Source organism: Neopsephotus bourkii, unplaced genomic scaffold (assembly GCF_033783945.1).
Source record: "Neopsephotus bourkii isolate Nb327-2 ecotype Australia unplaced genomic scaffold, CSIRO-AGI_Nbou_v1 NB_1473, whole genome shotgun sequence".
Lineage (NCBI taxonomy): Eukaryota > Metazoa > Chordata > Aves > Psittaciformes > Psittacidae > Neopsephotus > Neopsephotus bourkii.
In genome coordinates, this window is record NW_026901949.1 from 654,353 (window position 1) to 717,467 (window position 63,115).

General features: G+C 38.7%; 1 protein-coding gene across 2 annotated transcripts; it reads left to right on the forward strand.

The window, feature by feature from the left end:
* The first annotated feature begins 30,867 nt into the window (after positions 1-30,867).
* Positions 30,868-59,194, forward strand: LOC133220738 (A-kinase anchor protein 9-like). Of its 2 annotated transcripts, XM_061369039.1 has the most exons (4): positions 30,871-30,961; positions 31,041-31,093; positions 57,846-58,100; positions 58,768-59,194. In XM_061369039.1, exons 2-4 carry the CDS (start codon positions 31,046-31,048, stop codon positions 58,771-58,773), a joined length of 309 nt encoding a protein of 102 aa, XP_061225023.1. In that variant the 5' UTR covers positions 30,871-30,961; positions 31,041-31,045; the 3' UTR covers positions 58,774-59,194. The 2 variants fall into 2 exon arrangements, with proteins under 2 accessions (XP_061225022.1, XP_061225023.1); XM_061369038.1 differs by having other exon boundaries at positions 30,868-31,093.
* Positions 59,195-63,115: the final 3,921 nt, after the last annotated feature.

Here is a 63,115-nt window from a genome sequence, read left to right on the forward strand (position 1 = left end):
ACCACATTATTCTTTATTTCAAATAAATTTATACATTAGAAACAGCATTCACTCAGGAGTGGGGCTATGCATCGTTTTTGTATCAGCTCTAAGTCCTAATGCAGGAGTAGTTCTACAATCAAAAACTCCTCTGCCAGTGTTATTTCATTTGTTCAGGGCATCTGCCTAAGGAATACCATCAAAAGAAGAGATTTGGCAATATTAACTCTGACTCCATTACAAAAATTATACCAGCAAAAACTTTTTCATTTCCTACTCTCCTGAAGAATGACAGAGGAATGTTTCCTCTAGAAAGGAAAAAGAGCCAAGTATTTGTCAAGTATTCAACCATGCCACAATGAAGCATGGGACAATTTTCAGTCTTCAGAGAAGTGACAGATCAGGCTGCTGTTAGCCTCTTATCAAAGTTTCTACTGACCGTCCTACTACAGAACATGTCCCCAGCAACATGCACTGCATAATGTAAATTCAGGGGCAGAAGTAGCATTCTGCAAGAAGAAACAAAATTCCAGTGCAATTCTGAATGAAGCAAATTCAAGTAGTAATACTACTAGATTAGAACAGTAGTAACTGGAACATAAGTGAAAACTTAAGAACAGTTTGGATACTCATCCACCCAGGCTCCTCTGAAGCAACTTGCTGTGAAGGTAGCATGATATTCTCAATGTATGTTAAAAAGATGGGGGGGACGGGGGACGGGGGACACTCGTTTTGCTTCTTGCCATGTTTTTTCAGCTTCATAATTCATTATGGTTATTCAAGGCCCAGTGAAAGCAAAGACAAAGAGAAGGTAAAAAAAAACAGTCACCAAAAGAATATTTATTTTAGTCATCTTGATTAGCCTTAGTTGTTGTTATGTCAATATTTATTCTGTGTATGGAATATAACAGTACTATAGGCCAGATTTTTTAAACATGTCTCAACTCAGTGTCTAGTTATGTGAAGTGAAATCTCTTGCATGTGGCATCAGTTAGACTCAACCGGAGCACAGGAGTTGTGTTTAAAAGATATTATTTGTTAACACAAAAGGTAGCTGACAGAGAGCACATGCGCATGACTGAAGCATATATGACTGAAGGTCACACTAGGTCTCTGAAAATTTCACTTTCACTAAATTTGTAGTACTTCTTTCTCATGCTATCTGAAGAGTGTTGTAATTGTTTCATGTAGTTAGGTAGATCTAATGTTGAATGTATCTGGTAGTTTAGATATTTTTATCTTTCAGAGCTCTACATTCAGGACAAAGTCAATGCTGTGGATCCTTCAGCTGTACTGGAAATCTCCAGCTTATGAAACACAATTTTGCTTCCTGTATTAAATTTCAGCTCTGTTATTGATTCTTTTGATACCCACCCTCCTTAAGGATAAGACTAAATTGCTTGTAGACTTCATTAGAAAATTATAAATTGAAGGCAAAAATAATCAATGATAGATACCTCTAGCAATTAATGTCACTAACAAACAAACTTTCCCTATGTGTTATTTGCTGATTTTGTAAGAGAAACAGAAAAATTAGGTTTAAAAATATAAAAGCAAAATATAGTCCTTTATTTCTGGGGAAGAGAATCCACAAATTTAAATCATTAAACCATAATTATACTCAGAACAGTGGAAGAATTTGCTGTAAAAATATCAGGTTGAGATTAAGTCAATAAAATTAATCACTTGTAACCCTGAAGGAGCAAAAAGGGTTGAAAAATGCTACAAAATTGAAAGCTACCATGAGCAAAGGGACTTGGGGAATTCATTTAATTCACCACAGCCAAGTTCAAATACAAGCTGTTCTTTGTTATTCAACCTGAGGTATTATTTTTCATGCAGATGCTCACATCTGACCAAGCCATAATCACACAGTATAGAGTTTTCTTTATCTGATTGTAGAAATTTCCTGGTTTAGCTATATATTAACAATGAACTGCATATGGATGGGGTTGTGTCAAAGGGTAGACTATATTCTGCTCACCTAACCACATCTATCAGTGTATTAAGTGCCTCAAAGCTGGGGCTTGAGCAATCAGTAGTAAAGTTGGCCTTAAGTCATTACTCTCTCCCTTCTATGAGTCTAACAGGCATTCTATATTGTTGAATTCTGTGCTTTTCCAGCAGAGCAGACAGCTCTCCTGCAGTTGCCTAAGAGAAGGCTATGAATTGCAATAAAACTTTCTCTCTCATCTGTGTTTAATGATTGACTGTGCTGTCTACTATAGTACTTCTCAACCCCCAAGGTATGTTCTACCCATGAGAAACTGCAAACAGCAAATGCAACCATACCCACTCCAAGGATCCACATGCTATGATGATGGACAGTCTTCTTAGTAGAAATTATCTAAGCAATGAGGTGTGAATTTAAGGGGTCGAGAAGGACATAGGAAAGGTTGTGTAAAGGACACGTGATCAACCACCTAAGAATTAATTTGTAATTCAGAAAAAAAAATGATGGTGCTTTTGGTTCTGAAGTGACCTGATCCATCTGCTCTGAAAATCAAGGTTTGTGTACTGTGGGACTGTGCACTATGGATGAATTTCAGTTTGGCTGCAAAGATTTAGGTGCTTCCTCTAGCCCCAAGAAAACTAAAATCAACTAATGAGGTCTCTTTTTGCTTCAGTGTATTATATTAGATATCTGATTTTACAGCTATGAAAGTGGGGACAGCTGTATTTGAAGACTTCGAAGTAATGGAGAAAATTGCTTAATACATGATGTAAAGTAACACTTCCAAGTGAAACCAACCGAAGTTCAAAGATTTTTTTCAAGGAATGCTTTGAAAAAACACCAACTCAGGAACAATTTATGTTACCAGAAATAGTGAAGTAGGGGGTGCATGAAAAAGTATATATGCCATTGCCCATTCATAAGCAAAATCAAACACCATATCCAGGATTTGCATCAAAAAACTTTCAGTGAAAACATAATCTATGATAGCACAACTCCATGTTATTGGCCTGACATGGCTTTCTTTCCAGAATATTGGCAAGAATTAGCTGAAACCTTTGTTTATTTACAAGATTTCCACTGAAGCTAGTTTAAATAGACAGATTTTTTTAAAAGATTTCCAGAAACATACAGCAGCCATCTGCAGGCAAGTTTATTTCTGAAAAGACATTTATAAATTTACATCCAACATAAATAAAGAGCTGTTAGTCAATTAAGCTGGCAAACATGCATTTTTCAGACAGAAAATAAACATTTGTTTCTATCCAGTTGATGTACAAGTGCCATAATTTAAAATTTGAATACATAACTTTCTGTCCACAATGTGAAGACTGGTTTCTGCTTGAAAAACAGCATGTGTAAGTGTCCTTGACTATGTGGACTTTTTAAAAATTCTTATCAATATGGAAGGTTCTAATCTTCTACATGATTTGAAAAGCAATCATCACTCGCATCTCCCTCTTATTCTTACCTCATATACAAGACCACCTCAATGAGCTATACCCTGCCACATTTTTCCAGGCAAATAGCCATTTCAAGTCAAAGGGAATTATGCTTAACAAGCCTTAAGGAAGGACTTCAGGAGTAAAAGTAATTCCTGGAATTAATTTCTTATCACCTAGGGATATAGGTGGAAATTGAATTTTGGTTTAGGCTGCCAATTCTTAGGTGGAGAGCACTGAAGAATAATATAGCTTTGCTTCTTTCCAAGCCCCTGTTTTCAGCACTTCCCTCAGCTATTATCTTTGCCCTGAAATACTTTACCCTTGTTTCTATCCCCACCAATGTTTCCTATCTTTTATACTCTTCATCTTTGAAGAACATCCAGCTATTCCTTTAGATATACAAGACCTAAAATAGTATAACGATATTTATTTAGCTGATGGCCTGTTAAGATATCTTTGGAATAGCTTAGACAGGAACTATTTGGCTTTAAAATATCAGATGTAACATGTGCAGCTCCCTGTGAGGAAAACTGTAAATTTTTCTGATAGAAAAGTTGGGAAAGAAAAGAATGAGATACAAGCCATACTGTTTGCTAGGATTTTGATCCAACAGTTAGCCAGAAGATGACTTTCCACATCTATGTGAAACCCCACTAGCCTTATTAATAGGAAACTGCATTGATGCATGTACAATCATTAGTTTCAGAATTACACAGGCTCGTGCACTCTTCTGGGAATATAAAATGAGTGACTAATGAGGAATGTGACACAAGGGTGTTAATTCTGTAGTTCGTCTGGTCTAAAACTGCATTTCTTATACACAGGAAAAATGAGACATGGTATGTATGCTGGGCTTACAAAAGCAAAAGAAAGATAATATAGTTCTTTTGCATATGTGTTTCTTTGAAATAATACCTATAGATTGCTGCTGTGCTCAAAGCCACTAAAGCATGAAAGAATAAAAGTATTACAATCTGTTTTAACAGTAGAATTTAGGTGTGGTTCCCCAACCTGCTCATGGAATAAAAATGTGTTTGGAAGGAGTTAGCTAATGGTTTCTGAGCTGTGCTGGACCACTCCTTAAAATCTCTAACAGCATTAGCAGCTAGTCCACATTATTCCATTCTCTATAGCATTAACTTTCACTCACATTAATATTTCTATCATCTGTGGTATTTACCTAGTTTTACTTTACAGATTCTTTTAGATAAAGAATTGGATGCAGTGGGATAGGTCCATGAGTGTCTGATGCATATAGTGATCTAGATGCACCCTCTGGCTGCACAAGTCCCTATACAGATGCTGAGTGCCAGAATCCAGGGAGATAAATCAGAATAAACATCTTGCTACTCTTGCCCAGTATCTTACACATTTACCGTCAAAAGTCAAAATTGTCCACCATCAGGAGGAGGAATATGTGCTAGCCAGGTCTGGGTTTATGTGGTCAGACATTTTTATATTCTTAACGTTATCTACATTTTCATAGTACTCATCACAGCCTCAGCTAAGAGTCATGACCCCTTGTGCTATATATTGTACAAACACAGAATAAAGTTCCTGTCCCAAAGTATTTAGTAAGGCAAAAGATGGAACAGACATACTTTGTCAGAAGGGGTCACAGAGATACCAAAACAGTAAGAATCTATTTGTTGACTAGATAGACAATGAAATCAGCAAATCTATTTCAAGGGTTGCCTAACTTCTGCTCTCCATTCCCTGCAACATGTTCAGAGAGATGCTGACTAACTGTGATGTTGAAATTGATATGCACTGTTGACTGAACTCACACCCCTTGCCTCTGGTTAACAAGACACAGTTCTTTGCAACATGGAAAAACATAAGCTATGTACATGTGTTTGGAAAAGAACAGCAGTTGCTGTGTGGAATCGAAAAATCTGTCCTAAACCACACACACTGTGACACAAAGGCTTCCTGCTATAGAAACACCCCCAGAGAGGCCTGAGAGTGTTCACATACAATCCTACCCTCTCAGAGTTCTGCAAGGAAAGATGCCAGAAGGCACTATTCCAGTCCAGAGACTGAGATAACTTTGTTCTACCTATGAATTATAGGAGTACATCCCAACCTCCAGTCCCCATTTCATTGTCCTCAAAAAACAGTTTGCTCCATCTTTTTGCAAGCCTTAAAATCTCACACATATACATAGCGCTTCTTTCCCTTTAAATCATGTTCCTTATGACAGACGGAGTGAATTTAACCTATATGTCAAAAGATTTTCATGGGAGCTCAGAGACAAAACAATGTGCAGAAAAGCCAGTTTCTAGGTAGACCCGTGTAAGATCTTGAATATCTAGCTCTCAAGCATCTAAATCCTCACTGTAAACCATAGCAAAGTCAAGCTAAGAATAGTCCCCTGATGCTCCAGCATTCCTTATAACTGATTTTCTATATAGATTGCAGAAAAGGGACTAGAGTGTCCTTGTGTTTTTTCCTTGTTAAATAAGATTTAAAGTACTACAACCTCCTGAATATACATAAAATCAGACAAAACCTTCCATGTCTTGAAGAGTGATTAAAGAAAAAAAAATATCTGAAAAGTTGCCTACAAACTACTAAAAGAAAAGGTTGGGGGGGGGGGGGGAAGGAAAGGGAAAAGAAATAGTAGAAAAAGAAGGAAAGAGGAAAGAAATAGGAGAAAAAAAAGAAATGAAAAAAAACAGAAAAATAAGGAAAAGAGTAAAAAGAAAAAAGAAAAAAGAAAGGAACACCATATTTTAAGCTTTAAATTTTGCATTCCTTAAGAATCCTTCTTATTTAAACCAGACTTTGGAAACCTTGCTGTAGTTTCAGACTGTAAAGCAACAATTCGCAATGTTAAAGATATTTCCTTTGGAGTACTAATCCAGAATGTCTTTCTTTTTTTCTTGATTTAAGAATATTTTAATTGGAAAGATTGTATTTTTTTTAGTTCACTTAAGCAAGCAGTTTTCTTCTCAAACATCTAGCTTTCTGTTAGTACTGTTAACTACTTCATCTTCCTTCCTATGCACATACACGTCATGTCTGGAGCAGAGCAAAATAAGAACCATATGTTTCATATAAACAGTTAGATGCTTTGCATATAGATGGTGGTTAGCTGGAACAACTACAAAGGAATAAAACAGAAGGAAACAGTAGGTGGAAGACTCAGCATTTTAGTAAGAAAGCAGGAACATAACCAATTAATCATTAATATGAAAAAAAGTGGACAGCAATAGGAGGAGGAAAAGATTTTGTTAAGCTTTCATTTGAGGTGAGCCTCCCCCAGCCACAGTTTGAGTCTTATTTAAAATACACATCCAGGGCAACACTCTGCCTTGATGGAACCAGTGTCAAATCCTAAAAGCTCATTTTCCAAGGATATAACTAAGAAGAGAATTTGTCCTTTCATCATTCCATAAGTTTGCTGAATTTACTATTTACATTTCAATTGTTCAAAATTAAAACCAACAATGTAAATCAGGATTTTGATCTGGTAAGATGCAGAGTACCTCTACTAAAATAAACAGTGATTCTTAATTTTGTTAAGCAAATGTCAGTAGAGTTACATAGATTTATCATGGTGTAACTCAGATCAAAAGCTAACTTAGTCAAGAGCAGCATTGGAGTGTGTAATGCCAGACTTGTCAAGCTTCATACTGCACACACAAGACATGCATATGGCTCCATCCTGCTTTCTTCAGTGTGGTGCTTCAGTCTCAGGCGACCACACAACAGCTCCTCAGCTTCCCTCCAGCTCCAGGATTCAACATCAGATACGTGCTTTTAGACTGACAGCAAATTATTTGGCAGATGGGATCCTGGATGGGGAAGGAGGGTGGAGCATACTCCATGGCTGGGAGAAGTTGGTGTTGAGGGAGCTCCCACCCTCTGAGTCCTGCAGGTAGGCATCAGCTCCTCAGCTGCAGCTTCACACCGCTGCCTCTTTCCGATGGTGTCCCAAGACCCACATTCCCTTTAAAACCAGAGCACTCCTGTAGGAGCAAACCTGAGCTCTTAATGTTGATAATAAAAACAGTCAAAGAAAATTACTTCAGTGATCTTCATTACAGTGAAATGTTTGCTAAACAGAACCACAGGTAAGATGCCTCCGTAGTAAGAAATCTTGCATTTTCTTAACATTTTATGGAACATTATAGTTCATAACTGTTGACTTTTCCATGGTGATCACCATGGCAATGCAGTGGATAGTCTCTGTGAAATGTATTTTCCTCCTAAAAAGAAAATTAAACACTGAACACAGCTAAACAGCTAAAGCATATCTTTTTTGTCTCCATTAGCAGTCACACCCGGACCGAAAAAATAAGAGACAAATGAAAACCAAAATGTGCTGAGAAGGGCAATCCTGCTACATTACATAAATTTACACAGCAGCTTTTTCAAGGACATTTTGTAATAATGCATAAAAAAGAATGTTACTTTCTGATTTTTTTCAATATCTACTTGATTAGTGAATATCCCATTGTTGATTAAATTACTAAGCAAAATATTGCTTTATAGCTAAACCATATTACATAAAAATAGTTGTCCCTAGTTACAGTCATACTTTTCAGTTTCATTTGCAGAGATAGATTTGCTACTTTGAGATTATTTTCTACAAATGGGAAGGGGGGGGGGGGGGGAAAAGAGAGAGATTAAGGATTTGTCTTGCTCCACGCTACAAAGAGGTTAAGAGCCAGATTCTGCCTCCCTTTTGCCAAGCCTGGGAAGAGTGGGTGCTGGGAAACAGGGCAGGGGTGGAAGCACAGTGAACTTCAGTTACTCTTTTATCTCAATCCGTTTCATCCATTATCTTCATCACCACAAGTGAAATTGTCTTTTAAAGATAATTAGGAAGCAGTTAAGTTTAGAGCAGCCCTGTGGCTGTCCTAAAACAAATGGTTGGAAAAAAGAATGATAGAAAATAGCCTCATTTTTTTTTCCTACATGGAAGCACATGGGACTTAATGAAAAATATACAGAATTAAGACCAGAGAAAGCTGAAAATTTCCCAGCTCCTAGTTCTGTCTGAAACCCTTTCTTTCTCATCCAAACAAAGAGCTACTTCAGAGCTTCATTTAAACTAAAAGCTCTAATGGGAATCTCTACCAGATAAGAGTATAGGTCCTTGGTCTAAAAATCAGGAGTTAGAAATCACTGAAATTCAGCAATGATCTACTTTCCAATTCACAGTCAATACTGTAAAATAGATTGAAAAAAAATGTTTGAAGCTAAATCATAATGAGCCTTTATTGGATCTTCCTGGAAAAAAAATAAATGCAAGTTTTGGGGGAAAACATTGTTCAACTTTTTTCATTTCAGGGCTCTTACCACCCTTGAAGGAAAACTAAAAGGAAAAGCTTCATGATGATGAAAAGATACATGTCATGCAGTCTGCATCTTACTGATGCTAACCTAATTCATCAACGGCCTGCAAAATATGTGCCTTCACAAAACAAAGCAGATGTGCTCTTAATCCTCCTGAACTATGGGATGGGTATCCTCAATCATCCAGGGTGGTTTCTCTGGTGCCCTTATGTCTCTTGGTAGAGGCTGGACAGCGTATTTGTCATGGAATCAGACCTTCACTTGAGATTTATGTACTTTCTAGTCCTTTGATCATATGTCTCATATTTTACCTTAACTGAACCTTCATGGACTTTTGAAGATAATCATTGCTTTCCATTTTTCATCAGAGAGAGCTACTGGCATGAGCAATCCTCCCTCTCCGCAAACACTCCTCTTGAAATGTAGGAAGCTACTTGCACAGCCTACTGAGAGGCAAATAACATACAGTAAGTGCCAGATTCAAGCTTTTTTCAAGTAACAGTTGTTAAATCTTTGCTACTTCTTGTTGATTGGACGCTTGATTAATCTGTCACTGTTCAAATCCAAGAGAGGTGAGAAAACACCTTTAATGCCAAAAACAGAAATAAGACGGGTTTATTATACCTTGTTTATGACCAAGATACCATGGCTTGTGTAACACAGAGAGTGCACAGGGTATGCAGAGGGAAGTCACAGAGCTCTGCCTGGCACTCTCTCCAGCACTGTGTATACAGCAGGCTAAGGCAGTATCAGACCATTTTTGTGACAGAAAAGATGCTTTTGTCAGTTTTCAGTGATTTTGGGTTGGGCTTTTTTTTCCTGTTTCATCAGCTTGCAAATGAGAAAAAGCCATCTTTGTTAATGAATCCAGATGTCCCACCCAAATGTCTGAAAACACCAAAACAGAATACACCTTTCATTGAAACGCATATCATGGTTTAAACCCAGATGGTAACTCACAACCACGCAGCCATTTGCTCACACGCCCACACCCTTTCCTCTCTCTGGGTGAGATGGGGAGTAGAATTGAAAGAATGTAAACCCCACAGGTTGAGATAACAGTTTAATAACTAAAGTATAGTAAAATACTACTACTAGTAGTAATAATAACAATGACAAGGAAATAACAAAGGGAGAGAATATAAAACTAAAAGGGGAAAGGAAAAAAAACCAACAAACCCACAAGTGATGCACAGTACAAACCCATAAGTGATGCACAATACAATTGCTCACCACTCACTGATCGATACCCAGCCCAACCCAAGCAGCAAAAGGTCCCTTCTGGGCAACTGTTCCCACTTTATATACTGGTCAAGATGTGCTGTGGTATGGAATACACCTTTGGCTTTATTAAGGAAGCACAAGACTGGAGAGCAGGTCAATGCAGTCTGCAGAGAACCTCATTACTGTGAAAAAAGTATGAGCTAGGGTCAAATCAACAGTCCTAGCACTTCTATCATCAATTTTCTCCTAGACTAGTGTGCTCTTTATCATTGTCTATTCTTCAGATTCATCAGAACAAGAAAAGAAATACATGCTCAGGTTATTCGGCACTGCAGCAAACCCAGACTGACATTTAACTCTAAGTCCCACCAAAGCCACCACACAGTCATTCAGAAATTCAGAGGTCTATAATGGTTCATTTTCTTGGTACACATAGTGTCCTTGGCAAAACAGTACATGTAACATTCAGTATAGTAACCTCTTACCTTGCCTGAGAACGTGTAGCTTTTGTTTGAATATAATGTCCTTTGCAAGGTATTTAGAAGTGTTATATTGGATTGATCACAGGACAAACACTGTATCATCACACATAAATCCTTTGCTCCTAGGAATAAAAAACCACAGGGCATGTGATTACTCATTAATATCACACGAGACAGGCAGACCTCTGAAATACAGGTCTCTTGCCACCCAGATCCATGCTGTAAGGCCACAGTTCCTACAACTTACTTAACTTTTCCATGGTTCATTCTCCCCAAAAATAAAATGATATGATATAATACTCTTTCATCCATGACATTGATATAACAGGAGTGCTGATATAGCATACAAATATTCATAGCATACTTTGAAAATGCAGCTACTATGTAGGAAAGCAGAAAAAATGTTAATGGTTTACTGCCTGGTTATATAGCACGAACAAATACATGGAATAAAACCACTACAGGCATATTCTGAAGAGGTGGTACCATAGGAGTCTTCCAAAGCCCAGCCCAACCCAACTCAGTATAGACAGTACGATGAACCAGTTCTGTGGCACTCTGCAACTCTACAACTTCTCTGAACTTGACCCTAATGAAGTAGTTTAGATGTTTACCACAGTTTGACAACATTCTTTATGTAGCTAAAATGTCCAGTGATAAAAGACAGTGCTTTATTGTGCTAACTAGAGAAAATGGATTGGTTTGTACCAAACTGGCCTGTGATTCAGGAGATCTGGATCCAGCTGCCAGCTCTACCACAGGTTCCCAAAGGACCTGGAGCTAGTCAAGTGTCTTTCCATTCCTCAGCTCCCCATATGTAGCTAGTTCAGCAGAAAAGTTGCTGGAATTGACAAAGGAATTACCAGATAAAATTTAACAGTAGGTAATTTAGATTGTATATGATTATCAGGGCATAAGTGATGTAAGATCTATGGCTCTATCATCCAAAGTCTACGCATCTGTTCAGTTTTGCAAAGTTGAACATTTCAGCTGGATCTATTTAACATTTTTTAAGCAGACAACTTTTTCTCTCACTTAGCTGCCAATGTTTTGTAATTAGAAAACATTTTATTCTCAAAGCTTTGTCATGCTTTCATTGCCATGTTTTCACAAACTAACAGAGGAGATAAATGAAGGCTCAGCTGTCTGGTTTAGGAAAAAAAAATGCAGTTAAAAACTTCTTAAGAACTAGGCAGAGAAACAGCAAGACAGATCTAATAGTTACTTTCACGAAGTGGTCTTGAAGGATAAATATATATAAGGAAAAGAAAAAAAAAAGTTCTCTTTTCCCTCAACTGGTTCGTTTTATGAAATAACAATGCTCCATTCTTCTCATCCCCTTTAGATTCCATATATAACCTTCCAAGTCAATTACATGGTACAGACAATGTCAAGGAAACATAATCTTATAGTTTATGCGTAAGCCATGATGAATATGACAACTCCAGTGAAGTTATAAAATCATTTAATAGTCATTAAAAACAAAATTTAAGTTGCATTTTTTAATGAGTTGCCAGAAATTACAGTAAAGCATGTTTTCACCCAAACAACATTTCTGGTTAGCCATATATTAAATATACTGTCACACTTTTAACTTAGGTACTCACTGGATTTTGTAATTCAGCATTGGAGTTCAGACTGAAATTTAGTGTTGCACTTTCCCCATCTAGCTGCAAACAGCAGGAAAGCCAGTTAAAGACTAAGAACTATCCTTATAAAAAGGAGTACAAATCTGATTCAACTAAAAGACAGAATTTACTTTCTTCTTTTTTTTTTTTTACAGAAATAAAGTTCAAGATGTGAGTTGTGATCTTTCAGTATTGATTGATAACCCATTTAGAGCATATTCTCTTTTACTTCACTAATCCAGCTGTGATGCTCCTGTGTTTTACAGAAAAGCTATGTCAGAAAAGTGTTCTTAAAGGTGTGCAGTCAAACACTGAGCAGTTGAGAAATGTAAAAACTAAAATTCTCTAGCGAACTTAATTCAGCTTTTTAATACCTGTGCACTATGTTTCAGACTTTTATCTATGCAATCACACACTATCGTCCCCTATGGAAAACCAAATCAAATACAGATCAACAACCTGTTCATCTCAATTCTCATCTGCTTACACAGCAACACGCCCCATGTCCTCTGTGTGTCTCCTTGAGAACCGCATAGTCCTTGCCCCTAGCACACAGAAGAAGGCTCCTTGGCCCATTTCAGTAAGACTTTTATTTCCAGAAAATGTTTCTTGCTAAGAAAGAATTCAAGAGAGCTGCTCTTTCCTTTCCCTTCTCCCATTTTTTCTCACTGTCACCCAAAGGGAATGAAATAAAACACAGCAAGGAGAAAGGACCACAGAGCACAGAGCAGCATGCTTAGGATGCCTGCAGGAACAGGTCTTGACATGTACAAGGGGCTCAAGAGTAATGGGCATGCTGGCAGTAAGCCAGAGGACAAAACAACTGTGTTTGTACAAACTGGTTATATATTTACTTCTGTTTAGTAAAATGTTATAAATGGTTTGCTGTGCTTTTGTAGCACATTATTTGTCATTTATAGATGGTATAAAAAATAAATCATCCACAGTGAAACAAAATATAGGGAGGGTGGGCAGGGGGAGCAGGGAAGACCCCTACAAGTGCATGGACAGTTCTCTAGCAGAGCTATTCTCTTCCTTATCTCAAAATTAGGAGGGGAACACAAGATGTTCCAGTAACACTAGACAGATTTAATATTTTAGAAATCATCTCAGCCAGTCATAAAGTGCATAAGCCAATAAATAATAATTTCATAGAATGCAGAATGGTTTGGGTTGGAAGGGTCATTAAAGATCATCCAGTTCTAACCCCCTGCCATACGCAGGGACACCTTCCACTAGACCAGGTTGTCCAAAGCCCAGTCCAACTTGGCCTTGAACAGTGCCAGGGACGGGGCAGCCACAGCTTCTCTGGCAACCTGTGCCAGTGTCTCACCACCCTCACAGTAAAAAATTTATTCCTCATAACTAATCTAAATCTCCCCTCTGTCAGCCATTCCCCTTCTCCTGTGACTACACGCCCTTGTAAAAAGTCCCTCTCCAGGTTTCTTGTAGTCCCCTTTAAAGTACTGGAAAGCTGCTCTAAGGTGTCCATGAAGCCTTCTCTTCTCCTGGATGAACAACCCCAGCTCTCTCAGCCTGACCATCTGTTGAGCAAATTATGAAGTTTGCAACCAGCTTTAACCAAATTCTTTTGTATTTGTCTAATGCAATCATACTTACACTTACTATTAGTAAGTGTAAAAGACAGGATGTGGGCTGGCAGCGTTATAGAAAAACCTACACAAATTTGATAGAAATCCAAGTGTCGTTGTACAGTTACATATTGGAACCAGAACCCAGAGCTTCACTAAGCTATGCACATCACTAGATACTGTAATTAAAATATAATAAAGGGAAAAAGGTGCCTTTTCATTCCTTCATCCTGTCAAGCTATGTTGAGTCATGACAACGGAAAGCTTCATCAGGACTGACAAGAGAAGTCTAAGGAATCTGCTCCAATAACCTTTTATGTTACTACAGTTCTGAAGTCTCTCTCATTATTTAGCCCTCAGCCTAAGACAACTCAAAGTAAAGCAACTTGTCACATCAGTGTCATTCAAGTTAGCAGAATAAATTCCAAAGACCTGTTTTCTACAGAAAGATTTCAGTTAAGAAACTGTAAATATCTAGCTTCAAATCATAATTTATTAAATAAAAATTAACAATACTGTAAGTATTTCTTTGATACATAAAAGATTAGCTTCTGTGAAAAAACAGAGGTAACTTAATGGACCGCTCCTATCAAAAAGCACTGATTTATTTTAAAACTTTTTCCTGTAAATAAAAGAGGCCTAAATTTAAGATGGACCCAGCAGTTAACCCGGAGCTTCATGCCACTGTGCTTTCAAGAAAGCAACCAATCAGGAAGCAAAATGACTTTAGGGAATCCATTCAGAAACTTGATGGTAGAAAAAACAGTTTGTTGACAGTGAGAAAAAGCAGAGACATACTGTAGAAACCACATCTCAAGAAATTCCCTTAAATATGACAGTGGGTGTACTCTGATGGTATACACAAGTGAGGGAGAGCAGAGAAGTGGGAAATCAGGGAAGAAGATTAAGAGTATAAACCAGTAACCTGCAATGAGTTCCACATAGAGCCTGAAGAGTGAATAGAACACCCACTGCTGTTCTCATTTGGGAAAGTTTCACCTATAAGAAGAATAAAGAGCTCACAATTTTATTATTTTTTCTTTTTTAATCTGCAATTAGTTTCTTTGTTAATAGTGGTGGTTGCAATACTGAGCCATATTGGCTTACTTACGCATACTGGGCCCTGAAAGTCAGCTGAGCAGGTCCTGTATCAGGAGTGAATTTGTACTGTTGCTAATGAACAGGTGTCTGTGGCAGCCTCACTTCCCCTTGTGTGTGAAAATCCCAGAAGACCGTACTCTTTCAATACTGATGATTTCTGCTTCAAACCAGTCCTGAAATATCCTTCTTCTACAATCCCTGTGCTAAACAATTCAATAGTGAACCCTGTATTTTCTCTTTTAAATGTGGATTTCAGAAGCTTAACATGAAAATGGAACTCAACAAGAATCGTATCTTTTATATACCTTTATTAGCTCCCCATCCTATTCTCCCTATTATTGCTTGTTTCCATAACATACTGAGTCATACCGAGTCAACTCAGGTTCCAAATTCTTTGGGACAGTGCTCCCATTTTTGTGAAATACCTGCTCTGTTCTAGGAAGTTGTACTAAAAATCGTATGAGTCTGTCTAACAAAGCACACACCCAATCCTCTCAGCTAAAGGTGCCATTCCTCCCTGGGAAGCCACGCAGACCTATACAACTTGATTAGATTTGTGAGCAGTGAGCTCCAAGAAGGTAAAATAATAGTCTGCAGCTTCTTTTACAGCTATAATAGAATTCCAGCTGGTGGCAATTCTCCTCCTGTTCCGGGTTTCTTCCAAGTGAAACAACATTTTTTTAAACAAATAACTTTAAGGGAGCATATGACATACACAAAAATAAATGTCTAAGGCATCAAAAGCTTAAGGCAACTTTTATTTTGACTGCCAAAGAAAGTTTTCAAATTTCTTTCTGGCTTTGCATACAAAAGAGCCATTGTGAGGCTTTTAGCGGCATTTTCTCTGTCCCCCTTTATCTCAGAAAACTAGCATTAATTATTAAAAGTATCTTTTAAAGACCATAAACATAGGATTTGCATGCCAATGTTTCAGCTCTATTAACATGAAACATTTTGAATTCTTTTTGCCCTCAAGACTTTTAGTCATCTGTGACAGAAGTCACTAACTAAAGCCTTTTGTTTGTTTTGCCCTGGCTCCCAGTACCTCTGCTAATCTAGAACCCTTTTAACGCATTCTTCTGGACAGCAATTTGCAGGCAAGCTCCTCAAGGGAAGTGAGATCTGGATCTCCCCTGCTGTTGCAACTGCTTTTTAAAGGACCTCTCTCAGATACAGAAGTTCTATCTTATCTTAAACTAGGCTCTTATTCTTTTCTATGATTATTCTAAGGTTTATTTGTAAGTAGTAAGTTCTCAGTTGGCATACTGTATCTGGCTCTCTTCTCAAATTTTCTCTTAATTACAGCCTGTGTCAGGGAGAAGCTGACTGTGTGTTCATTTGACTGGAAATCAGGGATATTGCCTTCTACAGGAATTCTACTCTCAACATCTTACAGCAAAAGCTATGTGCTCAGCAAGTCTATTATTTGGTGACATGGAGATGTGTTGCTTTCTGGCAAACTACCAAGTCATTTCTTATTTATTTTATTACTCTTTCTAATGTGGGGAGGGGGAATAAAAATGAAATTAGAATTTCCCTTCTGAAGGAGTTATTTAATTACCATTCATGCTTCTCTTTGCAGTAAATTGGATCTTTCTGAATGGCTAAACCTATATCCAGGATCTTCGGGTAGCAGAGGGGATTTCTACTGCTATACTCTTCAACAGCCTCCTACAAAACACATAGAACTCTGGTAGGATACTGAGGTCACTCTCATCTCTCAATTTAACACCACCTTTATAATTTCTATATTCTAGCACAGAGCAGGATTCTCATTTCTGTTGAGAAAAATTTCTTTGTACGGAAACTTCTAAAAGTCCATATGGACTACAAATTCTAATGCTATTAGCACTTTGGGAGCTCTGTGCCAACTCTTACCTTTCTCTCAGTTCCAGCTCCAAAGCTATTTTTCAGAGAAAGACACAATGGCTGATCAAAACCAAATGGGTACCTATGTTGTGTCTTTTTCCAGGAATTATGTAATCCTTCATATTTCAACATATTTGTATTTTATATATGATTCTTGAAAAACCCATCCACTGGGCAGCTTATATTCTGTGTGACTTGGGTGATTTGCTTTATGTCATCTGTTCTCTAACACCCAGAGATACCTTTTCTGCAAAACCATCTTTTACCAATAACTAACAATGTGGTTTTGTTTATTTAGAACTGCCATATATGCACAAGGACTATGAAGATGCATAATAAAGTTCATGGAACCTCCTCAGTGGTACTCAGTCAAACACAACTGCAAAAAAACATCTCTCATATTTTTTAGTTTTTGATGCAACAGGCTGGGAAGAACTCTATTTTTATTGACTTCTATATAGATTTTTACAAAGGACCTCAAACCTCAAACATGTCTGCTAGCAAAGGTCTAGAACATATGAAGCAGTTTGGCAACTCTTAGAATTTAGCAAGAATTACTGTCTTGCAAGCCAGTTATGTCAGTTCTCCTAGAGAGTATTTGGTTACTTATCTTTCACAGTAAGAAACACCTCTGTCAAATAGTACATGGAGCTGACAGAAGTTTGGCTGATGAACTTCCTTTACAACTCCAGAAAAAAAATCAGTGCTATACCTAACTCTTTTCAAGCTGTTTGCTATAAGAAAGGAAATATTTTTAAAAGAATATATTGCGTAGATGAAACATAGCACTTTGCCATTGTCATGTGTAGGCTTTTGCTCTGAATTATCTCCAAGTCCAGATGTTTTCTTCAAAACCCTTTGCTTCAGAAGCCATAGAAAATTTCCCTCTTAAATTTATTCTCTGTAGTAAAGGAACACTGCCACCTACCAGCTCTGGCTGGCTGGTTTTGACCTTTCTGGCTGTAATATAGGCAAAGTATTCTGCAATAAAATTGTGTTTTAATTGTGTTTTAATTCTTCATGATTCTGAGACAAAGTGGGCTTAACAATCTGGACCTATATAGATCATTCTCATGATTTATCTTGTGTGTTCTTTAACACCCATATAATTCCTACTCTGTTGCCTCTTTCTCCCATATCACAGCATGTTTTCCTTGGGTAGACCAGCAACATACTGCCATTCTTCGTTCCAGTCCTTAAAATAGATGTCATCCTAGTAATACTGAAGAGTTTATATCTGTGCTATCTATAGTCACATAGGGTAGAGAAGACAGTAAGGAAAGATGTTTCTACATTTGGCTTTCAGAATAATTTTTATTTTTCAGAGGAGGTGGGGTTATTCCCCTGAGAAAGTTCCATAATGATAAAATTATATAATAAAATATAGTAGGATAAACCATTCAGGGGCTAGCATCCACCATTTTCTAGCTCTGATAGAAATTAAGAGAATTTCACTAGAAAGAAAAACCTAAAAGCTTTACCAATCCAAAGTTAGATTGGGTTGCACAGGGCTCTGCCTAGCCAGATAATGAAAATCTGCAGAGAATAATATCACAGCTTCTCTGAGCAGTTGTAATGCTTAGCCATTATCCCTCTTCATGTCTAATAAGAAATTCTCTTGTTGGCTTCTATCCTTTCACTGTCTATCTCAGAGGAGACTCTGGCTCCATGTTCATCTGACCCCTATTTAGGGAGTAGTTAGGCTCCCCATCATTCTGTCTTTCCTTCTCCAGGCTAAACAAATGCAGTTCCCTTATCATCTCCTCATTTGTCAGATGCTCCAGCTCCCTGAATGTCTCAGTGGTCCTACATTGAATTCTCCCTTTTATCAACATCTCAACTTCACTCATAGTCTCAAAACACAGCCATATTACCAGTCAAGTGCTCATTTTTGTCTTATTACAAGAAAGATACTGAGGTGCTGGAGCAGGTCCAAGGAAGGGCAAAGAAGCTCGTGAAGTGTCTAGAGCACAAGTCTTACAAGAGGTGGATAAGGGAACTGAGGTTGTTTAGCCTGCAGAAGAGAAGGCTTGGGGGGACCTACTGCTCTCTACAGCTACTTTAAAGGAGGTTGTAGTGAGATGGTTATCAGTCTCTTCTAAATAACATGTGACAGAACAAGAGGAAATGGCCTCAGGTGGAGCCAAGGAGATTAGGTATTAGGAAAAAAAAACTTCACCGAAAGAGTTGTCAAGCACTGGAACAAGGTTCCCAGGGAAATGGTTGAGGCACCATCCCTGGAAGCATTTAAAAGACATGTAGATGTGGTGCTTAGTGACGCAGTCTAAAGGTGGATTGGTGGTGGTGGGTTTTTTTTCATTTAAGAGCTACTATTGCTGTATTTTGCCTTCATAAAATTTCTGCTTTCACATACACACTAATAACAGAGAAGTTAGGATTTTTTATTTTGTCCTCTTTATTTCTTAAATAAAGAAGAAAATGTATATTCCTTAATGAAAGTTTTGGGCTGGGGTGGAACTTGCCATTATTTGTAATTTATCATTTAATTAAAATATAACTTCTAACAACTAAGCCATCTTTCAAACATATCTCCAATTATTGTCCTAGTGATTTATTATATTAATTCTCTCCCATTGGTAAAAAGGAAGTAATTGCTGTTCTACTCTAGCATGTTTCATTCCAATTTTTACTCCCTATAAATGTGTTACAGTTCTTCTGTTGGCAGTGAGAGAAACTCTCTATAAAAGCAGCATTTACTGCAGTTTCTCTCAGAGCCAAGGAATACATATGCAGCTTGACATTTTGGAGTATCTGTTTTCAAGTACTGATCTACAGTAGTTATTACAGCTATTGCTCTTACTGTTTTACACTGCCTTAAAAGTGAAGCTTATGCTGACTTTTCTTGGTAACTTTTATGTTACCATAAAGTAAAAAAAACGGCTTTGCATAAAAATAAATGTTGATATGGACAAAAAGTCTTCATGCAGTCACCACAGGTTTCCAGGATCTTCACTTTTTTAGTTACTGGAAAACAAAACTGAGAAATAAAATCAGTCTCTTTAAATTACTGGAGGTCCTCCTTAATTTCATTATGCACCAACTGCAAACATAGATTACCTTCAATTTTAGAAACAAAAGATTTATTCATTTCTGAGGGATGTGCATCTGTTTTCTCATATCTCACCTGTCTTCTTAAACAGTAACAGCTAGACAATAAAAAACAAAAAAAAAAAACCAAAACATTTGCGCACTCTAATTTCTTGTTGTAAAGAAGGGCCAACCTTCTAATCATAACATCTTCTGAACTAAATTTAAGGCAAAAACGAATCTCAAGTTCTTGCTAAAAGACAAACACAACCTGCCTCAACATTTCTTCTTTACAGGAGTTATGATCAAGCCTTCCAGGTAACCCTACTCCCCCGAGGCATTCACAACAAGAGGAAATAGAAAGAAAAATAACGACTTTCTTGTTAACTAGAAATTTAAATTATATCTAGAAAGACTAAGTATTCAGTATCAAAAGTAAACTGAAAAACCTGTATGCACGCAAGTTACTGGATTAGATTTTGTCTAGATTTCTGAACAAAGACATGCTTTTAGACTACGTGCCGTAGTCTGTAAAAAGGAGAAAACGACTTACTTTTACTTACCCCTTTTTTATACTTCAGGGGCATCATGTTACTTTTTTTGTTTGTAATAGGGACCTTCTTAAAGTATTTAACAGACTAGTCTGATCTCCCATAAAGACCGTAGTCTTTAATGTATCTGCCCCCAAGACACTGGGGCAACAGACGCATCTTCTTACACCTCTTTCATTCGTTCATTCCAGTCTGTGCCATTACTGATTCTATTCAAATCCTTAGCAAAGCACAACTAATACACCTCCAGAGGTCCTACACCTTCACAACTAACATGTCAAGCATCAGAACTCTCTCATAACTGCAGAGAATTCCAGTACTGATATCAGAACATTTCCTTACAGCTGTTTATTGGGGGGAGAATGGGACTTTTTCAAAGCAATATAGAAAAGCCCCATTTTAAAGCTTTTTTTTAGTTACAAAATCTGCTCAAGGAATTCTCACACAGTAAGTTCTCTACTCATAAATAACATCTATAATTAATTAGCATGCAATGTTTCCATTTTAGCTTCAAATCTCCTTTTAACTAGAGCAAGATTGCCATTGTTATAAATTTAAGTTATAATAAAGTTCTCGAGTTCTTTGATCCAGCTGCTTAATGTACTTTTACATAGAATATAAGTTTATCATTATATATTTAATGTAGATTTATGGCTGTATGAGATTAACTATTTTATCATTGAAGTTTTTGGATGAAACAAAAAAGAGCTTGCAGATAGAGAATAAGTCTATCCACATGTCTTCCAGTACAATCAATAGATGGTAGTTTCTCCTTGATGCCAGTAAGACTCTTTCAATGTGCTCATTAGATAAGTTTCAAATAGCAGCCACACAACCAGGGATAGCAGTTGTAATTTTCTCTCTTTGAAAGATATCTAGAGAAACTGAGTGCTGTTACTTTCTGGTCCACAGGAGGACAAAGACATTTCTAGAACTGGTCTTTAAAAAGCAATTTGATTTTCACTGCATACAGGCAACTTCATAAAGTTGGTATGTAATGTACTGGTTCTACTCTGTTTCAAAATACTTACGGTGTTCTGTTCAATTTGCCACAAATATTTTTAGACATCAACTCAAGAAAGCAAAAGATGGTATTCTTTTCTGCACATTACTGTTACTATGAAAATGAAGAAAGGACTCTGGGCAGCTTGCCAGTATCCTTTCAATTTTCACAACACCATGATAACATTTTTCCCAATGTTTTTCAAGAAACTCATAGAATGACCCACAGCTAATGTTCGGTGATGACAGTAATGAGCAGATTGCTAGCTCATCTGGTCTTCAGAAATTGCTTCAGGCCCTGCTTGTGAACAATCTCCCAGGAACACCCTGTTGCCTTACTATTTCGACATCCACTCACACACATGCCACATTGCTCTTCATTGACTCTGCACCACCACTACTTTACTATTTTCTTTCTGAAGCCACAGAAAGCACCACTCTGAATACAACCCCCACTGAAAATCCAATAGATAGAAATCATTTGTATTAGAGAAGCAAAGTGTTCTTCATATGTACCAAACATTTGACTACCTTGGGATTCAGAAGCTGTATTTACTCCTACTGCTCCTCTTGCATGGTTCTTCATCTGGAAGCAAGGAAAAAGAAAAACCATACAGTACAGCCAAGTTGAATGTATGTTTTCTACAGCATTCTCATTTGGTGACAACAGAGGTTTTGTCAGTAAAAGTGGTATATTGGAACACCAAATTCTGGTACACAATACCTTTGTTTCATGGTTACAAAGAAATTATGTATTTTAGTTTGTAACTCTTACTATTGATAAATTAAAAATTTCCTGAGCTGTAAAAAGCACACTTTTTGGGGTCCCTTTTCACTGTTTTGAAAGAATTTTTATTGTAGAATTTGCTATTTAAACATAATGTGTAATTTCTTGGGCTTTTAACTAAAGTTGGCTGTTTAAAAATCACGTTTTTTAATTTTCCAACATGGTCACACAACTCAGGAAATGATGTCACACTCCTAGTGCCAGAAATCAGGTTGGAAGTCCTAAATCTCAGCACACTTTCTCAGCCAGTGACACAAGCAGCCTGCTGAAGTGAATGAAACCTTTGTCTCCAACCAGGATCTTTCATGGGGTTTTTTTAAGAACTCTACAAAGCCTAGCTCCTGAATATGCTCACAAAGTAAGCTTGAAAAGATAAAAATCTCTAAAGTGACAAAATAGGTTTCAGAATAGGATTCAGACCTCTCAGGATTAACTGCTGACAACATCCCTGTGTTTTAAGTAGCAACTTATTTTTACTTAAAAACCAACCAACAAACAAAAACCGTACACACATATGCACACACAAAAAAAGCCAACACAAAAAAAAACCCCACAGAACACTATTTAAAATCTGATCCCTTATTTTAAAACAATTAACAACAAATATGCTGATTCCAAACAGCAAATATGCCATGCAGTAAGTAATACGAACAGGAACACTGACAGACTGCTTCTTTCCCTAAGTCATATCAACAATTCAGGAAACACTTCAGCTGACGATTAACAAATCACAGCACAGTAATGTAAATGTAGCCACCTATATATGATTATAATTAATGGAGAGAAAAATTAGAGTCCAATCCAGGTGACTATCCAGTAGATGTTTAGGGAAAGCTGTTCACTCTCCAGTATCTACTCATGTTTTTGCAAGGAACTCTTGCAGCATGAGATGGGGAGAGACCAAAAGCTATGATGCCACCAAAGCAGTACCCGAGGCCATCTGTAAAAAAACCCACCAAGACATCTTTCATTTCTTCTACAAGTCTTCCCCCATTACCAAAATTGTATCAAGCTGGGTTCAATTCAAACAGCTATAAATAATGTTTAGGACACTGAGTCTTCACACTGTTATGCCAGCTAACTGAATTCAGACTAAAAAGCCCTAACAGTCCAGTGATAACCCTTCAAGTGCGTGAAACAACTTTCAGCAGCAGACCCATACATACATCAATCCTTGTCTATCCACTACTGAAAATAAATCATTCACAACACCCAGACAACACTGCATAAATCACTGATGAAAGTCGCCATGATTTTTTAATCAACAGTGCAGGCTACTTGTGTTTGTAAGCTCTTAGCACGTTTCAGTGAAGTTTCCCAGCAATACAGTTTCCGTGTTTACAGAGCTGAATTTGTGGCACTGCAAGAACATGAAGTGCCACACATCAACTCCAGCTCTACAGCAGCTGAAGAGCCTATGGGGAGCCACTTCAGATCTTAGACATTGCCATTTCCTGAAACATACAAAGAACACAAGGTCACGCAATATCCTGGACCAACATGATTAATACTCCTTTAGCAAATAAAAATCAAGTGCTGGCACTCTTTTGGTCTCTCCTTTCGTCCCTAAAGCCCTGCACAGAAGTTTATTAGTTAAGAAATATTGCATAATTCTCTACACCAGGAACATTTTATTTTTTTTCTATCTTGTCATCAAAGTTACAACCCCTATTCATCTAAATATCAGCCACGCTTCTGTAGAACTTGCAGTTTATGCCCAAGTCAAATGAGTGGAAAAACATCAAAGGTCCTTTCATGGAGATCAGTGAAAGAAGTGGTTTCCCAAACAACTAGTTGTCTTTCTCCTCTCCTTAAAAAGCATCCCAGGCTTTGATTACCTGTGTCAATGGTACTTTCCTTACATTGAGCTATACCCCAAACAGGGAAAAACAATACAGGTTGTCCCTGGGTAATCACAAATCGGCCATTTCCAGCACCACTTGGACACAAAGTGGCACAGCAGCCGCAGTACAGTTCTGCTCACCTATCACAAAAATTCACCACTGCTCCCTGTCAACCAAGAGAATCTAGGACACAAAGTACACAATTACAAGGGTAAATATTTATTCAAGCGCATAGGGCGTCCCAGACAAACTGGAGCACTCCAAATGTCGTTTTACACAGAGTTCTTATACCCTTCAAGTGTTCAGGTACAAAACACAAATAGATTGATCACTAACACCCACACTACTGATTACTAATCATACTAAAACTTAGTCATGCAATTACATTTTTGCAGCATTCTTGCTGCTTGTCTATGTATCCAGATGTCCCTGGGGTCAGTCTTGATATAGTTACTTATCTATGATACCAGACCACACTAAGAGGGTTTCAAAGACATGTCAGAGGGGCTAGGATACTGCCATTATCTTGGTTATGCAGGTGTACCCTTTATCCTTAATGGACAGCTTTAAGCTTCCAAGAAGCAAAGGCCCTATTTTCAGGGCCAGGTTGTTCTTTAGTTTGTTTTACTTCAGTGTAAACAATACTAAAGCATCCAGTAAAATTCCACTACATGATTACATTACAGTGTATAATCTGAATATACAAATTAACAAAGTTAATATTCTATCACACTGTAAAGACCAATTGATACAGTCATTAGGGAAGGGAACATTTGTAACACCTCCCAAAGGGCTGCAGCTTCAGGCAAGCAGTGGGAAGACACCTGGGCTCACTGCCATCCTTTCTTACACAGGCAACAGCAGATTGTCTCATTTCTACTTTTAACTTGTGCTTGTAACCTCTTTGCTAGGTTAAACTGTCCTGCAGAAACATCCCACGCCTTTACGCCAGCCTTTGTCAAATCCCACCGGCAACGTATTTTCACCTCACCGACTACAAACAAATGACCAGAAATCACGGGGCTGCTTTCACCTTGCTCTATACAGCCTCTGCATTCAAACTACAATACGGCCACCGGTGCGAGAAGCCGGCAGTGGAAACCGGCCCTTCCCCTCAGGCCGCAGCCCCTGGAGGCAGCCAGAAACCGCCATTACACCAGCCCAGCTTTGTTTCCAGTGCTGCCGCCTTGCAGAGCTCTTTTACTTACCACTTTATTTGTAATTGAGCCATTTGCCAGGAGATGGCAGCATAAGATAAAATATCCGTAAATTTTGGTCCCAGCTGTTACTCTGAAAAGTGGTGTCCCCGGCATGGAAATGCGGGCTTCCTAGGTAGCCTTTTACAGTAAGATCTCGATTTACAGAAGTAAGCGGTGGGCTACAAACCGCTTCTACTTACCTTACTTTTTAAACGACAAGGTTGATAGCAGCAGGTAGAAACCAATTTGTTTAAAGCGTGTTCAGGTCTGGTGACAGCAAAAGCTGCAGTCACACAAGGGAGCATGAGCCAGGATCCCAGGCCAGCCATCACTTTTCCCAGTTGAACTTTGGGAGGTTCTTGCTAGCACACTCTTCCATCCTGCAGAGTGACTCTCCCTTCCAAAGTGTCCACTTCCCGATGCAGTCTGATATTGCTGGAAGCCTTGGTTAGGGTACACTTGGTCACATCTTCCAGATCATTTACAGAGTATTAAACAGCATTGGGCCCAATATCAATCCGCTAGTGACAGACTGCCACTTTGAAAAGGAGCCACCTTTTCACCACCAGCTCCTGGGGGCAGCTGCTAAGCCAGACCCCAACTCACAGAACAGACCACTTATCCAGACTACATATACCAGTTTCTTGAGGAGGAGATGTGGGAAACCATATGGACAATGTCCATCACTCTCCCCACACCAAGTGAGCAGGTCACTTTGTCATAGAAGGTGATCAGGTTTGCCAAGTACAATTTGCCCCTACTGAATCCATGCTGGCTTTTCCCAATCACACTTTTCATTTGACTTGTGATAGCCCCCAGGAGGATTTGCTCCATAACCTTCCCAGGGACTGAAGTCTCAGACACCACTGGAAATTCTGGAATTTCTAAAATAAAAAGATATGGGGAATGCTGATCTGCCAGGTCAACAGTCTGGATAAATTTAAAAGCAGCATGTTCATAACTGATAAACTGGTATTCTGCTGAAACATTGTGCTGTAAATTCTTCCACATTCTAAATGGAGTTCCATGAATAACACTTGACCAGAACAGCAAGAAAATAACTAACTTTTATACCTTCATATGCAGTAGGCAGAAGAGAATCATACACTGAGCCTTTATGTAAACTTGGATAATCTGACCAGTTACAAAGAAGTGTGACCTATAATAGCTCTATATACATCTGACACAAATCTATCAGATTTATGGCATAAATATATCTGATTTATGGTATGAATTATTTTTTTTGTGCTTTCCTCAAATATCAAATGCCAATTTGATGCTTCTGGGTTAATTAATTAGTTGTAGTAGTTGCAAGATCACTTATATTACTTTTCTCAATATATTATGCTTGCAGAATAAATAATTCATCTCACAAAACTTGGCTGAAGAGTCTTGCCTCTTCCTAGCCACAGTATTTACATCAAGGCAACAAACAAGCACCACAGTATTTGTCTTACTTAATTAAATGATGAGGAATAGACTCAAGTATACCTAAAAAAAGATACATGGAGCTTACAATTTGTCAAACTGTAAGCTATACAACTCTGGGATTCAGAAAACAAAGACACACATCTCCAGGAGGTATGTGTTATTGTACTAGCACCAGAGGTCTATGCTTTACAGCTTTGAGTTATCTTACTGTCTTTTCAGCAAAAGATAAATTTTTGGTTTTGGAAATAAGAAATACACTTTTGTGTGCTGGACTTGAGTGTGTGTGACTGAAGCATGTTAGTAAGCCCACATTTATTCATGTATTAGTGAATGCCTGGATCACGTATTTGGGTGGAATATTTTAATGCCTGATTTCTTCTGTCACCGGTTATAACAAAACTCAACAAAACCTATTTCAATTTCGGAAAAAAAATGCATGCTGACTAGTGACAGAAAGCAGATGTTTGGTGGGACACTGCTAGCAATGGTTTATATAAATTTGTCTAACTTGATAGCTGCAGGTATAGGTTAAAAATTACACTTTTTGGTAACTGTTTCCCCTTGGGACATTCTATTTTCATCTTCAGTATGCATGCTTAATGAAAGCTTCATAGGTTTTGGTCCTTTTTTCATTTAAAAAAACATACAAGATTATAGAAATGTTAGGTGTTACATGGGACCTTGATTGTATATATATTCATCAGTTGCCCCATTAATATTTTTTTCATACAACCATGCTTTTCCATTCATTCTTAAAAGACAACAAAATGAAACAAAAAAACCACAGCAAGCTCTTTAAATCATGTTTTCCTTATATCTCTAGCTCACCTACTTAACTACCAAGCCTTACTGTTTATTCTGTAACGGCATTTGTTGTGCCCTGCTTTGAAGAAGAGAACATCTGTCTGTTTCTAAAACATAGTTCATAAACTGACATAAACAATATACCTCAAAAAATCCCTGAGGTGAAAGTGACTGGAGTCTTAAAAAATGTTTTTATAACATGTTGTCAGACCATGTAAATATAATACGCCAGGTTCTACCTGAAATTTGAGTTGATTTGCACTTGCTAACAGCAAATTAATTTGATTTGGTAATCCTCCCTCAGCAGTACCTACAAAGGGTCCCTGAATGATGAACTTCCCACATTTTACCTAAACCACCTGCCTGCTGCAACCATGCCAACAAAGCAGCACTCGGGGAAACTGCAGCACAAAGCAATGCTCAGTGCAGCTGCAGGGCAGAAGGCAAGGACAGAGCTGGCACAGCACTGGGGCAAAGGCAGAGGTAAATTTGTCAGGTAATATTTGTTTTTTACAAACTGGTTCAGGGAATCTTTCATGGTTCATGTAGGTGTCTTCTATTCTAATACATATTTTTTGTTGAAGGACATAAATTATTGTTGGACGTTCGCATTATCTAAGTGGTATTGCTGATAGTTATGACACCTGAGAACACACAATATCTGAGCTCCTTAGCTGTTGGAAGAGGTTGTATCACCAATTTAGGCCTGTGATATTTTGGAATTTTTGCATCTTACTTATACATACAATTTACCAGCAGCACATTATGATCTGACATCTCACTTCAGTGGACTAGGTCAGAAATTGGATTTTATAAATAGAACTTCATGACTTTATCACACGTGATCTTTAGGACCCATCTTTTGGCTTTGCAGTCTACTAAAGTGCCACAGCGAGAGTCACCAGGCATATCTCCAGTGAACAGTGAAGAAAGGAAACAGAAGTGGTAGGAAGAAGGTAGAGTTTCATTGTTAGAGAAAATGCTGTAAGTGAAGAGGACTTTGTTCTTATTTGCAGACAAACACAACTAAAAACTACGTCTGATAGTCAAAGCTGGTTCAGTGCAGTTTTGTATGAACATTTCCAATAATCAATACATTGGTATATAAAAATAAGCCAAAACACCAGTCATTCCTAATTTGGAGAATGTCCGATCTATACTCTTTACCTTGTTAATCTGGTTCACTTCACATATGCTGCTATTGAAAGCAGTTTACCCATATTTAGCTTATTTGAATTCAATGAGTGTTAGAAAGTTAAGCAATTTTTAAAGCAGCTGTTAGCCTGGCTCTTGTACACTGTCTCACATTCTTAGGCAAATGAATGTTACTGGCCAATTCTGAGCATTAAGAAAGCAAGATTAAAGCCTTTCTGTAACTGGTAGTTTACTTGACTAACCAAGTTGTGAATTCCACTCAGCTCGGCCTGCAAAAATTATAAAATGGGAATTTAAATAGCTTAAGTAGGAAATCATACTGTAGGATTTTTATTTTTTTTTCTTTGACTCCTAGGAGAAAAAGTCCTATTTTTCTAACACTGAGAGAATATGGACATATTATTCCCTGGGATATTTTATCCAGTAGTAATTTCCACAGTGCTCTATTATAGTTTGTCAGTCTGATTTTCATTATGTTCTTTGTCATGAATTAGGTGTTTAACTAAAATCCATTAGAATTACATGGATATAAGTCTGTGAGAGGTAAATTAGGCCCATTGATTCTTATCATTAACTCAAGAACCCATTTAATTATGGGATTTGGGAAGTCTGTAATTATCTTTTAAATGGGAAATTTACTGATTAAGAAATTAGTGTCACAGTGTCATGCATGTATGAAATTTTACTGACACCTAACAGCTAGTTCTCTGATAGTGGCCTCCATCAGCCAAGAGGAATGTCACTGACACAGAAAAGGTAATTTATTTTTCCCTCAGGGGCCTCTATGCCTTTGTAATTGCTGGGGAAAACTTCCATTTGGACAGGCTTTGTGTGATGTACTTCCTTTTACTGACTTGAGAACATATTTTTAAGGAATGAACTCAAATAAATTTGGATTTCTATAAAAACATTTCATCTTTAATGAATTCTTAATTTCATATTAATTTGCTGCTTTACTCTATACATGCTTTTCCTCTACTGAAATAGCAAAGACTGAGAGAACTTTAACTGAAACTTATGTTTGCTTCAGGTATGGAACAAAGTATATAGAGACCATTCTCATTCCCTACCATTGATGATGTTTTCTTCTTTTGACATAGCTGGTATTTATTTTTAACTAAAGGTTGAGGACATGGTTTTCTAAATACAAGAATGCACACTATGTGTACTGATCAGCAAATTATTTCAGACTTTCCCATGAAATGCAGTGTGTTTTAGAAGTGGAAAAATCCTTAAAAATTCCAAGTTGTAGGTTTAGTTTACTTTGACAGTAATATGGCTGTGGAATTATGCTGCTAGAAGCCCTAATATTTTCCGTCTTGGCCCTGGTCAGTAATACTGTGCAAATAATGTTTTCTTTTGGCATTTATTCTGTTTTGGGTGTGTGCAGTCTTTGCTGGAAAATTCAAGCAAGGAAAGAATGTATACTAATGAACTGCATTCAAAGGATCAGCACAGCTGAGATGATTCAGTTGACTGAAAGTTGATTCAGAAAGATTTTTAGATTTTGCATATACTAAAGCTGAATGATTCCAAATGCAGAATGAGGATTCTGTTCACATGCAGCTGTTCACTAACAAAAAAAAAAAAAAAGCAAAAGCCTTGCCAAGAATGTGTAAGCCTGTGCCATCTATCACACCATCACAAAAGGAACCGACTTCAGGGGTAGCTGAAAGAAAAAGCACAATATAACATGGAATACAGCTATTAGCCTTGCAAGGCACACATGTAGCAGACAATACTAAATAAACCCAAAATACTGCTTTGTACCGAATGCTGAAGTATATAAATTGTATTAGCATTTAATTGCCACGTGCCATATTCCTCACTGTGATTTTAACATACCTATTTCTGGCACGATGGGTGCATATTAAGTAATTTAAAGGGGAGGGGGGAGAGGGCTACACATCCTTTGTTGTCATCCTTACATAGCCTGCGACCCACGCTCAGAAAGCTTGTGCTTTTACTTCCAAGCTTTAGACCCACGCTGTAGGAAGCTTGCAATTTAGTGAGCCCCACGCAGGAGCAAGGAAACACTTAGCAAACCAAAACTGTCAAAATTAGCGTTGTAGCCAGCAAGGCTGGATTTGCGAGGCAGCAGAAGGCTGCTCTCCAACACAACTCAGGTACTGCCTGATCAGCCCTTTGCATCAAATCCACAGCAAATTACAGGCGTCTCGATGATGTAGTTCTTTTGTGTGAGGAGAAAGCCCCCCGCCCCTCTGTTTGAAGGAGCGAGCAGCGCTGTGGAGAGGGGTGTGCCCGCCGGTACCCCCTCCACCGCGGCTGTCCTTCTGTCCCGCCGCAGGTGCGTGGCCCCGCTGGGCCGGACGGGGTGGAAGCCCATGGCGCTGGGAGAGGGGTGAGGAGGGCATTTCTGTCTGACCGCAGGCACCGGCGGCGCTCGCAGCGGCCGAGGCTAGGAGCAGGAGGAGGGCCAGGCTGCCGCAACGTCACTTTCCCCGGCCGCGTGTTTACGTGGGATGAAGATGGCGGCGCCGATTGCCGCGCCACAGCAGCTGTCGTCGCTGTGAGGCGGGACTGGACAGCGCAGCGAGAGTGTGCGCCCCGGCTGAGGGGAAGAGGCGGGGTGGGCCCCGCCTGCCGTCGCCGGTAACACTCTGCTCTCCCGCACTAGGCGCTATGGAGGACGAGGAGAGGCTGAAGAAGCTGGAGGCTGGGAAAGCCAAGGTACGAGGGGGTGGCGGCGCGGCTGCGGGGAGGCTGGGGAGAGCGGTCGGTCAGCCGATCAGCCAGCCAGCCAGCCAGCCAGCCAGCTAGCCAGCTAGCCAGCCGGTCAGCCAGCAGGGCCGGGCGGCGGCATGTGCCTGCTGCGGGGTCTTGGCGCGGGGCTGCGCTGCGAACAAAGCCGCGGGCGGAGGAGGCAGTGAGTGGCATCATCCCCACGCTCCCCCCGCCGGCCCGGGGCGAGCGACGTTCCGCGGCAGCGGCGCGGGAGCCCGTGACAGCGGGCCACCAGTGTGTATTCTACAGGTGCCCATCGCAGGGCCTGGCGGTGACAGCCTGGGCAGGGCCCGCTTCGCTGGCGGTGCCCGCTGGAGAAAAAGCCGAGGAGAGCTAACCTCCCTACTGCTTCACGCCCGGTGCACGGACTCCTTTTGCCTGGGAAACTCCCTGTAAATCTTTAAGGAAGTTGATAAAACCGACAGCTGTTCTCAGTGTGGGACTAATACCGGGAGAGGGCCTTAGGAGACAGAGGATTAGAGATGTGGTGAAGTGTGTTTGCCTGTTGTCTGAAAATGCTGTGTAGCCCGTGGGTCACCCGCAGGACTCCACCGCCACCTCAGGGGCGATGGGGCGGCACAGCCAGTATCCGGCGGGCTTCCCCCAGCTTTAATCGGAGAGCTTATCATTTTACCCCTTAAGTATGGCTCTGCACACTGGCTGCAAAGCACTTTACCTTCTGGGCAACAGACTGGAGTTCCCGTACTTGTAGGAGGATCTGTTATTTACTTCAAAGAAAGCTTCGATGTGGTCAATGAGTTAATTAGTGGCATTTGTAGGAAAATGAGGTAAAACTATGTTTTGACATGAGGTATAGTCTGGCTCCTTCCAGCAGTCTAAATGATTAGAAGTTGGTCCGTCAGTCATTCATGCTGAAGATAAGCATGTAACTTGTCTGGAGCTGATAGTACAGGCAACAAGAAGACGAGCTAAAGAAGAAACTACAAAACATCATAATTGCCTTGTTTATGTGGTCTGTGGAAATGGTATTGTAGTTTGGCTGAGAAATATTGAACAGGTATTTTGTTTGTAACTTAATGTTTCCTTTTCCTTTGAAAAAGTGCTCGAAACATACCTTGGGAAACTCTCCTAGATAGAGCTGCATGTTCATATAGGAAAACCTGTTCTGAGATGCTTAGAGCCAGAATGGTGTTTACACAGCGTTATGCAGCACTATTATATGCAGACCTATTAAAAGGCACTGGAACGGATCAGGAACTGGTGTTAGTAGTCTGTCACACCCAAGTTGGCTAATTCTTTGGCAAATAATTAGAAAGTAGTTCCCAGAGAAAATGGTTGAAGTAAATTTGCCAGTATGATAAACCACAGAGAAGAATTTATCAAGTGAGTTTATATTTTTTTTGCCCATGTAGGCCTGGAAGTAACACAGAAAATGACAGTTACTGAAAGTCAGGCACTGAAACAGGTTGCCCAGAGAAGTGGTAAATGCTCCATCCCTGTCAGTGTTCAAGGCTAGGCTCGATAGAGCCTTGGGCGACATGGTCTAGGGTGGGATTGGAACTAGATGATCTTAAGGTGCTTTCCAACCCTAACTATTCTATGAAAAGCCAGTACTCTAGCAGGAATTCAGTGGCTCCCTTTTTACTTGGAGAAAAGATAGGTACACACTTTACTAACTTATTTTGCATTCTAAGAGCACTGGCATAACTCTCACCCTTCTTCTAGTAGTCATTTCTGACGAAAATTTAATGATGCTCTTGTAAGTATTTGCCTGAAGGCTTTCGTATTCTATGCTTTTAAATATCCCTTGTGATTTAAGTCATAATAACTGTTTAAAGCTCTATGTACTTTACATGAGAAGGGACTGTAAAAACAGTGTCAGTTTTTCAGATTTGTCATCAGTGTTCTGTATACTGTTTGCCCCTTTTTTCACATGAGTGATGTAATTAAATGTGGTACTGTGGAGACTAGGTCACAGACAGGAAAGAAGAAACTCTGTTAGTAGAGAATGGAAGCGGGAGTTGCTCCTGCAGCTGCTTTTCTTTTTCAAGGATACAGACACATTCACAGTAGCATAATCAGTTTGTCTCCTAAAACTGGTTGGCTCCAAATGAATATTTTCTGCAAATAACAGCAACAGGCATAAAAAAAATTTTGAAGCTAACCACTGAGTGTTGTTTAAATAAAATAGCTGGGAAAATGTATTGAACTCTGTGTTGTTATTGTGCTAAATGCACAGATATTGCTATATTGCAGGTGCCTTAATCATCCACCTGAAATTATACATTTTAAATATAAATAAGATACTACATAAACTGCAGGATGAAGTTAGGTAATAGGGAGACTGGTAAATGAGTGTAGTAGGTGCCGTGGAGGTGGCTGGTACATTGCTAACAGTGGAGTTATTATTCAAAATTGGCACTTAGATTCTTGTTTGGTTTGGTTTGTTGGGGTTTTTTTTTAATCAAAATGTAGATAGCTAAGTACTGCCAAATCTCCGTGTGGGAGTTTTAAGCAATATGGACTTTCTGTAAAGCAGTCCTTTGGTTGTTTTCCGATCATAAAGTTGACTAAGCAAGCTGTGGAATTTGGGTTTATGTGAATTTATCTGCAATGGAAATTCTTCTTGATGTCTTATTAAGATGCTGTCTCCCCACATAGATTTTTTTACAGAGAAGTTTATTACAAATGGATTTTTCTGCATTGGAGATTTCTGTTGAGTCCTCCTTTACTATTACTGGGAGTGAAAAGCTGCATTGTGAATCTGTTGACTGAAAGGTGCTAAGTGTACTCAAGCCTGGCAGAATGGGTCTCAGTGCAAACATACAGCTTTCACCCAAGCATCATTTGAAAAATGAAATGAAAAGCTCCTTATAGAGGCTCACCAACATTCATGTGTACCTGCTGACTTTTGGAGACTATGCAAAGTCTGTTATGAAGCAGTTGTGCCATATGTTGCTGTTCTGTTGGTTTCAAACCTGCAGAGGCAAGAGAGGCACAAAGTTAAACCCTGTAAATTACATGCTCCTTTTTCCAGACCTATAATAATTTATTTTCCTTTGTCACAAGGTAGATGGGCTAGATATTAACCCAGCTTCTATAAGTGATTGTCTCGCCCATGGTAATCGTCTCTCTGTGCCTTTATAGAACTCTCCTCCCAGGCAAGCAATTTCTTCATCTTAGATCCTGATCTGATTATGGTAGAGCAAGAAAAGTGTTTGTCAGAAAGTTTAGTTAAGGGAAATGTGGTTGACAGTGATGGAAGGTGGAAGGAAGATGTGTGCCAGCAGTGGAAATATAGATGCTTATTGTTAAGTTGATCAGTGCCCCAAAACACAGTGAACCTCAAAAATTCGAACAGAGGAGATTTAGTTTAGATAAAAGGAAGACATTATTTACTGTGAGTGGGGAGGCACTGGAACAGGCTGTCCGAAGAAGTGGTAAATGTTCCATCCCTGGCGGTGTTCAAGGCCAGGTTGGATGGGGCTTTGAGCAACCCGGTCTAGTGAAAGGTGTTGCTGTCCATGGCAAGGGGGTTGGAACTAAATGATCCTTACCAACCCTCACCATTCGATGATTCTATATGTTTTGTGCCTTGCTTAAGAGATTCCAGAATATTGCTGATGGCCTGAGATATAGCATAGGTATACCTGGTCTGACGAAAGACTGCAGAAGATGATAGTTAAAGATGTTGGTGCAATATTGATGGGCACATCTGCTATGTGTGCGTGCCTGTGTGCATCAGTTTGCTTGGAAATATCATCTAACATTATAGTGTATTTTAGTTGTAGTAGTTGGGTATGGTTGTTGTGTATTTTAATTCAATGTATTTGTTTAGCAGCTGGCTTGTCTTTATCAGGAGTTTGCACTGTTTTGATGAACTTTCAAAACTATACACAGTATTTTGCTAGTTTCAGAATAAGAACATCAGGGGCTCAGATTTCCATGTGAGAAAATGCTCTAGTGTATTTTGGTAAAACTTAACATTTAAAAAAATACGTTGGTTTAATTTATACACACACATGAAACGCACAGCTATTATAACTGGTAAAATTAAGAGATAAGAAAATAGCCGTAGCAACTCTTACGAAATAGTCCATTTTATGGTACTGAAATTTTATTTACAAAGTATTTAAATATGTGTATTGATCCAGTGTAAACTTGTGTTGAGGAAAGGGTACTCTCCTTAGCTGTGTGCTTTTTTTTTGGTGTGTGAACAGTGAATGAGGGAAAGACACTAACTTAATTTGTAAATTCTCTTGGGTTGGTCTTGGGATTTCAGGTCTAATGTTAAAAGTACTAAATTTATGTCGATTTTCAAAGGTTCTGTGTATGCTTGTAATACATTCTTGCTGCGGTATTCGAATAAATCATATAATTGTTGAAGAACCTTAAGAAATTAGTGAACTGGTTTAGTTAAGTCCTTGAGTACAGAATAAGCAGTGTTAACTGCTTTTGATCCCTGGTATACAAGGGAATTGCTGAGCAGATGGAACAGTGGCGCTGGTTTGGGAAGTTCTAATGGCACTCAGTGGACATGTATTACAGGTTCTATAACTGATTTGACAAGTTATCTTCACAGATTGCATAGTAAAAAGAAATAATTGCATATTTTGTCTTCTGGACATGCATGAAAATGTTTCTGGTGGCTGAAGATGAAAATTATATGTATTATTAAAATAGCATTGTCTAAGAGTCTGAGAATGTTTGCTCTTTGCAGTCTTACATCTTCTTTTGAGGGGAAAAGAGTTTTTACTTCCTTACGTCTGACCTCTTTAGACTTAGAAATTTTGGATTTCTCAAAGAAAGCTGTTTATCAGGTTTTTTGAAATAAGACTCAAACAAAGCATGTTATAGTTATGTGCCACAGTGATTAAAACACTAATTTAAAACCCCGGAAGAATTTAACATACAGATTGTGTTTGTAAAACAAAGGCTTTTTAAGCTCCCTGTAATTTACCTGAGGAGAGAAAAAAGAGTAGTATTTCAGTGGTTATTAAGAATTTTTCATCACAGAAGACACCTTACATTCACTTAAACTTTACATTTCATTGAAGTGCTGGCCTACTAGCACATCTTCTATTGCTTTCAGGTGTAGACTGTTCATTTTGTTTATCTTGTCTGCCTCCAATAACTTGAACAAAAATAATTAAATTCCAGAATCCTGGAAGTGAGAATTTCCTTTTCAATCTGCATTTTCTTACTCTGTTTTCTCTTAAAATAAGAAGTTGAATTTGCCATATCACTGAGTGCTAATTTCATCATAAAGCCTTAGTCATGGTTGTCACTCTGTGGAGGAGAGCAGCTTTGTGGATTGAGTTCACAGAATAAGAATGGTGCTGGGCTATATCTGAAGATGCTGTGTGAGCATTAATGGACAAGAGAGGAATCAACTGAAGGGGAGTGTAGGCTGACTCTCAAGATTCTCCTGGAAAGGTGTGGCTGAGCTTTGGCTCAGCAGATGTGAACAGAAACTGCCTAATTTCTGTTTGTGAGAATGCAGGAGAATGCAGTGAAACTATGCAGAGGAAAAAAAAAAAAAAAGCTATGATGAAGAACAGTTTTAGGGAGCCCCTTTTCTTGCACATGAAGATCCTCACAAACTTGTACCTAATTCCTAGGCATTCCTCTTTTGTATTGCTAAGCTGTTTCTTTTCCCAGGTCCCTGTAAACTTTTGGGGGTTTTGGCTCTTTTACAGGCTTCAGTGTACTCTCTCTCTCTGTTGCATCTGTCAGTTCTAAATGCAAACAGTAGGAGGCACATGGATTTGCCTGTGTGTATTTTGGCTATGAACATGAGTAAGCTTAAGAACTGATTTTTGTCTTGCAGAGGAAATCACAGATACAAGGACTGAATGTTACCTTGGAGAGAAAACTCGTGGGTTTAAAACTTTGAGTAAAAGCAGATAGGGCAGAAATTGAGTGGAGGTTAAAGAGAAACAAGAAGTGAGGTGTTCACCTCACTGTGTGTGCTTTTATTTTTGTTCAAAACAGTAAATATCTGCATTTTATTCTAGAAAAAATGTTTTCTATACATTTGAAATTTAAATATATTTTATCTATAGTAATCAATATGATTGCTGCTGAGGTGTCACATAAGTTCAGATGAGAGATCGAATGGACAGGTAATCTGTGAAATTGTTTTCAAGGCATTCTGTTTCTAATCACAGAAAAATGGGGATGAGTAGCTTAAATGTTGAGGTTTTTATTTGAACTTGATTGTTCTCTTGAGGGTAATAGAACTGCCTGCTCTTTACAGTTTTCTCTTTCTTTTTTCCTTTTTTCCTTTTCTCATTGTGTTCAAGTTTCTTCTGGATTTTATCGGGTCCTTATGAAAAAAATAGTAGTTGAATTGAAATCTGGGGTTGCACTGTTCTTTTCAGTTGGCACTACTAGAACTCTTCCTATTTGTGTTCTCCATTTTTTCTTCTATTGCCTGTTTTTATCTCCATTTCCTTCATTTCAGAGATCTGTTCTTGCTTTTGATACAGGGCTTGATATTTAATTTTTTTTTGTCAATATACCTTTCATTCAAAGCTCTAAACTAGCTGTCTACCTTACCATAGTAATGCAAGGCAGAATGAGCATAAACCGCTTGCTTTCTTCTGAGAATGCAGTTAAATTGCAATTTGAAATAACCTTTGTCCTGTAGCTAGATTAGAGAAAGTTGATTTTTAAGATGCCCAGTGAATTTGACAAAAACAGATTAATAAGGCAACACAGTATTGTTAGTAGCACTTGTGAAAGCAAGAAATTGCATTGTAAAAACACAGCTTAAAATGCTTTCTTGTTTTTCATTCCTTATGTAAAGAGGAAGAGTTACAGAAAAGAAAACGCAAAATTGCTCTGTTTACATTCAAGACTTCATTTGTTTTAACACTAGTCTCTCCCTTATTTCTATGGTCTGCTTTCCAGCTACTTGTTTTTTTAGTATGGGTGTTGCAAAAGCAAAACAAAGGTGACTGGGACATTTGTTTCCCTCAGTTATAACAGTATCACAAGTTTGTTTATACTGATTTGGAAATAAGTTTGGTCACCACCACAAATTCTTTCTAAAGTACTTTGAGTAAAGTATGTCTGATACTCCAAGGAAAGCAGATTGAACATATATAGGTGTTACCAGAAAATCCTGTGGGTTTTTTTCCCACAGGCAGTAACCAAACAAGTAGGCACTTCTAAATATTGATGTCCAGAGATACTAACTGAAGAATAATATACGGTCACTGTAGCATCTTAGTGTTTGATTGGAATAGGGAAAAATCTGATGAAAATGAGGACAAAAGAAAAAAGTCTGCTGATGTTTAACTTTGTTGTCCTACCTTATATTGCAATATAAAGATTACATACTAATAACACACTTGTTGGGAATCCTAATTTAGGGGCTGAAAGCTTTTTCTGAAATATCTGCCCCATAGGTAGAGATTTCAGTGTATATTGCTATGTATTTGTTTCAGAATCCTTTTGTTACTGGTACCAGCTAACATGACACTTTAATTTGCAAAGACGTGTTGTTAAATGTACCACAGTTCAATGAAATGCATCTGATAATTGCAGTCTTTTGACTGCTATGCTGAAATATAAATAGATCTTGAAATTTATGATGATGAGATGCTTGTATGTTGACTGCAAAGTGCTGGCATGCCATATTGTGTTGATGATTCTGGTGTTCCTGTTTCTTGAAAGAAATCTTAATCTGCATTTTTACATGATTTCTTGAGAAGCTAACATTTTATATTAAAAACTACATTTTCTACAAAGACAAAAGAATGAATAAAAATACTAAGATTTCTTAGAATATTTAGGTTCTTGGAAGTATGGAGCTAGTTTTCTTGCTTCCCCCTTCTTCTGAAAAGGAACCCCAACAAGCCTCCAGAGAGAACAAATTCAATAGTTGTCAGCTGTGCCAAAGAATGTGAGACTCTGGAAACCAAACACTACACTTAGGAAAGTGGGGGAGTGATCAAATCACAGTTGTAACAGCCCTAAATTGTGTAGCATCACCCAAAGCAAAGGAGCAATAGTCTAATGGACCATGCTTCTAAATATCAGAACATGACAAAATTTTAAGACTCTCCACAATTGGAGATAATAATTTCAGAAAGAATATATACAATTTTTGTGATATTCTCACAGGAAAGCATAGATTTGATGAAAACTCTACTGTCATGCTCTACTGTCATGCCATATCTCTAGCATATCTCTAAAACTATGATCCTCAGCAGAAGACCCAAGAAAATTGGTGGAGTCTAAGAGGTGGAGTAGATAGGACTCTGGGACTATGTTCCTGTGCAAACATTGATAAGATAGGTATGACAGAGATTAAGCAGAATAGCTTGCATAAGAGCTCACTAAAATCTGACTTCATTGTCAGGCTGTGATTTAACAGAAGTAGTTGTCCCTTAATCCTGGTTTTGTTTTTGATGTTTTCAGTTGTTTTTTAACTCTTACTTCTCTGTGAAGAAGCCTCCTGTGTCCAACCACAAACCAAGGGGAAAATACTTAAATGTACCTAAATCCATTTAATTATTAAAAGTGAAGTAGCTGGTTTACCATTAGTAACATACAATGAGAATATATTTTTTTCAATTAAAAGGTGTATAGGAGAAATGTCTTACTATTACAGGTAATGCTCCATAACAATAATGAAGCCCTGTCTTTGTATGCTTAGTAGCATGTTCTGCTAGCTAGCCTAGTTTGCTATGTTTAAAAGAAGAGAGGAAATCCTGGTACCAGACTCCTCAAAGAGGGATATGATTCTTACGTTTACTTCATTCTTTGGAATATATTCCAGGAATTCAATTTTGCTTTCTTTTTATAAAAGAGCGCAAAATCCACAGACAATATGGAATTTTTTGAGCAATTTGGAGTAATTGTGAACTCACTGTTCTCTCGTGATTCAGCAGCATGTAAAAAAAGTAGTAGAAGCCTGTCAAGTCTTATACAGTGAGAGTGGAATTCATGCAGTTGGTTCTTTCCTTATGGCTTTGTTCCTCACAGGGCTGTCACAGAATCACAGAATCCCAAGGGTTGGAAGGGACCTCAGAAGTTCATCTAGTCCAACCCCCCTGCAAGAGCAGGGTAACCTAGAGTACATCAGACAGGAACTTGTCCAGGTGGGCCTTGAATATCTTCACCGTAGGAGACTCCACAACCCCCCCTGGGCAACCTGTTCCAGTGCTCTGCCACTCTCACAGTAAAGAAGTTTCTCCTGATGTTCACATGGAACCTCCTATGCTCCAGTTTACACCCATTGCCCTTGTCCTATCACTGGACATCACTGAAAAAAGCCTAGCTCCATCATCCTGACACTCGCCCTTTACATATTTGTAAATATTGATGAGGTCACCCCTCTGTCTCCTCCATGCTAAAGAGACCCAGCTCCCTCAGCCTCTCTTTATAAGGAGATGTTCCACTCCCTTAATCATCTTTGTGGCTCTGTGCTGGACTCTTTCAAGCAATTCCCTGTCCTTCTTGAACTGAAGGGCCCAGAACTGGACACAATATTCCAGATGCGGCCTCACCAAGGCAGAATAGAGGGGGAGGAGAACCTCTCTTGACCTACTAACCACACCCTTTCTAATGCACCCTGGGATGCCATTTGCCTTCTTGGCCACAAAGGCACATTGCTGGCTCATGGTCATCCTCCTATCCACCAGGACCCCCAGGTCCCTTTCCCCTTCACTACTTTCCAGCAGGTCAGTCCCCAACCTGTACTGGTACATGGGGTTGTTCTTCCCCAGATGCAAGACTCTACATCTGCCCTTGGTGAATTTCATCAAGTTTCTCCCCGCCCAACTCTCCAGCCTATCCAGGTCCCGCTGAATGGCAGCACAGCCTTCTGGTGTGTCAGCCACTCCTCCCAGTTTAGTATCATCAGCAAACTTGCTGAGGGTACACTCAGTTTCCTCATCCAGGTCATTGATGAAAATATTAAACAGCACTGGCCCCAGCACCGACCCCTGAGGTACCCCACTAGTTACAGACCTCCAGCTAGATTCTGCCCCATTGACCACAACTCTCTGCCTTCTTCCTTTCAACCAGCTCTTGACCCACCTCACTACCTGATCATCAAGCCTACACTTCCTTAGCTTATCTATGAGGATGCTGTGGGAGACAGTATCAAGTGCCTTACTGAAATCAAGAAAAAAAACACATCTACCACTCTACCATCATCCTTCTGCCTAGTTACTTCCTCATAGAAGGCTATAAGGTTGGTCAAACATGACTTCCCCTTAGTAAAACCATGTCGGCTGCTCTTAATGACCCCCTCATCCTTGATATGTCTAGAGATGGTGTCAAGAATAAGTTGTTCCATCACCTTTCCAGGGATGGAGGTAAGGCTGACCGGTCTATAATTACCCGGGTCCTCCTTCTTGCCCTTCTTGTAGACTGGCGTGACATTTGCCATCCTCCGATCCTCAGGCACCTCTCCCGTTTCCCACGACTTACCAGAGATGATGGAGAGTGGCCGAGCAATGACCTCCGCCAGCTCCCTCAGCACCCGTGGGTGTATTCCATCCGGACACATCAATTTATGGATGTCCAGACTGCTTAACTGATCCCTAACCCAATCCTCATCTACCAAAGCAAACTCCTCCTTTGTCCTGACTCCTTCTGGGGCTACAGGAATCTTGGGCCCCCGGGGAGAGTCTGCAGGAGTAAAGACAGAGGCAAAGAATGCATTCAGCACCTCTGCCTTCCTTAAATCCTCTGTCTCCAGGGCACCCACCTCATTCAACAGTGGGCCTATATTGCCTCTTGTGTTTGTTTTATCCGCTATGTATTTCAAAAAGCCCTTTCTATTGTCCTTAACCCAACTTGCAAGATTAAGTTCCAAGGAGGCCTTAGCTGTCCTAATTGCCTCCCTACATCCTCTAACAACTGTCCTATATTCCTCCCAAGTGGCCAGCCCCTCCTTCCATAATCCATAGATTCTCTTTTTCCACATGAGTTTGCGCAGCAGTTCCTTGTTTAACCATGCTGGTCTCCTGGCTCCCTTACTTGATTTCCTACCCATTGGGACACTCTGATCCTGAGCTTGGAAGAAGTGGTCCTTAAATGCTGACCAACTATCTTGAGCCCCTAATCACCTAATACCCTTTCCCATGAGACTTCCCTTAGCAATTGATTGAAGAGGCCAAAGTTGGCCCTTCTGAAATCCAGAATTGTGGCCTTGCTAGGTATTCTGTTCCTCCCACACAGGATCCTAAACTCCACCATCTCATGGTCACTGCAGCCAAGGCTGCCATTGACCATCACCACTTCAACCAGATCCTCCTTGTTGGTGAGTATTAGATCCAGCAGTGCTCCTCTCCTAGTTGGTTTGTCCACCATTTGCATTAAGAAGTTATCATCAGTGCATTGGAGGAACCTCCTAGACTGTTAATGATTGGCTGGTTAAGTCTTTCAGCAAATATCGGGGTAGTTAAAATCCCCCCTGAGGACCAAGGCATGTAGTCGTGAGGCTGCTTTCAGCTGCCTGTAGAAAGCCTCATCAACTCCTTCGTCCTGATCAGGAGGTCTATAATAGACCCCCATAACTGTATCACCCGTACCAGCCAGTCCCTTAATTCGTACCCACAGGCTTTCCACTTGCTCCTCATCTGCGCCTGGACAGAGCTCAATACATTCTAGTTGCTCTCTCACATAAAGAGCAACTCCACCACCTCTCTTTGCTGACCTATCTTTCCTATAAAGGACATAGCCATCCATGACCACATTCCAGTCATGTGAGCTGCCCCACCATGTCTCTGTAAGTGCCACCAGATCATAACCTTTAGACCGCACACAGCCTTCTGACTCCTCCTTTTTATTCCCCATGCTGTATGCATTTGGTGTACAAGCATTTCAGGGAGCGAGCAGAGCATGCTAGTGGGACCCCTGGGAGGTGGGAGGCCTTCTGGTCTTCATTAATACTAGAACAATGCCTCACTAGTTCAAACCCAGCTACAATCACCTCACACTTTGAGTCTAACCTAAAGCTCTGTGAGTGAGCTCTGTTAATTCTTGCCCTGGTACCCTTTTTCCCCTGCGGGACAGGGTCTAAACAACTATCCTTTTCCTCAAATGAAGCAGTAGATTTGAGAGTCCTCCCTGGTACGCCATCCTTCAAGCCCTATCATGTTTCTCTTGGGCTTGTCCTCAACAGGCCCAGTTATTTCCCCTTCCCCCTTCATACCTAGTTTAAAGCCCTGTCAATGAGCCCTGCTAACTCCTGCCCCGAAAACCTTTTCCCCCTCTGGGACTGGTGTATCCCACCTGCCACCAGCAAACCAGGTGTCTCATATAGCAGCCCATGATTAAAAAAGCCAAAACCCTGAGTTTTGGGGCTCTGTCCATTCTGTGCCAGACATGCCACATGGCATGAATTCATGTAAAAATAGTATAAACTAGGTGGAAAAACAATGAAGCACAAGTGAGTTTGGCTTGTTCTGAAGTATTTTATAGTTTATTAAAAAAATCAAACCCACAAAGTTTTTAAAATGAAAATTTAAAGTTTGATTCAGTTTCTGCGCAAGAGTTGGCACACAAGACTGGCCAGAATGCCTTCATATAGTCTCCTAAAAACATATGTAAATTCTCCAGACTGCTTTGAAAATCTCAGCAGTAATGTTTGTGAAAAGATTGCCTTTGACAGCTGGGTGGAAGTAATCACAACACTTTGTATTTGTTAACAGGGAGTGGCTATTGCTCTCTGCTTATCTTGAACAGGATTTAAACTGATGATCTGTGTCTGAAAGGTTGGTTGTTTTGTTGCCAAGGATGTAACCTCTTAGATTTTTTTACCAATTCTATGACATTTGCCAACCTGAAAAAAATTATTTGTGCTAGTTATTAATAAACTCTTATTTAGACATAGTCTGTTCATTCTAACAGTGCCTTTTTCTTTGACTGCTTAGTTAATGAGAAATTAGATACAAGCAAAAGTATTTAGATCTTACCATGCTTTATTCCATTCCTTTATATATTGTCTCTACCTTTTGAAAGTTTGGTTTTTTTTCCCCTCCATTTTGGATCTTTAGATATTTGTGATATAGCTATATTTTTATAAAAAGGCCACAATGTGAAGTGGAGGGGAGCAAATCTAGATGCACCTATATAAATACAATTAATAGGGTTTATAGCAGGGTAAAGGTTTTGCTATTATAAATCCTTTCTTTTTTTCTTTAGGAGGAAAAAGTTAAATTTACATGAATCACAGTAATATAAGCAGTATATAGAAACTCAGAGTAAATCGATAGTTGATGCTTTTTTTAGCATCCAGAAGTAAACTCCTCAGCCCTTTTCAGCCAACTTCTAATAAACACTTCTTCCTCAATTAGTATATAGACTAAATTTTATAGTGCAGGAAGAAAGAAAAATGTGCATTGTTGTGAAGTGTAGGAATCCTGCTGATCAGGAAAAATGTGCAGTGGGCTGCAGCCCTTTCTTGCAGCATCAAAACAAAACAGAAATGGCAAATCCTGTGGTTAAAGTTTTCTTGCATTAGCTGTATAGAGAAGGCTGGACAAAGCTTCTTTCAGATTCTCTCTGTGCTTTTCATTACACGTCTCAATATCTCTGCATCTTTAAAGCCCTATACTCTAGAAATGTTGGGTTTTTTTTAAAGTTAATGAATCTGAATTTTCAGTTGGCTATTTGCAGTGTGTTATGGAAGAACAAACTATGTGAGCTGGAATAGAGTGTTGATTAGGATCCCACAGGAAACTGCCTGACTACAGTTTTCTTTAGACATGTCAAGTTTTTTCTTGGAGGATTCTCATCAGTATTCATGATTTTTGAGAAGCAGCTGATTACCCCCAACCCTGGCCCCCTGGAAGCTACATTGATGCTTGATAATACACCACAACCAAGGCTACAGTCATCAGCGTGATTCTGCATATACTCTGTAGGGAGTCTCAAAAGACTGGCAAAGATTGCTTTTTAAAGGAAATAGACTTGTCTAATGAATTGTCAACATTAAGGTCCTTGGAGATGTGCACAACTCTTAATATGAGAATGCCTTTAAGTAACTAGGGGTGATTCAGACAGAACTTCTTGCTGAAAGTCAGTGTTAAGATTTTTGACACTGTTTCACACAGTCTTAGAAACAAACTAAGGACTTGATCTAGGTACAATCATAATTTTGTGGTTACAAGTGAATAAAACATTGTACTAAACATCTTAGCTTTTTTTATTATTATTTTTTTAATGCCTTGCTCTCAAAGTAGGTGGTCTCCCAGGTGCCTGTGTCACTCAGCATTTATGTTATTAGCAGTGGAAAGAATGCATGGTTTTACGAAGACAGTACTAAACTGGAGTAGGTGAAGAGGCTTAGAATTCAAAATTATCTTGACGAGCGATCTGGTACAAAAGGACATAGAAGCAATAGTTAAAGCTTTCTTTGCCTCTTTAATGATAAGGACTGTCTTTGGGTTTCTCAGGTGCCTGAGCCTAATGGCAGAATTGGAGGGAGTAAAGCATTATCCCCAGTGCAACAGGTCAAGCTGGGGATGGCTTGAGCAAATCTGATATATGCAAATTTATGCAACTGAGTGGGGTGCATCCAAACATTCTCCAGGAGCTTGCTGCTATAATTGCAAGGCTATTCCCTTGCTCATCTTTGAAAGGTCATTGTAATTAGGCACATCCGGATGAACAGGGGAAAAAATAAATCAAACATCAGGTCCATCTTCAAGAAGGGCAAGGAGGACCTGGAGATCTTTAGGAAGGACAGCCTGGTTGTCTCTGGGAAAATTATGAAGCAGATCCTCCTGGAACTTGTGTTCAGGCACACGATGGGCAAGAACATGATTGGAATTTATGAAGATCAAATTAATCGTCCTCTGTGATGAGGCAAGTGGCTCATTAGATGAGGAGAGAATGGCAGATATTGTTTGCTTTGGCATGAGGAAGGCATTTGATGTGACTGAATTCTGGCTACTTGTAACCAGTCTGGAGATGGGTGGTTTGGAGAGGTAGACTGCAAGGTGGGTAGAAAAGCCAGCACAGCTATCTTGTCTCTCTCCTACTCCTCACCATGTACTTTTTTCATTACAGCATATGGTATGTGTGTGGGCTTTCCGCTGTATCTATTTGCTGATGTTGTGAACCAGCTTTTAGATTCACTTAAGCATATTTAGCAAATATTATGGTTTAGCATTAATTTATTCCAGAAAACATTCAGATGTTAACATTTCCTTGAATGCTATTTTAACTCTGCAAAAAGAGTTAGATACCAATTTGTTCTTTCCAAACAGCTTTGCATTGGGAGAATCACATTCAAAGACTTCGTTTTACAGTGCCAGATTAGACACAGCATAGACGTAATTTAAGAAAATACAAATACATAAGCATATATTTAGTAATTCAGATCTGTACTACATCCTAAGGAGCTGATCTGGACTGTGCCACAAAAGTATTATATAAAGCCTGCATTTTTTGGATGTCATGCAGTACGATGACAAGCAATTAAGATAATTCCTAATAACGCTTCACTCTTTCCATATTCTCCAAAATAAGTCTGTATTTGGGGGAATTGTCTTCATCTACTGGGGGTGGGGAAAAATACCTTTTTAATTTGGTATGTAGTGTCCATGTAGCTGTATCTTTGTGGGGAAAAATGGATTTCAAGTATTTCATTAGGAACCTACTCAAATTAATGCACAGAATGCTATAAAACTGGTGAATGTTTATTTTTTCTGGTGATTTTTCCGCAGTTGAAAACATAAACATTATAGTGTTCTGCTTATAGTTGGTTTAATAAATAAATGTAAGCAAGTCTGGTAATAATTAAATCTGGTGCAAGTAATTTGTATTTAGGATGGTATTATTAGAAACATGAGGATTATTACTTTTCTCCTTGAGGCTTTCTCTTTTCTGGTTTTATAGTTTAATGATAATGTTAACAGTTCAATCTTTATAAAAGTGTAAAATGTCAACCATAACTTTTAAACATGTAAGATAATAAGTAGAAGGAAGTGTCTGTGTTATGTATGAACTTGCGGATTGTCAGTAATTTGATCGACAAGCACTGTGTGGAGATACTGGCAACTGTTGACTTTGCATACTGTTGTATTTTTATAGTTGACTCTTAATTGGCAAGCACAGATGGCCATAGATCATGATTTTTGTATGTTTCTGAATTAGAGAAAACATTTGTATGGTATTTTAAATTTAATTGTTTAAATATCATGTTATAGTAGTTATAGAGTAACTACATGTATAGAGTTCTGGAGTAGCTACTTACATACATATGTAAGAGAGTATAAGTAGTGTTAACAGAGAGTTAACACTACGTGGATTTTGATTTTAGTTGCTGTGTTGTCATATGGGGTTTTTGGAACCAACTATTTTAATATTTTGTTAATAATATGAAAGGTTTCTGTGCCCAGCCTTTGAATAATTGGAAGATATGTTCTCAAGTAACTTCTCATTGAGTAATAGATGTTATTTTGTGGTTGTAGCAACTTTTAAAGTTTTTCATGAAAAAAATATTCAGATCTGACACTGTCTGGCCTTATGCTTACTGATAATGAAGAATGTTCTACCTCCCAGTCAGCACTAGATGTTTCAGTGGTACTTCATAAAGCATTTGGTTCTGCTCTAATGGAGAGCTTAAAAACTATTTTGGAGAGACCATGGGAACTTCTGTTTGAAGGATCAGCCTTGTTCTGCCCACTCCAGTGTACTATGTAACTTTTTGCTCTGATTCTGAGGGGGGGGGGGGCCCCCCCCCCAAGAGGACTAAAGTCTGTTTTCTAGGATGTGATAAATTGCAATTACATGTTGTCAATGAGGAGAAAAATTATGAAATGCTAGACATGAAAGTAAATCCTTCTTTTACCAGAAGGAAACTTTGCGCTTTCTATCTATTATTACAGAAATTTAGATAGGCATTTAGCATTGCTTTGGGTTAAGGGAAAAGAGATTCACTTTTTTGTTGCCTTGTGGTCTTAGGAATGTTTTTCTAAGGTTATTTTCGGAGGAAGAAGAGCAGCACGTGAGGAAAATCACTGAACAAGACAGATTTATTAACTTCTTGGGTATGTGTCGTATTTAATGACATGGTTTCATTGTTTTTTTTTTTAGACTGTTCCTGTTTTGGAAGACATTTCTTTTGACATTTGGAAGACATTTCTTTACTTCTGAGACCTGAATCTAGTGGAATAAACATGCTTAATGCTTAACCCTGTAACTGTACTGCAGTTGTTTTCTGAAAATAAATTGTTATCCTGAAAGATCTCCAAGGGATTAATTGAGTCTCCAGCTGTTGATTTAACTATATATAGTTAAATAGCCAGTATAGCTATATGCTTGTTAAAGAACAGGTGCTAAACCAGTTGCTTTAAGAAGAAATAAAGTGAAGTAACTACATAAGCAACTCTCAGACTGTTAGTAGCTCTTTTTTTAGTGATGCAGAAGGCAACATGCTGGCATGTCTCTGATGACTCTACTGCTTTCTAAAAATTAAGGTTCTGTATAGATTGAGTTAATGCCTATATTTAAGCACTAGGTTGCTACTATGCCACACGACAAGTGTTCTTTTGAGACCCAGCCGAAGCTTGTTGTCTGTGAATGCCCATACTTTTTTATTTCTCGTGGTGTGTGGTATTCGCTGGTATGCTTTGTTTAGACAATTAATTGTAAACAGTTCATGAAGTACAGTTAATGATGTATAGTTCTGTTGGTAAGAATGAGTAAAATCAATACTTGTTCGTAACTTGCTTGACAGCACTGAAGTCAAAAGAAATCAACTGCAGTAAATGTAAAGCTTAGCGCTATAATTTTGTTGAGTCAAACACAATATTGAAAGAAAAAGCAGATACAAAATTGGGAGTTAGTACATAATTTTAATGTTTAAGTAGCATGGGCACAGTCTTGTTTTTTGGTTGCTTGGTGTTTTTTTTTTTCCCCTTCTGTTCAGGAATGCTGTATCTGCCTTTTGCTTCCAGAAGGTAACTTGTTTTACAAGGCTGATTTCATCAGGAGTTGAATGGGGGAAACGTAGGTTAAAATTCTGGTTAACTTTGTAATTGTATAACCTTACAAAACTGTCAGCACTGAAGCTTGCTCAACAGTTCACCTTTATGAAATATTGTCCTTATTATGGTTTTCAGTCTAATGATTTTTCTGCCAAATGTGTTTTGTAGGCATTACTTTAATTTGTGCCAGTGGCTTTAAGGTGTGATACCTTTTGCAAGTCACAGGCCTTTTTTATTGTTGTTGGGTTTTGTTTTGTTGTATCTTTATTTTCGTGTGATTAAATTTATCTAACACAAGCTTTGTCTTAGGTCAGTAGAGGATACACAGCAATCTAGTTTCCATTTGCTTGGTGTCATGTGTAGCCTACTTAATTTACTCTACTACATGCCACCAGTGGCTTAGTTTTATTAGTTATTTTGAAGTTTTAACTTTGTGCCATTGGGTTGTTTGTTGCTTTTTTTTTCCAGCCTAGTTAAAGAAAGCTTCAGAATCCAGCTTTTTAATTAAAGCTGGTGTTACATATAAACCTAGTGGAACATGAGTGCATTTTTGTCAGTATGTAACTCTTTTGACTTCCCGTTATTACCAAGCCTTTGAAACTCTGGGCAAAAGCAAGGGATAGACCATGCCTTTTGAGACAGCACCTGACTGGTGATCTCCCTCACTTAACGCAGAGTAAAAGAGGTTCTGTTACATGTTGGCTCCCTTGGCCTTGAAGGGCAAAGACATTTCAGGCTTCAAGCATGGATGATCTGTGTTTTTTTTTTACACAACAGCATGAAACAAGCTGTTGCCCTCTCATTTTTGTTACTGACAACTTGGCCCAATCCACTGTTTTTTGTCTTCACTTGGGGGAAATACAGTAGCAGTGCGAGTCAGATGCTTTTTTCACTCGTTATGAGGGTCAAGTTTAAAAGTAGATAGGAGCAATATATAAATCATGTATGTAGAAGTAGGTTAGTTAAGAGACTAGTTGATTAATTTTTTTTTTAGCAGTTAGTTTGAAGCACTGCATTTCCTGAAGCAGTCCAGCATTGAAATGCATTTGATGTACTTGTGTCTGTCATTGTAGCCTGACTTGAGACTATTTTCATAAGCTTAACTTCCATTCCTTGTCCAGAAAATAACCCAGCTGTAATGAACTTAGCTGTCCCTAGGTCTGTTCCTATTTAAATTCTTGGGACATGGAAGAGCAGACCAGATGAGAACCACACTAATTCTGAGGCTTTCCAGTTCACAGTGCCATCTGGAGAGGTTCATTCAAGTTCAGTGTCCTTGGTTATTAGCGCTGCCAACAGTACTCCAACTTGATACAGGCTGCTAAAAAGAATTGACTGGTGTGCTATTCCTCTCATTGTCCTGTGTGGTCCTTTGTGGCACTTCAGCTATAAATGTAAATTGTGATGATCCCATTGGTTTTCTTCAGAGTACTGCAAAAGAATGGCTGGCTGGAGCTGCAAACCCTTATATTTAGGTAAAGACTATAGCATTTCTTCTGGAAATTTTCATAGCCTTATTGGCATCCTCTGAGACTCTTGACTCTCTCCATAAGGGGAGATGTTCTAAGGTCTTACCTGATGTTATTTGGGAAAATTTGACTCTGAGAGCAACATAAAAATGAGTAGATTAGAAATACCTCATCCCTGGGTAATTATTTACTTGTTCATTCAACCTAGTATTTCCCACTTAGTAAATTCAGCATCTGTTGAGTGGAACAAATAACCTAAAGCTCCATTTGCCTCAACAGTTAAGTAGATTGAAACTTGGAAGACATTAATTCTTTACTTACAGTTTGGATTTTCAGATATGTGGCATAGTTTGTTGAACATATTTGCGAGTTGCTTGCTCCATTACCTTTCTGTAGGTTTTTATCTCAGAATTTGGAAAGACTTCTGATACTGTCCAATTTCATTAGCAGAATGGAATAATAGAATCATAGACTTCACCAGAAAGATGTCTATTTATCCTCCGTTTTTGAAGTTATCCTCTGTTAGTAGAGGCATTAGGAACCGAGAAGACCAGGTGGCACTCTAAATTTGTCTACACTTCAGGAGTTAGCACTTTGCAACACAACCCTCAGTGCTTAGGTCTTCCGAGAATATGACAAAAAGTGACAAATAGCCACTTTCTTCTCTGGTAGAGTTACCAGTTAACCTGTTTGACGCCTCTCTAGGAGGCAGACCGTCAAGCTTTTACAAAACTTGGTGGCCTAAGAACAAATGAGTTTAACAGCCTAGGCGAGGCTTTACTGCCTAAATCTCATTGTTGCTGACTCCCAGACTGTCTTACTTACTCCTTTTGAGGGTATCTTATCTGCTACCATGGAACATTAAAATGTTCCTGTGTATTGGAATCGTAAAAACAGGTCACAGGTGTGAGACAGATTATGGCAGGGTTTTTTAGGGTTTTTTTAGCTATCCAGGTAAAAGGTGAAATAGATAACCTGAGACATAAATTGCATCTGATCTCCAGCTTCTAAACGATGTCAAAATTAAAAATTCAGGTTGGCCTTTTTAGTTTGGCTTGCGAGACACCCAAGTCAAGACTTCATGGGACATATCTGTACTTTATAGATGATCGAAACAAATCCCACTCCAGGGCCCTGCTTTTTGTTCTTTGTGTATCACTGAAAGCCTTTGTAGCAATAATTGCCTACCTGTGGTCAAAGGGAGTAGTGACCTATCATTACTAGGGCAGGTGAATCTTAAATTAATCCTTCACCTTTAAATATGTTAATAGTCTGGCCTAGACTGAATATTTTGATTTCATTTTCACTCTTAGTAACAATTCAGAAATAATACCTTATTATCACTCAGTCATAAGGATTAGGAGCATTATATTGGAAAAGCCTGAGCCTTTCTATCACAAGACTCTTTTATGATCTTCTGTGAGCTTCATGATGCATGAGCGTCACCTTTACTTGCAGCTGAAGTCTGTCTGATTTTGGGATATATCATAGTCATCACTTGAACAATATCGTTTGCCAAAGTGCATGTTACACATTCAGATGCAGCTTAGAGCAGACTTCTTAGTATTATTCAGTCCATATGCCAAATAGCCCTTTCTCAGACAAATTTGTGGCTTTTGTTTTGGTGTCAAGTCTCAAGGAACACCTGGCATTTTCCTTTTGCCTATCCTTTATGTGTTTATGAGAATTTCGGTCACCTAGACTGAAAGTTTAAGAGATGCTTTTTGCTATTAAATGCAACATTTACATGAAGCACTGAATCTAGGAGTTGTTTGTTAGGCTCACTGAGCCTTTTTCAACTGTATTGTGAGACCAGATTCTCAAAACCAAATGGTATTCCTGCTATCAAATTCTGTTTTACAAAACAGGATCTTGCAAAACATGTAGGATTATTTCAGTCATACAGTAGGTAGTTAACTGAAAAACTGGTGCATAGACAGTTGGATTCAAAACTTAGTCATGTGCTGTGGTAGGCATTGAGAGTCATTTCAGAGAGGTTTCTCACGGTTTATCTTCATTCCTGCAAGGGCATGCTATGCTGCTCACTCATGGTTAGTTTTCTCTCCAGCAGGACTGTCAGAACCTCTTCAGCAGAGCTACAAACCAGGGCAGTCAGTCCCCAGCTGTTACTGCTGTATGGGATAATTCCATCCCAGGTGTAGGACTTGAGGTTTATCTTTGTTAAAGCTTACACAGTTCTTGTTGGCTTAGTCTTCCAACATGTTGGTGTTTCTCTGTATTATCTTCCTTGTAGTGTATCTGGCTTTCCTCCAGTTTAATGTTACCTGTGAACTTGGTTAAGGTGCATTCAGTTTCATCATTCAGGTTATATATAAAGATACCAAATACTATAGGACTGCCAGTTTAATTTTGAACTATTAACCACCACTCTGAACTAGAGACAAGAAAATTCAGAAGCCCTTGTCTTCTGATACTGAGTGAAGTTGCACACTGCTGATGCAGTGTTTTGTGTTATACCTTAGTTACTGAACTGTTCTTATCTCAACTCGGGGGGAGTTACAGTCTTTCGATTCTCCTCCCCATCCCTCCGGGAGCTTGGGGGGGAGTGAGCGAGTGAGCACGGCTGCATGGTTCTGGGTTGCCAGCTGGGCTTAAACCACGACAGTGATCTGAAAAAAAAGACCACAGGACTGGTCCAGCACAGAACATTTCTCACTGGGTGTCAGACTGTTTGAGAGCTTTTAACAAAGAGCAAGACCTCTTCTGTGAGTAGGACTCATTCAGCTGAAGTTTAAGCAGTACCTGGAATGTATTTTGAAAGAGAAATACAAGACCATGAGGTAGATCTCCACTCGTGCTTTTATTGAGCAGTGGAGAAATGGAAAACAGTAATTACTTGCTTGTAGCAGTTTCTCTGAAGTTTCTGTTTGCTGTCAGTCTGTAAGTTCACAACTCATCCTGCTATGCTGCTTCTTTAAATATGGGCTAAAAGAAGAGATTTTGGACTTAACAAGGAACTGTGAGAGATGAACAGACCCTGCTCTTTCTGTAAGAGGTGCCTATGGAGGACTGATCATGAGATGCAAGCATTTGGTGTTACTAAGTTAAAATTTGAAGCCAGTAATGTTTGTGTAAAGATACATGAAGTGCAACTGTATAGCAACAGGATGCCGCTACCTATGAACTTGTTTTGGCAATTAGAAGTGTTTTTTTAAATACTAAGTACAATAAATATTACCTTATTTCATAGCAACCTTCTTCAGAGGCACTGAGCAATTTTAGTTCCTGTTAACTATTTGAATTTTACATCTGAAAATGAGACTGTCCAGACATTGTCTGTGAATATTAATAAAGAATAATAAGCAATCATAAGGTAGCATCCAATTTTAAATGGAGCTTAATGTGTTTGTGAAGTAAAAATAAAGCTATTGATGCTTTATAAATGTAACTTAATTTTCATGCATTTCTTCAGTATTTTTTTGTGCTGCTGTATGGGCATTGATTAAATGTTGTGGCTTTTGTTCAGATGTTTAATATATTTTTTAAAATGCTTAAGCAGCAATTAAGTTTTGTAGTCTTTTGGAGCCAAATTTTATTTTAACACACACTTTAATTTCTGCTTTAGAAACAGTTCAGTCAGACCATATTTGAAATTCATCTATGCACAGCATATCCCAGCCATCTAGATGGCTGGCATAATTGCCAAGGGTCAGAACGTGCTGAAGATAGCTGAATGAATAAATACTGCTGCTGTTGCAATTATAGTAGCACATTAACTATCACAGTCGACGTGGTTTACACAAGTAATCCCCACTACTCTGCAAGTTAGTTCCCTTCTGCCTCAAGAGTACTTAATTCCTAATAGCAGTTGATTCTCCTCTGCTTTTCTGACTTTCTGACAATTGGAGGGCATCAGCATTTAAAAGCTAAGTAATGATGTACCAGGTGTCTGATTTTGGTGTAGTCTGTGGTGTGGATTGGGGCTAGTGTGTTGGTTTGGGATTCATATGTAGAAGGAGGTTATAATTACAACTACATAAATAAATGTCCTCTAAACATCTACATTCTAGGCAATTGTTATTATACTGTGGGAAACGATTTTGAAAAGTATACCCATTATTTTTCTGTATGCTGCTCTATTGTAGTCTTGTGACTTTCAGTAAGTGTTTTCCTGTTTATAAGAGGCAATATCTAGAACGACTTGCTCTAGATCGGTTTTCAGATGTGCTTAAGCCTATGGTAAAATTGCATCATGGCTAAGTTCCTGATGCTTTCTCAGGCTAAGGGGCTCATTCTTCATTGCTTCTTGGAGACAGATCAGTGCGGAGAGTCTGTTCTGACTGCCCTTCAGCTTCTGGTTTTGGATTCTTCTTCCTCCATTAGTAACTCTTGTGTTTATCTTTTGCTCTTGCTTGCAACTTTTTAAACTCAACAGAGAGATGACATTGATAGTTTCAAAACTGCAGATTCAGAGCTGGCAGAAGCAGTGTTAAGTTCTCCGCAGACTTAGTTTCGGCATTATCAAGCTGATGTGCCTGGAAGACAGGGTGAAAGAATGTACAGTTATATTAGCTTGTATTTGTTACACATTTTGTACAGACTGGAAGAACTATCTTTCTGAAATACAAAATCTGAAAGTATTTTTCTCTTTAAGTTTCAATTCTAGAAAATTTGTTTTCCATAGTTCCCATGGCTGCTGATGGACTTTTTCCTGCTTGATATTGAAATGTAGATAGATAGTCCTCAACTAGTTCCTGAGTCCCATTTTCTGAAGGAATTAGCATGCTGAGACTCCCCTGTCTTGATGTGAGCATCACAGAGTGCATCTGGTCAGCAGTATATTTTTGTTATGCTACTCCTCTCACTTCTGTTTTATTGTTTGCTTTTTGTTGCTTTTTAAAATTTGATTACAATTTGAAGCTACAGTGCATTAGTAGCTGGACAGTTCTGTGTGTATGTGAATGTGCAGTGGGTGAAGTGATATGATTTGTGCATGCATCCACCACTAATCACTAATAGTGTAGTTATTTCCAAAATACTAGATGCTGGTACAGAAATAATCAGTTGAGGACCTGTGTAGCACCAAAAAAATAATAGTTTAATTTGCACATGCAGTTAGTTTTCATATGTGCCCATCTTCATCAATATTTAAGCAGAAAAAAAAAAGAAAATATAAGGTCTGCTTATAACTGCCATGGTAGAATATAGTCTGCTAATTCTGAAGAAGTGAAAGTCAACAGCTTAATTTGGAAAGGAGAGAAATCTGGCATAACCTGATACTTCAGCTAAAATATGCAAAATTCTTGAGGAGGGACATGGAGTAATTCACTTATCCTTGTGCTACACATCTGATTTTGTAGGCAAATCAAGACTGTAAAGCTGCTTTAAGAAAAATCCAACTTAACTTTCCGTTACACAAGGTTTCAGTCAAGTTGGGGAAGGAAGTTCTTAACCAGTGGCACTACATGCCTTTCATTATTTAAAACTAGAAAAAGGCAAAATCTCCTGTAGTTACACTTGAAGTCAGGTTGTCTGCTTCCTGTCATTGTGGCATTTGGACAAATTTTGCTTGTCTTTGGCTAAATTGCAAACAGTTTGGTGAGGTAAATTTACAGTTTATGGAGTATGTAGTAATGTTCTGGGGAGGCAACTGGGACCTTCACCCTTCCCATTTTTGAGAAGCTAAATCTATAGTTTTGTTGTTTGTCAGGTTTTTTTTCCTTAACCTTTGAAGTCGGGAGAACACTGTCCTTTCTTGCCCTGTTCAGAATTTGTGGATTTAATAGATTTTTTTGTGAAATAATGAAAGTTACCTATTTAAAAAAATAAAAGGAAATAATTCATGAAGATGTAGTAGGGAGGAAGTAGGCTTAACTATGTAGGTGGGTGTATTTGTCTGAGCAAATCTTCAGGTCTTCCTCCTGTAAACAGACTAGGAGCCATATGCCAAGCTGTCAGTTGTCTTGAGAATGGAGAGGAGGCTGAAGAAAGCCATGAAAAAATGCAGATAAAGGGATAAACTAGCCAGAAGTCAGAACCGATCCGTCAGTGATGTGTTTATTTAGACAGGGGTGTCCCAGCTGTCTTGCGGGGAGATGAGAACTAGAGATCACTTCAAGTGACAGCTTGCACTGCAGCTGAACAGTGAGTGACTGGGAAAGGAAGTCTGTGTGTCCTGCTTGATTTTGGTGTTGCTGAAGAGGTTGGATGGAAGCCTGGCTTTCTCGATTGGTGAATATCCTGAGCAAACATGCTGCCTTTTTTCTGTAGCTTTCTCTTAAAATTGCAGCAGATTTATTAAAAAAATCACGATATTTGGTATTAGTTGATGTAAAAAGTATTTAAAGCTTTAGGGTCTTCATTAGCACACTTTATATTTACTTTGGAGCTATGTTTTTAAAACATATTATGGCACTTAATTAATGTTGAACTCTTCAATTGGAAAATAATGATTTTTGATACCAGATTTTATTGGTAGCATCTGTTTAGTTTTCAGCTTTAATTTAATTCAGTTTAATTGGTAAAACCTGCTCTGCCTGTTTTTCTTGTTTGAACAGAAATTCTGTTCTTATTAAGAAAAAAGTGTTTTAAATGGATTTTCCTGTGTAAACCACTGTAAAGTGATTAAAAGTGGTAAGCTCTTCGAAAGGCAGTGTCTTACTGTATTTGAATAGCTTACGTACTAATTGGTTTTTCAGCTGTGTGCCTGTCTCACCTGTGACTTTTTGTTCATCAGCATGTTTTGCTACAAGGTAGTGTATCTTGTAATTTACTCACTGCTTGTTTCTAGACTTTTTCCTCATTATGCATTTCACTATTTCTTTATGATGTTTTCCGGAACTTGATCTGCTTTTTGAGTTCTAACATAAACTTTTAAAAAAAGCTTTGTATAATACATGCTGAAAGAAGGGTTTGCTTTATCTGTCTCTGACATTAAAAAATTAAAAATAATTTCTGTAAATTGATTTTTGCGGTACTTATTACTATGAAAATTAAAACTCAGAGGTTGTTTCATTGCACTTATCCTTTATAACGACATTTGTACCTTTACCCTTGGATGGTTTGATTTCTAGGTATCGGGTTTTGGAACAGTAACTTGCTAGTATGAAACTGAAAAGGAATTCATTAATACATTGTCAATTTATATTTAACTTTTCTTTTAAAGCAGACTGTATAAACAGGAAGCCTGAATGTGTCTCAGATATGCTGCATTAACTTCCAACTTGTTTCAGTAGTGATTGGTTTGAAGGTTTATGTAGAATAGCTGGTAAGCCTTTACCGAGGATGTCATTAGTAATAAACAGGAAAACTTTCACCTTTAACAAGATTTTGTCTTTTATGCAGCTTGCCCAATTTAGGCAGCGGAAGGCCCAAACTGATGGTCAGAATGAATCAAAGAAGCAGAAAAAGAAGAAGAAAACAGCAAACATCAAGGATGAAGAATCAGTACAAGATGGGATTGATACTGAGCGATCTCGAGGTGGTGAAGCATCCGCACGCAGCAGCCGAAGGGGAGCAGGTGCCACTGCTGACTTTGCTATTATCAGGACTTTGCATAGTGGAGAAGTTACCAAACACAGCCAGACTTACACCATTGAGGTAAGTTAGTTTCAGGCTGTAAACAAAACTTTTAACAAAACGAAACTGTAAATGAAAGTTACTTTTGGGGGTACAAAATAGTGCATTAACTTTGAGAGTGGGAATACAGGAATTACATGATATTTTGGACATTATTTTATTTCCTTGCCTCCTCTGCCTGTCCGTAGTATGTCCTTCTCCTTAGAGAAGGCACTTTTTATCAGCCTCCTTGTGTTTTCTGTGGTAGTCAGTGTACTGTAGATTATGGAAAGTTTGTTGATACTGCTATACTTTCTAAATAGGTGAAAAATGGTTTTATTTTGTTGCTTATTTTTATGCATTGTGTTTTATTAAAAGGTTACAAATTGCAGTGGATTTTTGATCACTGCAGGTATGGTTATAGCAAAATGCAAAATAAGCATCTTTCATGTATATATAATGTAATTTGAGCCTTTCTGATTAATTAGGAGAAGGAATAAATTTAGAAAACACTAGTTAGAATTGGAAGGCTTAAAAGACTGATAAACAGATACTCTACTTTTACTACTTAATGAAATACGATCTTGACTACTAGTGGCTGAAAGTATGTGCTCTGGGAAGGTGGCAAGATGCCCTGTGTGATATACTCTGGCATTCCAGTTCAGTTCTGAGTGAACATGAATTCATGTAATGTAATATGTTGTTCCAGGTATGAGGGACAGGAGATGCTGATGTATTTACAGAATAGCTTATTCCATTTGCAAAAGCAGTGCTTCTAAAAGGACATGAATGGTATTCTGAAAAAACAGCTTGATGCAGATTCCCAGCTCTGTGCAGGTGAATTTAGTCTGCTCTGAGATACGTAGAATGCTCTGCATTTTGTCCTGTGCTAGGATAGACAATTTGTAACTATTTTGTCTCCATTATCGCATTTCCAGTAGCTGAGAAGTAATAGAAAAATTACACTTTTAAAAAACTTCTCGCATTTATGCACGAAAAAAGAAAGTTACCCTTGTGGAGGAGCAGACTAAAGCATGCAAGTGAATAAAACTTGTAAAGTCATTGATCCGTTTATTTTACAATGTTAATTCTGCAGTATATCAGTACACTAGGTGTTCTGAACTTTAAGGATATGTGCCTTTTAATACGCAGCTTTTCATACTTCTGAAAAGTCGTATTAGGGCTTCAAAACTGTTTAGCTCAGTAAAACTGTTGTTCAACTCAGCTTTTCCTGAAGGAGGTAATTTTTTTTTTAATGAGTATCTAATACCAGAATGACAGTTTTCATAGGTGATGAGTCCTTTTTTGCTTTTTAGGAAAAGAGAAAGATGTACTTCATGAAATGCAGCAGGTTATCTGCAACTAAGGAGAGAGGACTGCCAGGGCAGAGGGCTGTTTAGAGGGAATTGCTTAAGAGGTTTTTTTTTAACATTAGAGTCTAAATAAATATAACTGTATGGAGAAACTTTCTTAACCAGATATATTTTGAAGTACATCATTATTGCATGTTACAGACGACTCTGCTGATGTATTTTCTCTGTCAGGATAAATACCTCTACAACAACTGGAGAAAGAGGGTAAAGTATTAAATCATAGAATAATTTAGGTTGGAAGAGACTTCCAAGGTCATCTAGTCCAATCCCGTGCTCAAAGCAGGTCTAATTAAATCAGGTTAGTCCTAGTAGCCTATGTTGATCTCTGAGGGCTAACAGTATGAGACTGATTTTACAAATGGGAAAAGTATCTGTACTGCAATTGCTAAAGATTACACACATAGATGTATTCTAAAGATTGGGTATGAATTTTCTGAAGTCTGCCTTATTCTCAAGGGATATCATCTTATGTTTAAGTAACTAAACGTAGATGTGCATTTGGGGTTTTTTGGTTTGTTGGGATTTTGTTTGTTTAATTTTTTTAAATGTAGCTTTAGAAGAATAAGCATGGTGATGAGTATGTATTTGTAATTTGACTCTCCTGAATTACTCATGTCTTAGTGACTTATGAAACTGTACTCCCACCAAAAAAAGCTGCTCCCAACTGGGAAAGCATTTTCCTTTGTTACATGTTGTATGCAGCCTGCTTCTTTGTATTAAACAAGTAATGGGTATTTTGGAGTTGGAAGATGATTGCTGAAATCTCTGTGCAGTATTAACAGAAGAGGAAGAATTGTGAGAGTTTCAGTGAAACTCATAACTTACTGGTTTTAGTCTTAGAAGTGCAATGACTTGGACAGAGAGCCTGTATTACAGTAATTGGATTTAGCTTGCTTAGTTGAAATGGCAGCCAGTGTAATAGGCAGTTTCAGGCTAATCTCTGCAATGGAGAATTAGACAGCCTCTTTGAGCTGTTTGCTTTTTCACCCAGCATTAAATCTTCATAGGCTGCTGTGTCAGGAGAGTAAGGCAAGATTACCTGAGGCATTATGCAGGAATATTTCCTAGATAAATTTTGATTCCAGTTACTTTTTTTGTCTTTTACTGGAATCCATGTTTACAATTGTTCCTTCTGTACCACAAAGTAGACTTGGAACATGGCACTCTCTTGCCTATCTATCTAAAATCCTGTCAGGGCTCTTTTGTGGTAGTTTTGTGGATACAAGCTGATCTCCCTGCGGTTTTTTCTAGTATGTCCACTTTACTTAATCTTTACTGGAATCCATGTTTTGAATTGTTCTTTCTGTACCACAAAATAGATTCAGAATATCTGACTATATTGCCTAGGTATCTAAAAATCTTGACTAGGTTCTTTTGTGGTAGCTTTGTGGATAGAAGTTTATCTCCCTGCAGTATTTCCTGGTTAAGGTTTCTGAGTCTTATTTTATGTTAAATGCTTTTCATTGTGGTCTCACGCAGATAATCATATGTTGAATTTCTAGTTGCCTTTGTTTTTTGTCTTTGTTCTGTTGCACCCTGGTATCCTTTGGTTTTGACATCCATAGTGTCTTTTTCTACATAGAAGTAAAAATAAACTAGAAGAGATAGCACAGGAAATTAATTGGATCAGTGAAACTCTTTGGTTCAGGATTGCTTCTTTTTGTGGCATCCTGCAATTAAAAATGGAAGAAAAAAAACACTTCAAGGGTAAATAATTGCTGAGATCATCTTTTCTGGAAAGTCTTGAAGTGATGCATTGGAGCAGACTGCTTTGCAAGAATATACCAATGCCAGGAAAGCATAAGAAATTAACCTGTGGCACGGTAAAATTGTCCTTGAGTCACCTGGGTAGTAAAAGCTATTATACAAAGCTTCTTAGAAAAGAAAAGTTCAGACTTCTGTGATGAAGAATACCTGTTAATTGACTAAGGTTGGATTAGTAACTTGTCTTCTGTTTTTCACAGGACAAACCTGTTTGGTAAGAGTTTTAGAATAGCTGAACTGTTTACTCAAGTAGATAATGCAAACATGAATGTGAAGCTATAAACTTTAACTTCAGTTGCTAGTGCTTGAGATTTGTCAGGCAAGGAACAGAAGCGGAGTAAGAATGAGACACTGGGTGGGATTCTTGAGGAGAACTATGGAAGAAAAGTGACAGAAGTATGAAAACATAAACAGTATGGTGAAACCGAGAGGATGCCTCAGTGAGAAAAAATGTAGATGGCGAATGTAGGTAAGGCATTCCTGTGATAGCAAAGATCAATCAAAGGCTTTGACTAGAGAAAAGATATTCTGGGATGTACAGTAAGATAGAGGATTTGAAAAAATAAGTAGATTTTCGCCACATGGATCCTGTACATTCTACTTCATCTGGATCTATGGGTGTATCCCAGGCATTTGACTTAAAATAGATCATCTCTAGAACAGCTAATTCACTCAGGTACTGGAGGCTTCTGTATCATGGGCCGCTTGCCTGGGCGACATACATCATCTTCCTTGTAAGGATACCTTTCTTTCACAGTTTAACAAGAGCCACCTCCAGAGGCTGAGGATTCATTTCTCTTGCAATCACTTTGTCAATTCCCCCTTCCTTAGCAAGTGATCCCAGCTGCTTGGCTTCCCTACCTTCTGGTTCATGACTCTGGGCCCCACTGTCCCAGCATCAGAGCAACCAGGTGACAGTGTGCTCCTCTGAAAGGCAGCTGAAATCTTTTCACATATTCTGCAGCTTAGTCAAGGACAGGGATTGAGAAGATACCTCTTCCTCTGATTGCTGTAGTAATTCCTCTCATTCAAATGTCACATCCTCTGGTTCATGTGTTGTCTTTATCTTCCTTCACTGCACGAGTTGTTTTTCATTTCCATTTCCTCTTGCTTATAGGGGCAACTGATAGCAGCAAGGATTGGTCCTTTAGTTCAGCTGCACTGTCTGTCGCTGGGGTTGAAGTGGCTGCACTGTCACTGGGGTTGGAGTGGCTGCACTGTCTGTCACTGGGGTTAGAGTGGCTGCAGTCTGTCACTGGAGTTGGAGTGGCTGCAGTATCTTTTGTCAGAGTTGGTGTAGCTGTGGTGCTCATTGTTGGGGATTGACTTGCCATGATATCTGTTGCTTTGCCATCAGATCCAGGGGTATCTTTTCCCCCTTGAGCTTACTGGATAGGGTTGAGTGGGGCTTTGTAGGCATAGGCTAGGCCTCAGCATGTTACAGTTATTTGTACTTCTCTGGTATTCCCAGGATGACAGCATACTTTTTCCAAATGTTTTACTATTTTTTTATGATATAACACTTGTTCAGGGATGAAGTTTCAAAGCACTGGAGGGGGCCTACTGGCCTAGGTACTTACCCATATGATCCCATACACCTGCCACTCATGACTCTTGGTGGTATTCTTAGATAATTGTCTAACCTTAAACAAGACCTGAGCCATATTCAACAAAATGTTTCCTAGCAAAAGGAGCAGATTGGTTTCAAGGGTACTCTTAAATTCTCAGACACTACTGTAAATAGCCTGGTGCGAGAGCTCATCTTCTCCATAGGCTGGCACCCTGAGAGGGGGAAAAAAGACGGCTAAGTGTTAACAATTCCCATTACATGCCTCCTGAAGTATGGAGGTGATGGCCACCCTGGCAACACATACCGGATCAGTTTCATAATCAATAATTCTATTGTATCACAAGCCATTA

Bases quoted from the DNA above. Each gene is read 5' to 3' on its own strand.
- LOC133220738 (XM_061369038.1), top strand. From the start codon at position 31,046: ATGGAGGACGAGGAGAGGCTGAAGAAGCTGGAGGCTGGGAAAGCCAAG. The intron at 31,094-57,845 runs GTACGAGGGGGT...TCTTTTATGCAG, and splicing joins TGGAGGCTGGGAAAGCCAAG to CTTGCCCAATTTAGGCAGCG.